Source organism: Neltuma alba, unplaced genomic scaffold (genome assembly GCF_004799145.2).
Source record: "Neltuma alba isolate B1F8T4 unplaced genomic scaffold, ASM479914v2 tig00004148_pilon, whole genome shotgun sequence".
In the NCBI taxonomy this organism is placed as follows: domain Eukaryota; kingdom Viridiplantae; phylum Streptophyta; class Magnoliopsida; order Fabales; family Fabaceae; genus Neltuma; species Neltuma alba.
The window spans coordinates 1-72,089 of record NW_021633582.1 but is presented as its reverse complement, the minus strand read 5'-3'; the positions used below and the strand labels follow the sequence as shown (position 1 = coordinate 72,089).

Here is a 72,089-nt window from a genome sequence, read left to right as displayed (position 1 = left end):
ATCAAAATTAATACAAAAAACAATGAGTTTGAATTGTATTTTCAGAATGTAAGGACCTGTAATTCACTTTATTTTAAATCGAACCCGTTCTTTAAACTACACAAATCACGACGTTCTACCACACTATCCAATATCTCATTTTGCTGCGCCCTATAATACATACCCACTCTGAAAACTATGAACTAAAACATATGAAAATACAAGAATAAGAAGAAAAAACAGCTCATGAAACCTTGATGGGTAGAAGAGACGAAGAAGCTCATGAACGTTTGGGATTGTTCTCTCCAAGTTTGAGATAACACTTAAATTGCTTTGAGAGGCCACGTGTTATTTTGTGGAAGCATTAGTTGTAGGCAATCAGTGATTATCCATTGTTCAGAACAAAGTTTGGCTTTTCTACTACGTCACTCATATGGTTCTTGTCTTCTTGATGGAGCCAAAATAAATGTCAATATCTATTTAATTATCTATATAACTTCACCACCGAGTACTTGGATCAACTGGTAAGGGGTTATTCCAATTTAACCAAAGGTCACAGGTTTGATCCTTTGGGCATGCAGTAGTCAGGACACCGGGTGAAGTAATTCATTCAAAAAAAATTATCTATATAACTTCTTAACTAATTAAACAAAATTCTCTAATTAGTAATTTTAAATGAAGATACATAATTTTAAAATTTTATAAGAATAACTAATTTTAACTAATTTTCTTAATTGTGATGACATGAAATACCCAAAGTATATTTACGGGAATCAATCCTTTGATTGTCCTTAATGAATATAAACTTTGGCAATAAAGCTTAGGGGTGAAAATTATTGTCAGAAAAAAAAAAAGCTTAGGGGTAAAAATTAAAATCCATCGGAAACAACAATAGAACTTTGACATACATAGCGATGGTTACTTTGCCTCTCCACGTTGCAAAGAGGTTGTTATGTCCACCATATGTTTGATCAAGTCATTTCTGGACATAGAAAGTTAATCGTCCCAAAAAGAGAGATGTGATGTATATATATGGTGGAAGCGTGTGGTATGAACAGTGCGTGCGCGAGCGCGCGCGCTCGTGTTATTTTTGGGCCCGTTTGGTTGGCTTGTTTTGGCTGAAAGTATGAATAAGCTCCCATTCCCTTCTGAAACATGTCCATGGGGTATTAGTAAACGCCTATGAATTGGGCAAGTCCCATGCTGCAACCATCAAAGCACGAGACACTGACATTATCAGTTTCGTTAGATATGAAACAATAAATTATTATAAGGAAATACACTCACAATAATCAACTCTGAATCAACGAAAAAGCAAATGCTTTTCACTAAACCCATGACTTTGGGAAAGACGAATCTGTTTTCATCGTGGAAGGTGTTCAGTCTGAGACATTTCATTCAAAGAGAACGGATTAGGCTTCACCAAAGATTGATCCAAAAGTGATTCTGCTGCAATATTTTCACTTTGATTTTGTCTGGCATGCATGAAGAATGCGGGTTCTCTTGGAGATGGCAATTCAATCAAAGGATTACAGAGATATGAAAGAGTTTGAGACATTGTTGGCCTGTCTTCTGGATTTTCTTGAACACACAATAACCCCATTTGCACGCATCTTATTACTTCACTTTGAGAACAAGATTCCATTAGGCATGAGCCCAATACTTGTAATGGTGTTCCCTCATTCCACTGCTTCCAAGCCTGCACTAATTTGCCAAATAATTGGATAGTCAACGACATGTCTTCTGCAATTTTTCTCATTCATATTCGTCTATTAGATAGATATGAAAATATGATCAGGTAGAGACAGGAATTAAATTGGACTTCATACTCACATGAGTCAAGAGGTGTAATCGCCCTGTCGTGTAAGCTCTCAAATTAATTAACTAAATAAACCCTATTTAGTATAGAGGTCAACCTAGGTCGTTTCTCTCTATGAGGAGCTTTGTTAAAATTTTGAAAACCTTTTTAATTAAGAAAAACGTGATGTAGAGAAGGAAGGAGTAGGAAAGAAAATTGATTAATTTGTTTAAGAAAATAAATTGACAAAAATAAAAAGAAAATAACAATAAGTAAAAGGAAGCGAAAAGAACGAAGACTTTACCAGAATGATGTACTTCTCGAGGATGTTGATGAGTGGCTATCACGGTTCAAAAGGATGAGGAGTTTGTATCAAAACAATTACTAAGTTAAAAGAAAAAGACCCTAGATAACATCTAAGTCGTGATTAATTAATTAATAATTATACCTAAAGAGCTAACATATAATCACCTTTCAATTAATCATTTAAAAACCACTTAGCTTATGAATTTAATTAAATAATTATATCTTGTTCTTTAAAAAGAGTTATATATCGAAAACCCTAAAACATGAACTACTTGTGCAAATAAAAATAAAAATCTATAAAGATGAAACACTCATAGAGTCATGAGGAAAATGAAAATATATTCATTGAAAACTTCAAAACATAATTGTTCAATTGAAACACAAATCAAATATCAGTCTACAAAAGAAATCAAAATCCTAACCTATAAAATTCATAAAAGCAATGTATTAGTGGATTGAAATATAAAAACTAACAAACTTCCTAATCAAAACAAAAACTCAAGCCACGCCATCTTGTCCTCAAGAACAAAGAAGACTAGCCACACATATGGCTAGATGACACCATAATGATAAAAAGAGAATAATAAAAAAAACAGTGAAATAATTAGACACAAGAGGAAGCCAAGTGTATGCTTGTGCTTGTGTAGTGTAGATGGCTTCATTGCTTCTCCAAGGCTCCTTTGATCTCCTTTTATAGCTCTTGAATCTGTCCTAGATAGATGAGGAAACCCTTGAGTCTTCTAGTTTTATCTTTTATCTTCTTTTATCTTGTAATCTTGATAGAACTTTAAATTTGAATTCTCTTAATTTGGTGTGATCTTCATGACAACCAAAGTTAAAGGATTTTTGAATTTAAATGATATTGGATAAAACCTCAAATCAAAGCAAAAATACCTTTCAAAAGGGAAATTATAAAAAAAATATAATAAAAGATACACTTTTAAGCAATTTATTTATATAATTTCTTTAATTCAAAATATGAGTATCTTCTGCATTTTAAACCCTCTAAACAATATAAAATCCTTTAATTACATATAAAAATATATTATAAAATAGAGATATATCAAGGTGTGATTTATAAGACTTGGCATTCCTTTTGCTGCTAATTATCTCTAAGACCATAACTCCAAAACTAAACACATCTGATTTCTTTGAAATTTGTCCATACAGTAAATATTCTGGAGACATAAAACTACTACATAAAATATTAGTGTAATATATATAATAGATATCCAAGAAACAAATATGACTACTGTGGATAAACATATATATGAAACGATAGGAAAGATCGATCCTCAAGTTATTCTTTAAGATGAAGGAATGTTCACATAAGATATAAAATGCCATCAACTTGTTTCAAATTCAATTGCCTGTAAGTTTAAGATGCAGCTCAAGAGCATGCATGCGACAAATAGTGGGTGTAAGACTTACTATGGTCTAACAATTCTATTTGTATTTTCTTGATCTTGATCTATCGCAACCATTCTTACCATACCAAAATCTGATATTTTTGGATCTATCTTAGTATCTAACAAAACATTACTAGGTTTAAGATCATGATGAATAACTTTGAGGCAAGAATGGTCATGCAGGTAAAGAAGGTCTCGAGCAATTCCACCAATAATTTTGCATTGTTTTAGCCAATTTAATTGTCTTTGGTTTTCAGAATCTGCACAAAGTTAAATCAAAATGGAGAAAATCCATGAAAACAATTAGTTTAATAATATAAAAATGGCATATGTTAAAATTTTAAATAAAAAGAAAACGAAAAAGAGGTTGAAGTAGTTGAGACTATACCAAATAAAAAGAAATCAATACTCTTATTAGGAACATATTCGTAAACAAGAATTTTCTCTTGTTCTTCCAAGCAAAACCCCAATAAAGTCACCAGATTTCTGTGTTGGAGTTTGGCTATCAGTAAAACTTCATTCTTAAATTCTAATGCTCCTTGCTTAGAATTTTTGGAGAGTCTTTTAACCGCAATTTTTTGGCCATCACGAAGAATTCCCTAAACATAAGGCCAATTATGAGAAACTAACATAAATCTTTTTGGCCGTCAATAAAGATGGAATTGTTACCTTCAAAACGAAACAACAAACTATAGAATGCAAGAGATATATAAAATTAATCTACCTTGTATACATGTCCAAATCCACCTTTACCAATTCTGTTCTGGGGAGAAAAGTTATTCGTTGCAGTTTTAATTGTGGCAAGATTAAATCGCAAGGACTTCAGCTTTGAACTTTCTTTGCCAACTACACCAATATATGAGTACTCAAAACTTTACCAGCATGCCAAAATTCGAACATAATTTTAAATTTATAGGTAAACAAGTATAGATTACAGTTTTGTGTAAGAATAGATTGCTGGCTCCTCTGTAGTTTTCTCCTTAGCAAATAGCAGCTCATCAAACAAAAAAGCGTCACTGAAATAACAATGGCAGCAACAATAACCACTGCAATAATTTGTGATCCAGCATGTCGTTTTCCTGCGTACATAACAAGAACAGATAATCATTTAGGTGTAATTAAGAGCATATAAGAAGAATGGATTGCTTACCTGAAGGTGCAAGAGGAACAAGCGGAGGGGAGGGATGAACATCTGGTAAATCTGCAGATTCCTTGCTGACATTCTAAAAGCGGTATGTATAATATCTAAGGTTACATCCTGCGAGAAAAGTCATTGCACGTGGGCTCTCCTCGCAACAACATTCCTGAAGCTTCCTCGTATCTTCATCACAATCCTCACCTGTCGTAAGGCCGTTTCAAAACACTCGCTACATTCTGCCGTCTTCAAGTCCAGCGTGCACTGTGCTAACCCCTAAAGCTTCTGCATGACCGAGACTAGAACTTCGTGGGTGGCAAATTTCTTATCCGGCAAGTTTGAATTCGCAGCCTTTGCCGTCACATTCCCTAAAAGAACCCACACTGTTTGATTGAAAATGCTCTGGTCAGAGATTTCCGTCTTGTTAAGAGCCCAGTCGCCCCCATCTTCGCCGATTAAGCCATCGAACTTGAAGGATTTGCTGGTGTAACGCAACATGCAGAGATCGTAGTAAGCTATGAACTGGGTACCGTTTGGGCATTGGCGTAATGTTTTGTTGGCTGCGACGGTGACACCGTGTTGACATGTAGACGGAGTGACGTCGCCACGGCAAAGAATTTGTCCGCTGATGGAATTTTCTGTTCCCCAGCCCACAACTCTGGTGGAGAAGCCGTTGTCATGGGCGGCTTTGGAGCTGAGATCGGAGAGGAGGGCTCTCACATTAGCTTCATACGCATCCAACGATTTGTGATCAGTATGAAAATCACATTGGGAGAACAACCATCCGAAATCTGGAACCTGTTCATCAGCCGCGGCAAAGCTAAGTAGTATTAGCATTAGAGAGACGAACACAAGTATAGGGTTTTCGATGGTACCCATATATCCTTCGCTGCCAATTCCGATGACCAACTCTGTAGTTCAAGAACTGACATGGGAATTTTAAAATTGAAACAGATAATTGAGACCAAAAAATAAAATTGAAACAGATAATAATTTCATAACCAAGTCGAGTCGGCCACTTGTGATATTTTAGCCTTACTTTAATTTGGACGTTAATCACAATAAGTAACGTATAAACAAAAAAAAAAAGAGCACCCCCTTAAAAAGCTTCAGTAGTCAATCCAGTTCGTTGGCCCCAAGGAAAAAAAAATAAATTAATAATCCCTCGAATTTCAATTATGACACACTTCTGACTATCTTCTCAAAATTACGTAATGGTTAAATCATTAAAATTATTTGCAAATAAAATAATTTTAAAATTTATCTATATTTAAAATTATAGATTTTATGCAAGGTATTCGCTTCTGCTCCATATTATAAGAAGTCCACTAGAAAGTCTTTTTGATCCATTTTATAAGACGTTTTGATAATTTTAATGAGCATAAAATACTTTTTTTCATATATACGCATATTTAATAATTAATATGGACCAAAGGTAGTAATTCGCATAACATGATTGTGTGAGAGTAGAAGTTAATATGTGACATTAGTGTGATCAATAGGGATAGGAGGAAGTATAGTTCCGCTTGGGGACGTTTCAATTGACCTCCAAAGAAATGATGATAGACGTTGTCTCTGGGCATATCTGTGACACTTGATTAGTTTATTCACTTATTCCTGCATTAACTCTTTGTTGATTTCACTAGATATTTAAATATTTAAAAAAACTAATTAATAATCCCCTTTTTTATGCAAATTAACTAACTAGCATATGAGACCATTGTGACTAATAGATAAGATAGGAAGGACGATAGTTCCACTTTGGGGACATTTCAACTGATCCCCAAGGAAATTATAGACCTTTTCTATAGTCATAATCTGTGACACTTGAATGATCCTTATTATCTTCTGATACTATCTCTAGTCCTAAATATAAGAGTTAATCATGTGTTCTAAATATAAGTCGTCAATCCACTTTGTTTCCCAAATTTATAATGTATTCTCAAAAATATTTCTATTGATTGTAAGGTATTTCCACCAAGTGTAGTTCCAATGATTAATGATTGAATAAAGATAATTTAGGAAAGTTAATATACATTTATTATAAATAACTAATTTAACTAATTTTCTTAATTTCTCCAAATTAGTTATCTGGCTCTTATATTAAAGATTTTAGTACTACATAAAATGAATAACTGAACTCTGACAACTTGATTAGTTTATTTATTTAATTATGCCTGCAATTGAACCACGACCGAGCTCATCATTATTTAATTTTCTTTGTTGATTTCCCTATACATTTAAATCTTTAATGGCCGGCGAACGTCGATCAATTCAATTACGTTTGACAAATTCAAATTATACAATCATTTACAATAACAAATTAAAAAATCGAAGGTACTGAAGCTTTTTTTTGGGGGGGTGGGGAGGATCTCTTGAAAATTGAAAACAAAATCGAATTGGCTCCGTCAATATGAAATTAAACTTGCAATTCTTTTCATGGAACTCTTTTTTTTTCCGGCGTTAAAAATTGTTGATATAATTTTTGTTTCAAACATTATTTAATTGCTGGTCAAAAAAATTTAACATATCAAATTTGATATTATTTATACATTCTTAATTATTTATTGTTCATCCTATCAAATTTTGTATAATTCATATATTTTTCTAATAAATCAACTTTTACGTAACAAAAATGGCATATCATAAAACCCATGTCTTTTTTAGTAATAACATATTTAAAAATATTTTTATTATATATCATTTAAAAAAAATTTAGTTTACCGAATGGATTGTAAAAAGATCTGTCCAAACGTTAATACGATAACTAAATTTTAGCAAATAGATGTTTGCCAAAAGAACTTTTAACAAGCAATTTTTGGTCAAACTGTAACCCAATCATATTATTAATCTTCCTTTTCTTGTCAGCATTTGTTTCCGTTTGATTGTTGTTGATAACTTTTTATTGCCGTCCCTTTCTTGCTGAGTAAGACGTTACTTCATCGATGCAATTATCTTTTCCGGCCAAAAAGCAAAAAGAATCTTGGCTTCTCAAGTAATTTTACAATGAGAAAATTATACATAAATTCCAATGTAAATTAATTCATAGGGAAATTTTCATTCAAGGACCACTGGCCAAATAATTTCCATTTGTCCCCAATCAATTTTAAGGCTAAAATGAAATTAACTTATTAGGTGAAAAGATGTTGTTGCCCCATATATATATATATATATATATAAATGAAAAAAGGGTCTGAGCTAGTCAATCACTCAAAGTGAGTTCAAAACCTAAATCGCTCACTCCGTCCTCTTCGTGTATCTCAGACTGTAGTTCTCCCACACGTTCACTATCCGGGTTTAGACTGGGATAATTTTTAAAGATACCATAACGATCGCCATTAGAAGGATATGAAGTATTGAATGAATAAACATTCTGTTGTTATCATCGTCACCGTCATGGTCGTTGCCCTCCTGATTCTCAATCTTCAATCGCTGTGGTCCTCATGTTCTATCACCGTCGCTGTCATTCACTTCTCGCTCGTTTAGCTCGCAAAGTTGATTCTGGTAGGATCTCCCTCCCACTCACTCTCCATTCTGGCTCAACTAGCATTCCCTCCATGTCTTTGCCGTAATATGGGTTCTTATGCACTTGAACCAAGTTTGCGCGATTTCTTCCCCTCTTTTTTTGAGCTATCAAGGTGATTTAGCTTGAGCATTAATTAGAAGGCTAATAGGATGCTGTGCGTATGGCTTTCAAGGGTGTGATAGATTGCAATAAGGGATAGGACTTTCTGATTAGATGCTTCAATGGCAAACATTCACTTATTGTCGAAGAAGAAAAAACAAGGACAAAATATAAGCGAACCTTATTAATGGTGGCATTTATAGTGGATTTTAGGAGATTGCTAGTTGTTTAGTATACTTGGTGTCCATAGCATAATTGTTTTGTGTTTCAGAATTTTTGCCATGGACCGACATAGGATGGTAACTTTGTGACAAACTCTTTGATTGTCTGATCTTGTAGATATATGTCCCTCTATCTCTCGCTCGGTAGCAGGGCTAAGGTACTGGCGGCACAATAACGGGTTCTGAGAAATTTCTTAAAGGACAAAATCCGAACATTAAGGCTAGTTTATCTGTTTGATCTTAACTGAATGTCAGCACATTCATTTATTAGAAAATGGAGGATAATTTGTCATAGTTGTGACTGTGCAGTGCATTATTTTTATTACTCAACTATACGACTCGAATTATATATTAATGAGCTTATGCATTATTTTTATTGCATGTTTCACATGCAACTTGGCTTATCATGGGACTTATTATTGTGATGTAGGAACATCCTGCTGCATTGATATTTGCTAGTGATTATAATCGCTACTATGCTGTCGTTTTGTGCTTTCTGTAATTTTTGGTTTTCAGGAGTATTGTTGGTGCACATCTCTAGTATTAACGATTGAAGTAAAAAAAATTAACAAGTACCCTTACTCGTATGACAAGTGAAGTTAAGAAATTTACACAAAAAGTTAATTGTATTTATAAGTTGATTGTAGCAATTTTATGTTTACTAGTGTAACAAGTGAAGTTAGGTAATTTACAACAATAATTATTGCACTTACAAGGTAATAGTAGCAAATTTATGTTTACTGGTGTAACAACTGAAGTTAGAAAATTTAATTACAACAAAAATTGGTGCATTTACAAGTTGATTATAGCAATTTCATATTTATTGTTGGAAAAACTAAAGTTATACATTATTTTGCGTTTTTAATATTCTACACGTATGAAGCTAACCACGATACTTATTGTTGTTAATTTTGCTATAGGATTAGGAACAACTCACTTCATTGAGATCGAAGCTGTTGTGGGGTTTGTTACTCACAAATATAATTCAAAGACGGATGCTGTTGCAAAACTGACTTGAACAAATAAAGCCACAGTGAAAAAGAAAGCGATGACTTATAAATTCATTTATTTCAATTGAAAATCTAGTTTAAGCTAAGTCGAACATGTAAAAATTTGTATTAAGACATTTTGGTTTGGAGTACTTTGTTATTTGTTCTGGTGAGATGAAGTAGTTTGTGTACAGAGAATTTTTGAAATCTCAATTTTATAGAATCATTAGTTGTGATTGTGGAAATTAGGAACTTGTGAAACAATTATTTAGACCCATCGGTAAACGCATGCCACCGACAATTAGATTAAGTAAATTTACAACAAAAATAAGTGACTTTCACAACTAAACTAATGCACTCACAATTAAACTAAGTACATTCACAATTGAAGTGCATAAATTTACAACAATTGTTAAGTGATTCACAACAAAGATAAGTTAGCGTACAATTAAATATAAGTATTGACAACTAAACTAATTGAACTCACAGCTGGTGATTCAAGAGAGGGATAAATTTATAACCATTGGTCATAAGTGATGGAGTTAGCATTTACAAATATAAGAAAATTTATAACCAAGATAAGAATATTCACAAAGAGGGATACAAAAATTTACAGCTAAAGTAAGACCATTTACAAGTGAAGCTACAATTGGCAACGAGTGAGGTCTTCACATATTCTCCTCTAACATGAAAGACACAAAATAATTACTTTCTACTATTGTTAGTCATACATCATCTATTGCTATACATAATTAATGTGTTAATTTCAATCAATTATCAAAAATCAAATGGAGTATAAATTTACAATTAGAATTTGCGAATTTACAATACAAATATGAATTTTCACAACACAAAATTACTATTTCCCTGGACAAGTGGAATTTGCGAATTTACAACACAAATACGGATTTTTCTGGACAACTCAATTCAATACCCCTCATTCTTTTTCAGGTCATTTTGGTCTTTTAGCTTAACAAATTAATTTCACTTTACCCTCATATGGGTGCGGTAATATTTCAGACTTTTATGGGGGCATTCAGATATTAAATCCCTACAGTGAGGGCTAAGTGAAATTTTTCCTAATTTATATACAGTCCTGTTGTGCGGATGTATTAAACTAGTGCGATCACTGGATTGATGGAACTCTAAAAAGCAAGAACAAATCTGAGGGCAGCGTACTTAATTAATGCGGCTTTCATTATATTGATTTTAAATCTAAGTCACTTATAGTATATTTAATATTTATTTTCTAATATTTCTCATTGAAAAGAGAGAAAGAATAGAGAGATGTGATAATGATTTGCAAATATAGGGGGGGGAAACTTCTAATAAACTTAAGATTGAAAAATTTCACAATATAATGCATTCATTGGTATAGGAGAATGTGTTACCAGTGACTTATGTTAAGTATCAGAGTGATATGAGGTAAATATATTGACGTGAATAAATTGAAACTCGTGTGGTATATACAGTTTTATGCTGAAAAATCTTATATGTTCTATATAGTTTCACCATATATGAGCTTGTCACTTTTGTAAGCTGCTCTAAATCCACCTTTTCGTGTTTTATTCTCAACTGAGAAATTATTCACTTCAGCTTCAACAGCAACCAAACGAAATCGCGAAGACTTCAAACTGAAATTCTGGCTTTTCGCATTGCAGATTTCTTTGAGCATGTTCTTGTAAATCTTCCTCTTTCTCCAAGAGGCATGGCAGAACACAGCAATAATGAGCATGCCTATGACTGTGGTGTATTGGTGTTAAAACCTGATCCGGACCAATCACTTCAAACCAAATCAAATCAAACCCACCACAAGAGATTAAAATAAAAACGAATATGAAGACTCAAAATGGTTTTCTGTGCGAAACGATTAAATTTCAGAGTTGGTGGCGTGATTTTAATTAGAAAGATCACTTTCCACCTTATTGATCCAGTAATGTTGAAATGAGTTAAATATCCTCACAGTGCATGCATGTAAAACATCACAAAGTATAAACCGGCAAAAAAAAAAAACAAAAACAGGTCGTGAAACCTGCTAGTGATTTAGATATCGGTTGGAACTTGGGAGAAGAGAAGAAGAAGCTGAAGAGGAGTTGGGATTACGTTTTCAAAATTTAATAGGGAAATTATATTGTGAGCTTAATTCTTTGAACAACTGGATTTGAGGGACCAGTTTTCCAGTCTGTGCTGCCCATTATTGTTCAAACAATATATGCTCTAATTAAGATGGCACTTCAATTTATTCTCAGATGGAACCTGCGTAACTAGGGCAGATATTGGATTTGACCCACAAAACATGATGTGTTTATATTAACCGAATGCTTATGACTCTCTCTTGGAATGAAAACACGCCTATCGATCTCATGACGGAGAAAAAACGTTTGAATTTTTTTTTTTTTAAACCAAAGAAAAAGTATTTGAATTGAAACATTTTTTCTAAAAAATTTCATAACCAAGTGGACCCCACCTGTGGATGTGTTTCAACCTCTTAATTGGCCCTCAAATCAAAACCTTAATAGTCAATACTCATCCCATAGGGTATGTTTGGATTAGCAGTAGCAGAAGTAACTTTTTCTCAATCTGATTTTTATAGAAATCAGATTGGGCAAAAGTTAAATAATATAGTATGATTTATGTTTGGATTAAATTTTGTAAAAATGTTAGTTTGAGAAGCTGAAACTTGTTTGAATGATTAATAGAAAAGTAAGTTTAGATGCAAAATAACTTAAAAGATATAAATTTTATTAAGTAATACATATCTAATATCTCATATATATATATATATGTATATAATGTGACTATTTTAAAAGAAGTATTGAAAATAAAATTATTAAAACTAAAAAAATTTAATTTATTGTTAGGAAGAAATTAAAAAATATTAAAATACTTAATTAAATATATTTAATGGATAAATATATGCATATAAATTACTTTGATGGTCCCAACTGAGTATTTTTCAGACTTCTCAGCTGCGCCTGTGTTCTTCTTGTGTTCCAGACTACGCAACTGAAAATAAACGCATGCAGACACCCAAAATGAATATATGATGAGTAGGTGGAAATTTTAAATTACCATTAATGCTCCAAGAGCTTTTTGGGACGCACAAGTGAAAGCAATAAAAGGAAGCTTCTTCTCGAAAGCCCATTTGCACAAATAAGTGAGATTGCAAAAATATGATTCCAAACACATCTAAAATACAAAAAGCCCCTTTTGCTAGTTGGGAAGTTAGTTTGTACCTCTGAATGTAATCCCAAACACACCCTACATTTGCTTCGTTCCACGGAACATTTGCCCAAGTCAGTGTTGAACTTGGAATCCTAGGGTTCCGTTGTGTTCATAATCATAATCGATGGAGAGAATTATTTATTGGATATTTGTGCATTGATATATTCTATATTAATTCTATTTAATTTATACAGAGATAAAGAAGGCAAAAAATTTATACATAGATAAACATATTCAAAAAAAAAAACAAACAAAGAAAGAAAGCTAGTGCAATCTTTTTGTTGGATTTAAATCATGGTATTGTTATGCATTTACATAACTCATCACTTATGATTTAAAATCTATTAGTACCATATCTTTTGTTGTAAAAAATCATTTTTTTCCTATTACCCTTTTGATGGACCTAATTGAATCTAAATTTTGGTAACAAAGCTCACGGGTACAAATTAAAATCCATTGACAATAGCAATAGAATTTTCAAATAGATAGCCGTGGTTAAAATAATGCCTCTCCAGGTTGCAAAGAGGCCGTTATATGCTCCAAATGTTCGGTCAAGTCACCACTGAACATAGAAAGCTATTCAATCCAAAAAGAGAGTTGCAAAGAGGAAGCAAGTGTTTGGTATGAACAAAATTATTATATTATGGATCGATTAAATTTTGCCATTAACTCACATTAGAGGGCCTGATTGGATGGCCTATTTTGGCTGAAAAAGTAAGAATATATAGCCTCACATTCTCTTCTGAAACATGTCACTTGTTAAGCAAGCAGCCGCGGAAGCACGAGAATCTGGTATTGGCCCTCTTAGATATGAAGCAAGAAATTATACGAATATGCACTCACAATCAACAAAAAAGCGAATGCTTTTCATCACTTGAAGATAATGACTTGAGAAAAAGACGATAACCTGTGTTCATCATCGCGGGAGGAAATCAGTCCAAGTCATTTCATTCAAAGAGAACGGATTAGGATACATAGAAGACTGATCCAAAAGTGATTCTGTTGCAATATTTTCATTTGGATTTTGTCTGCTATGCATGAAGAATGCTGGTTCTCTTGGAGATGGCAATTGAATGGAAGGATTACTGAGATATGAAACAGTTTGAGACATTGTTGGCCTGTCTTCTGGATTTTCTTGAACACACAATAACCCTATTTGCATACATTTTATTGCTTCAATTTCAGAATATGATTCCATCAGAAAAGGGTCCAATATTTGTAATGGTGATCCCTTGTTCCACTGCTTCCAGACCTTGTCAAATAATTACACAATCAAATTCACCTTAGCATCTTAATTTGCAACATATGGATATGATATGATTACAGTACAGGAGCAACAATTAGCATAGATTTAATACTTACATTTGTTAAGAGGTGTGATTCATACGATCTAGCATTCCTCTTCCCACTAAGCACTTCTAAAACTATCACTTCAAAACTAAATACATCAAACTTTTTAAAAAATTGTCCATTCATTAAAGGGTTAATGCAATGATTGGTCCCTACACTTCACATTCATTTTGGTTTTAGTCCTTGGAGTTTGAAACCCTTGATATTGGTCCTTTAAATTTGCTCTGTTAAAAATGTTAGTCCTCCTATTTTTAAAAGGACTTGAGTCTAGATTTAACACGCTTGGCTGTCATTAACACCGTTTAAATACTGATCTGGAAGCTGACTGGATGAGATGAGGTGGCTTTTAAAAAATAAAAAACATAGTACCGCCAAAAGGGAACACACCGTCCAGTGGGGAGGGAGTTATACTCCTGTCAAAAAATAATAATAATAGCAAAGTCACACCACCTGTGCGTTTCGTTTTGCATCATCTTAATTAAAAAGCTGGACACGTGAAAAGATTAAAAAGAGAACAGGGAGCGTTGAAACCATTCAAAGAAGAGGAGAAAGAGAAAAGGGTTCTTTGTTCAGTTTTCCTATTTGGGTTCTGTGTCAGTTGATTGCTCTAATTTCTTCCCCTTGTTGTTTGTTATTGTCGTTGCTTGCTTTTGTTCGTTCAGTCCATGGAATCCATAATCATCTTAGTTGGTTCGCATAAAGCTCTGTTTTTCTTCAAAATGATTTGTCTTTCAACTAACTGAAATCCTAAAAAGATACATCTTTTAACTGACAAGATCCTTCTGTCACATTCACCGAAAATTATCCCTGCACCCTCAAGCGATTAAAACGAAGCTTTGGCACATGGCTATGGTGTGAAGCTTTGATGGGATTTTGCCCTAACTCCTTTGTTCCCTACGTCGTCTTTGTATGAGTTGTGCTCTCTGTCCTGTCTTTGTGAGTTTTGACTTCTGCCCTCTTTTTCCTTTTTTTTTAAAATTATTTAAAGGTCCAGGTCACACATGACATGTGATAGTTATTTTCCACCTCATCTTGTTCAGCCGGCATCCAGATCATCATTTTAAACACTGTTAGTGACAGCTAAGCATATTTAACAGTGTTAAATCTAGATCCAAGTCCTTTTAAAAATAAGAGGACTAACATTTCAAATGGAGCAAACTTAAAGGACCAATATCAAAGGTTTCAAACTCTAGGGAGTAAAGCCAAAATAACTGTAAAATGTAGGAACCAATCATTATATTAACCCTCCATTAAATATTTAAGAGCTATATAACCACTAGAAAGTTTAAGGGAAAAAAATGTATGAAAAACATACTTGGATCAATTTGGGATCAATGAGGACAAAAAGCAAAACTCGTCATGAAATAAATAGGATATATGAAGCAATGTTCCCATAGGCGATAGGTGCAAACTCCTTTTGTTTCTTATGCAATTTATTAATTGAGATAACCAATTAAAACGAGGGTATCAATACTTACTATGTTCCAACAATTCTATTTATGTTTTTTTTCTTAATCTTCATCTATAAAAATTAAATTAGTTAATTGGGTCTTATATTAAAGTTTAAAGATAGTCTTATTCAAAACGAGCAATTAAACTCAAAGATTTGACAACTTGATTAGTTAGTTTATTTAAATATTATGCCTGCAATTGAACTACGAGCTCATAATTTTCTTTGTTAATTTCACTATATATTTAAATATTTTATGGCCGGTCAACATCGATCGATTACAAAATCAAATTAAACAAACATTTACAATAACCAAAAAAAGGTCGGAAGTACTGAAGCTTTATCCCCTCTCCCCCAAATCATCTCGAAAACTGGGGGAAAAAAAATCGAATTCACTTTGTCAATATGAAACTTGGCCGTGGGCTTCTAGAGTGTTCAATTTTTTTTTCAAATAAGTCCTGTATTGAAAACTGTGACGCAGGGGACGGTAAAGAGAAGATATAAATTAATACTCCTCTAATCCTATTTATAAGATAGAGAAAAAACGTTTTTTTCTCTTATTTATAAATCATCTCATTAAATTTTTACCCTAAATATATTATAGTGTCCTTCATTTATTATAGTATAGATAGTTATTTTTTTTGAAAGATTTATATATTAAATAGGGATAAAACTGGAAAGTTGCTATATTTTAATAAAGAGTTAATGCATTTAAGGTTTTTCTTGGTCTGTGTAAAATATATTGGAAGTGCATTATAAATAGAACCAAAAGAGTATGATAACGCATATATATAAACAAGGTTAATGTTAGAAATTATTTCAATTTTGAGACAACTTTAATGCTTTTAATTACTAGTTTTCCTCTTAATACATATGAATTAGTTTATTACCGGTTAGCAGTCGGTTTTATTAGTTTCTCTAGATTGTTTCAGCTTAGTTTATCTTTGGATTCAGTTTTTTACATTCCGAAAAGTCTATTTAACATGTCCACTCTTTGCAAATGTTGTTTGGTTATCTTTTATACACACTCAAAAGTCCATTTGAAAGAGTCCTGAAAGGAAAGCCCATTCTAAAAAACCAACAAAGAGGATCTCCTGCATTTGAAATGGGGGAGGAAGGGTATTGGAGCACTAACGAGGAGGTTAAGAAATTATTTAAGTAAAATTAATTTCATAATTTGTAGATCCTTATAGTTTAGCTTAATTTTGAATGAGGGTCTTTGTACTTTGAATTTTTGTAATAAATTCCTTATAGATTTAAGTATTGGAGACATTAGTTCCTTCTTCATTACATTTTCTTGCCTTTTTGTGCATCTTGCGGTCTCTAATCTCGCCGTCTATATTTAAATAATTTTATTTTGGAGGAGAAAAAACATAAATAAACGTAATGGTTGAAATCCTATAAACTGTAATATGGTCTTACATGTTAGGAGGCACATCTATCAATTTTCTTTTAAAAGAAAAGAATATTAAATAACTGAATTAACTTCTAGCGCAAAATTTGTGAACTTTTTTTTAAAAGAAGTGTTTTTATTTATTTATTCCTTTAATTTACTTATCGCACAAGTAATGGGTCACAATCTCATTTCTCAAGCTTACTTTCTATTTCTAGAATCTCAGGCTACTCCCCCACACCCCAAAAAGGACAAAGTTTTGGTAAATTTGAAGTAAAATAAATAGATTTAGAAGATTTATTCATTATTTTAGGAGCCAAATAAAAATTTAGAAGCTTGACTTGCTCAAGCATTGAGCCCAACCCTCTACATCATATTCCATCAAATGGTAATTCCGTACAACAATACCCGTACTGTTTGATTGAAACCGCTTTGTTCTGAGATTTCCAGGACCAAGCGACACTATCAGCGACGAAACTACAAATAGAAGGTTATACCTTTTCCCTCAAGGTTTAGTGTTAAAAAAGTTAATTGAACTTGATGTTTATCTATCAACATCATTTAAGGTGAGGTAATTTTGGAAAAAAATTATTAATGTAAGACAAGTTTAATTATTTAACTGTCATTCCTTTAAAATGTTGCTCATTAAAAAAAAGCTAGACTAGTCCAAAAAAATTGCAACTACTCCCTTTGCCCTTCTTTATAAGCAACAACTACCATTCTTCAATTATCTCTAAATATAAGCAATATTTGCAAGTTGTGTTAAGTTTTTGTAGCAAGTTTTCTATTTTACCCCTATTAAAGATTTATTTTAATAGTTAATATATTTATTTTTGGAAAAATGACACTTCAATTTAAAAATTCTCATTTGGTCACCTAAATAATGAAAATCCCCATTTGAGCACACATGACCAAATTAGAAATTAGAAATTTGTTGAAAAGACCAACTTGCCTTTTAATTTTTTTTAAAAAAAACCATCAAGCACGCTCATTGATCGGCGGTTGCCGAAGCTCCGATGCTAGCATTCAGGTGGGGTGTCAGTCACATGACCTCTGGTGGCTGACAGATGACCAGTCACTAGAGCAACTATTTTTTCAGGATTTTTTTAAATCCCGTAATGTAATTGACAAAGTTTTTTTAGTGTGATTAACAAGTCCATTATAGCATTTACTAACAACAGGTTTTTCAAAAAATTCAAAATTTACCATTTTTACAACTTATAAGTAACACGAGTAACAAGTTCTTTAATACTATTAACAAGTTCAGTAAAGTAGCTAACAATAGGTTTTTCAGGAAATTTAAACATTGGCATTTTTACCAATTCATTAATGCGGTTAACAAGTCATGTAACAATATTAATAATTCTTATAGTGCCATTAACATAATTATAAAGATTAATGTTTTTAATATTAGTTCCCTATAAAGATTGTACAACAAAAATTTTTCATTTATTAGGCAATCACTATAGTTATGAGAGTTGTTCATTACATGATTTGTTGTCAGAGTTGTTATAATATCGTTACATGCCTTATTAACCGCATTACTCAAGTTATAAATACGTTACATTTTGAATTTTCTAAAAAATTTGTTGTTAATTGTTATACTAAACTTGTTAATAGTGTTAAAGAACTTGTTACTCGTGTTACTAAAGTTATAAAAAATACTAATTTTTAAATTTTCTAAAAAAATCTACTGTTAAATTCTATAGTGAATTTGTTAATCGCATCAAAAAACTTGTTAATCGTATTATTGGACTTGAAAAAATTGTCATCAGCCGGCTACTAGAGCTCAAGCAATCAATTACCTTTCTAAACTCTAACGGCCGCAGGCGTTAGAGCTTAGATAACCAGCCGGTGAGGGTGCTTGATGTTTTTTCTTAAAAGGACAATTTGGCCTTTTCTTCAAATTTTAAAATCTCAATTTGGTCGTGTGCTCAAAATGGGATTTTCATTATTTAGGTGACCAAATGGGATTTCCAAATTTAAGTGTCATTTTCTTCTTATTTTTTTGTTTCCCAAAACATTATTTCTTAGATAATAAATGTTTTGAAGATTATATTTTAATACTACCTCCGATCCTAAATATAAAGCTAGTTGACTAATTTGAGTAGATTAAGAAAATAAGTTAAGCTAGTTATTTGTAATAAATAAGTATTGTCTTTCCTAAAATATCCTTGTCAATCAGGTATATTGCCTAGAACTACCGTTATTAGAAGAACTACCTTGAAAAAATACATAAATATAAGAGACAAAATGGATTGGGATCCTATATTTAAAATCAAAATAAAAATTAAACAATGTCTTATATTAAATACTGGAGGTAGCATAATCACTCTCCATTACATATTCTTTCTCTTAAATAATTCTCTTTATTATAATAGTTTTTTTTTATACTCCCTCATAAATTAAGGCATTTTGAAGGAAAAAAACTTCTAATTTTTATGTATTTATTGTTTTTAATTAATTTTAACTGACTTTTTTATATGATATGTGAGGTCTGGTTCAAGATTGTTTTTGAAAAGGGACGGAAGGAGTAACAATAAAAATAGGTTCATGTGATGAACTCAATTAATTTGGATTTTTTATTGATACCGAAGAAGATGAACGGTAGCTTCGTAGGATTTGCGTTTCGGTCAGCATTGGCCGACTCTTCCTGTTTCTTTCTCCCCTGTTTTCCGGGGAAAATCCCCTAATCTGCCCCTCATTCCAGTTTAATTAAATACGTCGTAGACGACAAAAAAGCAAGACGTCTTGAATAAATTAAAATTTGACCAAGGGGACATATCATATATGACGCAGAAAACGTGTGCATGGGGAGGCCGAGAATGTCTTTGGCAACATGTGGATATATATTAAGAAAAAAATTAATCTGCATAAGCTCTTATTTAAAATTTAATAATTTTTTTAACTTTATTTCTATTTAATATATATTATATCTCATATAAACAAAATCAACACAATAATAAAAAAAAAGATAAAATTGTACATCTATATGAAAATTTCTTTCAGTACTCTATAAATAAGATCAAAAAATACATTCTCTATTTATCCTATAAATAGGACTCAGTACATCACGTCTATCAAAAAGTTAGCTAAATTGGTTAAAGACAATAAATGTATAAAAATTGCAAGTTTTTTTGGCTCCAAAATACTCTTATTAATGGAAGAGAGAGTATAAGAAAGAGAATAAGAAAATTATTATAACAAAGAGAAGTATAAAAGAGAGAGAATGTGTGTTTTAGAGAGATTATCTTACAATTTAACCTTCTGAATATTATTATCTACAAAATGATGTTTTGGGAAAAAATGAATATATTAATTATTAAAAAAAGTCTTTAACAGATGTAAAATAAGAGGATTGCTACAAAAATTTAAGACAATTTGTAAATGTTACTTATATTCAGAGATAATTAGAGATGGTGATTGTTGCTTATAATAAGAGATAAAGGGAATAACTTTTTAACTTTATCATTATTTAATATATATATATATATATATATATATGTTACTTATATCCCTTAAGAACAAAATCATACGAAAAATTTTCTTTCTCTACTTATCAAAATATTTCTTCTCTTTCTACCATATAAATATAGGAGGATCAAATTATATATTTATATAAAAAGTACTAACATTTAGTATTTGATAGTATCTTGAACATGATTCTTTTTAATAGGACGTGCTACCTAGCAAAAAAAAAAACGAATAGATGGTTAAATTATTAACGTAATTTTTATGAAATTAAAACAGTTCTAGAAAGTGGTAAATAAGAATATTTACAAAAAAATAATTAGTATTTCATTTTTTATGTAAAACGACTCCCTGCAGTGCTTTTTTAAAGAAATTCAAATTTTTGAATTGAATAAGTAATAGGTATAGGTGTATATTTAAATATGCACTTATTTATTAAAGGATGGGAGAGAAATAATGAGAAAAAAGAAAAAATAAGAAAAAAAATTAAAAAAGAAGAAGTTAGAAATTACTAAATCCTAAATTAGATTTGCTAATAATACTTTCTTTGGTGTTGGCACTACTAAATTTGTAAATAAAAACAAATTTTTGTTGACATTCTTTATTTAACATTTAGTAATTTTCAGCTTCTTTTTTTTTTTTTTAAGTAAGAATGTACGAAAAAAAATATAACATGAGACAAGATGGAGCACAATTCCCCTTGTGGGGACATTTCAACTGACCCCTTATCTTCCGCAAGCAAATTGTTCAAATTTCTTCGTCCTACTTCCACAAAACATTTTTCCAAGTCAATGATGATATTTTTTTTTCGGGTCTTTCGGTCAACGTATCTAATCCAATGCTGAAATTTAGTATCCTTATGTCCACGTGATAGAAGGAATTATTTATCGTATATTTGAAGCATTAATAATTTTGAAATTAGTAGCCCTGCATTTGGCTAATCCATTATTAATTCTATTTAATTTAAACTTAGATGAATAAATAATTTTCTTAAAATTTGAAAAGCAAAATATTTTACCTTAGAAAATAATGATATTTTGCGGAATAGTATTCCATGCCCGTTAGATGTTCTACCTATAGTACTTGATATTAGATCCCTACTTAGTTGATTTTCTTCTTCTTCTTGGTTTTTTTCTTGTTGGTTATATCTTGTTAATGTAAGAGCATCAGCGGATCAATAAAAAAAAAAACCAAAAAGAGTGTGTGGTATGAACAAAATAATATCATTATATTCTCTCTGCATCTAATCGAATTTCTCTTCCATCGAATAAAATTTGGAACGAACTCACAGGGCCCGTTTGGCTGGCTGGGTTTGGCTGGAAGTAGGAATATATAGCCTCACATTCTCTTCTGAAACATGGCTTTGGGGAAATAATATAAAACGTTGCTATGACTTGGGCAAATCACTTGATGAAACCGTCCAAGCACGAGATTCTTGTGTTGGTCCTGTTAGATATGAAGCAAGAGATTATAAGAAGATCAAAACCTTTAATTTTCACTAGATCCATGACCTGAAGATAAATGGCTCGAGAAAAAGACGATAACCTTTTTTTATCGGGGGAAAAGTTCAGTCCTAGACATTTCATTCAAAGAGAACGGATTTGGATTCGCAGAAGATTGATCCAAAAGTGATTCTGTTGCAGTATTTTCACTTGGATTTTGTCTGCTACGCATGAAGAATGCTGGTTCTCTTGGAGGTGGCAATTCAATGGAAGGATTACCGAGATATGAAACAGTTTGAGACATTGTTGGCCTATCTTCTGGATTTTCTTGAACACACAATAACCCAATTTGCACACATCTTTTTACTTCAGCCTGAGAGCAAGATTCCATTAGACATGAGTCCAATACTTGTAATGGCGTTCCCTCATTCCATTGCTTCCAAGCCTGCATTTATTTGTCAAATAATTAGATAATCAACGCCATGGTCGTCTTCAATTTTAATTTTATCACTCATATTTCTGTATTAGATAGATATGAAAATATCATCAGGCAGAAACAAAAACTAAACTGGATTTAATACTCACATGAGTCAAGAGGTGTGATTCAGAAGATCTAGCATTCCTTTTGCCACTAATTATCTCTAAGATTATAACTCCAAAACTAAATATATCTGATTTCTCTGAAAATTGTCCGTACATTAAATATTCTGGAACATATAGCCATGAAGAAAAAATATTAGTATAATATAACAGATGTGTAAAAAACACATAAAAATATTGTGGATAAACATATGAAACAAGTAGTGATGAGGGTAAAGCTTACTATGTTCCAACAATTCTGTTTATATTTTCTTGATCTTGGTCTATTGTGGACCATTTTGCCATGCCAAAATCTGATATTTTTGGATTCTTCTTGCTGTCTAATAAAACATTACTTGGTTTAAGATCACGGTGAATAATTTTGAGACAAGAATGTTCATGTAAGTAAAGAAGTCCACGAGCAATTCCACCAATGATGTTGAATCGTTCCAGCCAATTTAATTGTCTTTGATTTTCAGAATCTAGACAAAATCAAGTCAAAATAGAGAAAATCAATGAAAATAAGAAGTCTAATAATATGAAAATTGCATAATGTTTAAATTCTAATAAAGAATAAAAAGAAAAAAGTCGAAAGTAAGTTCAGACTATACCAAATAAAAAGAAATCAATGCTCTTGTTAGGAACATATTCATAAACAAGAATTTTCTCTTGTTCTTCCAAACAAAATCCCAACAAGGTGACTAGATTTCTGTGTTGGAGCTTGGCTATCAGCAAAACTTCATTCTTAAATTCTAATGCTCCTTGTACAGAATTTTTCGAGAGCCTTTTCACAGCTATTTCTTGTCCGCCATGAAGAACTCCCTAAACATGAGGGCAATTAGAAGATATATAAATGTTTTCATCAAAGATGGAATCCCTTCATTCAAAAGGAAATAACACAATAAAATTAATGTACCTTGTATATGTCCAAATCCACCTTTGCCAATTCTATTGTGGGGAGAAAACTTATCAGTTGCAGCTTCAATTGTAGTCAGATTAAATCTCAGGGACTTCAACTTTGAACTTTCTTCGCCAACTAGAACAATAGCATGCCAAAATCTGAATGTTATTTTAAGTTTACAGGTAAAAATCGAAATAAAATAGCTTACAAGTATAGATTACAGTTTTTTGTAAGAATGGCTTGCTGGCTCGTCCTTAGCTTACTCCTCAGCAAATAGCAGCTCAAAAAAAGAGAGTCGCGAAAATGATAGTGGGGGCAACAATCACTATAATAATTCTGGATCCAGCAGTATGTCGTTTTCCTGAGCAAATAACAAGAATAGATAATCATTTATGTGTGATTAATTAAGAGCATAATAAAAACGGATGGCTTTCCTCATACTATTTACCTGAAGGTGCAAGAGGAACAAGCGGAGTTGACCGATGAACGTCTGGTTCATTTGAAACTTTGCTCACATTATAAAAGCGGTGCGTATCATACCTAACGTTCATACGGTGAGTAAAGCTCGTGAGCGTGGGTTCTCTGCAAGACATCCCGGACGCTCCCTTCCATCATCACGGCAAAGCTCGTCAAGCAGTTGTAAGGCCTTTTGAAAACACTTGCCACAATCTGAAACCGTTAAATCAGGCAAGCACTGTGCTAAGCCGTACAGCTTCTGGGTGGCCGTGACCGGAACTTCGTCGGTGGCAAACTTCTTATCAGGCAATTTCGCAGCATTTTCAGTCACATTGCTTAGAAGATCCCAAAGTGTTTGATTGAAATGGCTCTTGTCAGAGATTTCCGTCTTCTCACCAGACCAAGAGAGGCTACGATCATTGACTAAGTCATCGAACTTGAAGGATTCGCTGGTGTAACGAAACATGCAAAGGTCGTAGTAAATTATGAATTGAGTACAGTTAAGGCTAGAGCTTAATGTTTGATTGGCTGCGACTGAGACGCACTGTTGACATGCGGAGGGACCGACGTCCCCACGGCAAAGAACTTGTCCAGTGATAGAATTTGGGGTTCTCCAGCCCACAATCGTACTGTAATAGCCATTGTCGTCTTTGGGGGCATTGGACTTGAGATCGGAGATGAGGGCTTTCAAATTAGCTTCATACGCATCCTTAGATTTGTGATCAGGAAGAGAGTCACAGGAATATTCAAGGGGCTCCAAAGCTGTGACCTGTTCATCAGCGGCAAAGCTAAGAAGCATTGTTAGATCGGAAACATGAGAACAAGTGCAAGGCATTTGATGCTACCCATCCTTCACTACTGCCAATTGATCCGATGATCAGCTCTGTAATTTAAGTTGAGAAATGATGAGATGCAAATAATAATTCAAGTGCTATCAAATAATGATATAAATGTCACGACTCACGACTAGTCAATATTGGGGGCGTGATTGAAGGAAAAAGATGAACGGCAGATTCGCGGCATTTGCACTTTGGTCGGCATTGATTATTCCACGCCTCTTCATTTTAATTACTTCCTTTCCTTTTTTCGACGAAAAATGACCTAATCATGTTACTAATTTCTTAAATAGTATTACTTCTGGTTATAGTATAAGAGTTAGTTTGTAGTGTCTACCTTATGAATTTAAATTGTAATGTGTTCTTACATGTTAGGAGGCATATCTATCAATGTTTTTTTTTTTTTTTATAAAGAAGAATGTTAAATAAGTGAATTAGTTTTCAGTGCAAAATTTGTGAACTTTCTTTTTTTTTTCAAAAAAAAAAGAAGTGTTTAGATTTATTTATTCATTTAATTTACTTATCACACAAGTAATGGGTCTCATGGTCTCATTTCTCAAGCCCACTTTCTATTTCTAGAATCTCAGGCTACTCCCCACGCGGCCACACACCCAAAAGAAAAGGTCTTGGTAAATTTGAAGTAAAATAAATAAACTTAGAAGATTTATTCATTATTTTAGGAGCCAAATAAAAATTCGGAAAAGGTAAAAAACACTGTCCATAATAAAGGATTAATTTTGATCCTAAATATAGAAATCAATCCATTCTATCTTCTAAATTTATAATTATTTTTCTAAACTCATTATATTATACTCTATCAAATGATACGAAGTAGTTTCTTTTTTAACAAAATGGTACATAGTTTTTAATTGCGTGTGGGTTCTCCGTACAACAATACCTCCACTATTTGAATGAAAAGGCTATGATCCGAGATCTCCGGGTGGCAGGTCATCAGACCAAAAAAGTTTTTAATGCAAACTAAATTATAATTTTAAAAATAATTTTATGATATATAAAATAAATAAATTTATCTCAATTTATATAAAATTATTTTTAAAAAAGTGCTTTTGGCATCAATCAAACACCCTTCCAAGTGACACTGCCAGGGACTAAGCTACCAAGGTAAAAGGTTTTGCTTCTGCATATACAGCAACAAGCAAGGATCGTAGTAAATTACTCCTATGAGGTAACAGCTTAATGCTTTTTATTTTTATTCAAAATATACTCTTGTTTAAAAAATGGGTAAGTGAGAGAAAGAATGAATGAGAAAAAAATATGAAAGAGAATATATATATATAAGATAATGAGAGTGCGTAATCAACTAGAGATAAAAATAAAGAATATATTAAATATTCAGACATTTTTAAAATATTGCATTATTGCTTATAAAAAAGATGGACTCGTCCCAAAAAATTGTATTTGGCAACCCTCTATATATTTACTTCGTAAACCATAAAAATACTTTTAAAATTATGGTTTGGTTTCCATTCAAATATTCTTTTAGACTCATGATATAAAAAGTTGGTTAACTTTTCTTACATAAATTTTTCCTATTTTACTTTTGAAAAAAATAATAAAATTGTATTTAATGTTATATTTTTGTATCTCACATCTTTCTCATGTCTTTCTCATAATTAATGGGGGCGAATTGAAAATGAAAAAAATCACATTTATTATTGTAACAACATCTTATATTTTATATCATAATTTTTTTTCTGACCAACGTATTATATTATATTATGCACAAGAGTGAGTATTAGTAAACATGGGTTCATATGATGAGCTTAATTTGGATTTATGATTAATAGAAGAAGATGAAGGGTAGCTTCGTAGAATTTGCGTTTCGGTCAGCATTGGCTGACTCTCCGCATTTCCTTCTCTCCTTTTTTCCAAGAAAATCACTTTTTCTGCCCCTAATTCCATTTTTTTCCACGAAGGCAATTATGATCAAGACATCATGGGGATTTCTTTCTTTCCTTTTTTCCAAGAAAATCACTTTTTCTGCCCCTAATTCCATTTTTTTTCCCCACGGAGATACCTATGTTCAAGACATTATGGGCGGACAACACATCTTCCAGAAAGAATTGAAATCTTAATTTACCATGCAAGTTATGAGAGGCCGGTTCTTTCTGTTATGCTCAACCCTGTTGGTTCCTCTAATTCCAGTTTAATTAAATATGTTTTAGACGACAAAAAAGCAAGACTCTTGAATAAATAAAAATTAGAGTTAATAAAACTTTTGGTCTATTAAGTTTATCCACGTGTTTTGGTTTTGACCCCTCAAGCTTATTTTCTTCTAAAATGTTGATATCTATAATTTAATAAAAAAATTTAGATTATTTTACCTTTTGAGGGAATTAAAATAGATTATTTTAAATTTAAGAAATCAAAATTAAAATAAAAATAAATTCAAGGCACCAAAAATTATGTTAGGCTGTAAAATTTGACCGAGGGACATATCACATGTCACCCAGAAAACGTGTACAGGTGGAAGCCAGGAATATCCTTGGTACTGCGTAGAAGCACAAAAGGAGAATCGCCAGCAGACCAATAATGGAGGGAATCCGCAATTTGATTTTATTGCTTTTTCCTGCATGAATCAGCTTTCACATATATATCTCTGGTAAAAAAAAAAAAAAAAGCTTTCACATACATATCACACATTGGATGACATTAACAGCAACATGCCATTTAGAATGCATGTCATGTTTTCTTACCGACAAGAACTTACCAGTCGAAAGTGACAGTAATTTTTGGGTTATGGCAAGATAAATAATATAATTAAGTACTTTTTTTTTTAATTTTCATTACCTAGCGTTTAAATTAAAAAAATCTCAAAAAAAGAAGTTGAACATTACTAAATTGTATATAAAATTTTTTTATAAAAATATGTTGTTATTTACAAGTTTAGTATTGTCAAAACCTATTAAAGTATTGTTACTAACCCCGATTTGTAATTTAGTAATTTCAAGCTTCTTATTGAGTATACAAGTTTCATAACATTCCATCATTACCACTTCCAAAACTTGTTTCACATGTCATATTTTAATAAAAAAAATTTATTTAACTTTTGTTATGGAAAGTTGCTTTCAGCATCCATTAGTATATAAATAATAAATACTTGTACTGTATATATATGACAATGGAGTAGGTCCAAATGGAAGTGTGGATAAAAAAATCTTCAATTTTCTTTCATGATTAATGTGCTTATATCATGACCCTTGTCTACCGCAGTTTCTAGCTTATTAGTTATTATTTTTCCGGGCATGATCGTCGATTTAAAATAAATTAGTATAACTACTGATCAACTAAATCATAATCAGGTAAAAAAAAAACCTAAATCATAACAGGAATATTTCTGCCCCGGCGTTTGAATTTACTAATAATACTATTTTTGTTTTTGGCTTTTTCATATACCGTCCTTTGAAATGGTCCCAGATGAAGCCAAAATAAATGCCAAAGTCAAACTTCCGTTGCATGAAGAAGGTGCGTGATTTTATTATCTACGTCAAACGTATTAGTGAATTTTTTTCAACAGTTACCTAAATATTCTAAAACTATTCATGAGGAAGCACTCAATATCTGAAATTATTTTTTTAGCTCTAATATAGCTAGGAAGTTTTATTTCATAACATTTATATTATAAACTATCATCTACCGTTAAGTTTGATTGTTAAAGACATGGGTCAAACTATATAATTTAATAGTCAAATTTAACGACGGATAACATTCAAGGTATATTTGTTATGATCATTGATTTGGACATATGAGAGCAAAAAAAAATTTTAAGTGTTGAGTGCTTCTTCATGGATACTTCCGACATACTTAAGCACCTTAAAAACCCTGCAATAAATGACCCATGCTTTTATGTTATGAACCATTCTTATTATGCAATCAGCAAAATCATTGGACATATTTTATGTTAAGAAACATCTTCTCCTGGGACTCGGAACCTCTCCATTTCCTTACTGTCCATTTCCCCTCCACTTCCCTAATCTGGACCGTTCGTCAAATCGAGTGGGTCATGTTTTCACAACACACTTCAAACTCCCTCTCCTCTCTCCCCGTCTCTTCTATTTGAATTCAGCTTCGCCCTCTTCTGTTTCATTCGGCAACAGCCAACGGAGGTCTTATTAAATTAAAAAATTAGGATTTCATATTTGCATTAGATTTCAGCATTCGTTTTCGATTAAGCTTCGCCTCATTCAGGTCTCATTCTGCAACAGGGGCGAAGCTGAGTTGGAAAAGAAGGGGAGACCGAACCAGGGGGAGGGGGAGTTTTGAATTGTGTTTTAAAAACATGAGCGATTTCTAACTTTTCATTTAACAAGATCTTTGCTGCAAAATGAAATGGAAGGGGGAGAAGCTGAAGTAAAACAGAAGTGGCGGTGGGAGAGAGTAGAGGGATTTTGTAGTGTGCTACAAAAATATGAGCCATTGGATTTTACGAACGGTCCGGATTAGGGAAGTGGAGGGGGAATGGACAGTAAGGAAATTGAGAGGTTCCGAGTCCTCTTCTCCTTATGTATGTATATACATGGATGCACGCATGCTCGGTAACGTACACACACATATGTATAATTAACTAACCGGAAATGCTAAAAGACTATTTATAATGTAATTTGACCAATTGCCATTAATTTTCATCAGCTTTCCTTAATTTAGATTTTATACGACAATAATAACTATAATAGGTTTTATTTAAAGATTTGTTTTGGTTATTTGCATTTTGCAATTAAGAAAGCTGCTTGTTTGCCTGATAATTATCTTTTGAAAAACGAAAGTAGAACAAAGGATATTATTATTATAGTTTAGAGAGATTGGTAGGCTTGCCGTATAAGAAAAATGACCATTATTGCCCAGTAGCTCTAAGATTACTGAAAATTAAATCAATATTATCTTCAATATCCTTCCGCACATCCTTAACCAATGAGCAAGTCGATTAAGGGGTTCATATAATTCAAATTAAAGATCACCTTATCTCATTTAGTTCCTGCACTTGCATTCATATATATTACCTCCGATCCTTAATTTAAGACCTAGTTGACTAATTTAAGTAGATTAAGAAAGTTTGTTAAGTTAATTACTTGTAATAAATAGGTATTGTCTTTTCTAAAATATCCATGCTAATCATATGCATTAGTTAGAACTATCATTTCATAGAATTTTTAATATGTACAATTATTATAAGGGTTACGATAAAAAAAGAACAAATATAAGAGACAAAATAGATCAAATTGAAAGTCAAACTAACTCTTACATTAAAAATTAGAGTTAGTATATATACACACAAATTAGTGCACATTCACACAAACTCTCAACAATTTCAATCTCTGGAAAGTCAAACAACATTGATAACTCTTTATTTTTTAGATATTTAAAGAATATTTTGAGTGAGTTTTGGAGAGTTATCAATGCATTTGAAGAGATTTTTAAGATTTAATTGAAAGTTTGATTTTAGGAAGAATTAGAGAGAAGGACCAATAGGGAGTGATATTTATGAGCAAGAATCATAAAAATTAAAATTATTTAAAAGGACCAAATATTCCAATATAAATCTAAAAATATCATACTGTCCCTATCCAAACCTCATATTTCTCCTCTATACCTTTCTACATTTTATTTTTAAAACTAATAGGAATTTATTAGTTCTTACTAAATTAAACCTGATTTCTCTTAAAGTCTACAACCTTCTCAAAAATTAATTAAAAAATATACAAACATTGTTCAGTGATTTGAAAATTAAATTTTTATTTTGTTTATGAAAAATTAAATTTTTATTTTCAAAAACATTTAATTGAAAATAAAAGTTATATAATTTTAGTAAAATGTATATTATTGTATAATTTATTATATACACAGTTTTAAAAAATAAAAAACTTTGTATACTTAAATTTATTATTATATGTGATTTAAAATAACAAATTCATGTAATGATAAGAAATTTAATGAATTCAGATAATTATTATAATTTTATAAGACCCCTCCTCAAAACTATTTAACAAAAGCCACCTAATTATATGATATATTAATATGAATAAAATATAAGATATAAAAAAATAACAAATATAAAAGAAATTGTATTTCACTTAAACGAATTACAACAAGGGAATATATCCCTAAAGAATAATTTTTTTGTAAAATAAACTAATTTTAAATATGTTTAGTAATTAGTGAATTAAGATATTAAAAAAGCATCATTTTCCCATAAAAAATAAAAAAAAATATTATCATTTGTTTTATTGGAATTTATCATAGGATTTATTGAAATTTTGTTTTGACAATATTTTTTGGACTAGGATTAATTATTGTCCAATAAAAACAATCGTGGTTACATATTTTGCATAAAATTATAAAAGATTACCTGAATTCTTTAAATTTCTTAGTATTACAGGAATTTTTTATTTCTAAATCTAATATAAATTTCTTGTAAAATAAAAAATAGATTATACAAATTTTATTTAAATTTTTTAAAATTATATATATAATAATAAATTCTACAATTATCCAAATTTTAATAAAATTTTTGTAACTTTCATTTTTAATTAAAATTTGTGATGGTTTTAAAAAGAAAATTTTATTTTTATAAAGAAAATAAAGTTTAATTTTCATTTGACTGAAAAATGTTTGAATATTTTTTTACTTGCTTTTTGCGTAAATTGTAAATTTTGAAAGAAATCAAGTTTAATTTAGTAAATTTCATTAATTCGTATTAGTTTTAAAAATAAGATGTAGGAGAAAATATGAGAGATATGGATAGGGACAATATCATATTTTTTAATTTATATTTAAAATTTAATCCTTTTAAATAATTTTGATTTTTATGATCTTCTCCCATAAATATCCCTCCGCATTGGTCCTTTTCTCTAATTCTTCCTTGATTTTAAGCATGATTTCATTGTAAATAACTTAGTTTTAAATAAATAAAATAGTTATCAGTAGTTTTAAGATTCATCTTATCTTATCTCAGTTTTAATTTAATTTAATTTAATTTTTTAAGTTTTTTTTCTTTCTCTCTTTATTTATTTCATCTTCACTTCTCCTCCCCTTTCATTATTGCCAGAAACGACACCGTGGGAGAAGAAGTTTTGGAAGCTGCTGAGCAACGCACCGTTTGGAGGATTCATCATCGTCTGGGAAGCAAGAGGCGCCGAAACGGAGAAGGGGCGAACTGGTTCTGGATCTTCTTCTTTCTCTTGATTCTGAGGGGAGATGCCGACTCTTGATCGGGGCTAAGCAAGGAGGCGAGACTGGATCTTCTTCCTCTGAAGGTGGCCGACTGGTTCTGCAGGAGGAGAAGACGGTCATTACGGTCTGGAAGGCCGCCGAACTGGTTTTGGGGGAGAGGAGCGTAACTGTGGAGGATCTGGTTCTTCTTCGCTAGACAGAAGGAAGGCCGCCGAACTGGTTTTTGCGGAGGAGAGGATTCATCATTCATCGTCGTCGTAAAGCAGAGGAGCGCCGAACTGGTTGAGGGACAGAGGAGGCCGAACTGTCCTGGACGATCTTCTCCTGCTTCACTGGACTTGAGGGTAAACACCAACTGGTTCAACGGATCGGACGACACTGAATCTAAGAGAGTGATTGGGGAAGAAGAAAGCTAGGCTCATCGTTGGTGTTTCATCACTTGGAGATACTGAACCAGAGCACAACTTCCCTTTTGTCATTCCACTCTGTCAGTTCGTTATTCCTTTTCGGTTCTAATCATGATTTTGAGTATGAACCTGCTGCTGAGACTGATTATATTCATGTGTGGCTAATTTCTCTTTTCAACCTAGAGTATTATGAAATTGTCTGTGATTTAGAGATTATTCCCACTGTTTAGTTATATTTTTATTGAATTCAGTTTGCTTAATCTTGTCTTTAATCATAACTTGCTTAGTGTTGTTTGAATACCATTGAGTTGGTTCTGGGAATTTATGATTGAACTTGACAAAGAGAATCTTAAATAGACCATGAGATTAAGTATGTGGAATTAGATTTAATCTATTTTGCAGCTAGGATAGATATATACCTAGAGGCTCCACATAATCAAATTAGAGTGAAATTGGATTAATGTGCACCTTATGTAATTGTGTGAGAGATTGCATAATCAATTGAGATAGAGTTGTAAGCGGACTGACAGCCGACAAGCACTTTTAACTATTAAGACTCTAGATTAATGAATTAAGTTTAAGTATGATTGATTCTGTGGGCATAAAATCTAAGGAGCAAATAATGGATTAATAACTCTAGGTTGTTCTTTCTACATTTGCTTAAAGTAATTTGATAAAACTTTGTTTAGTTTATTTTAATTTCTTTTCACTCAATCTCATAAAATTTTGATTTACTCAACTTAAACAAAAAGAGGATTTTTATTGTTTAATCATTGTTGACTAAATTCTTTGTAGACTCGATCTTGAATTGCCATTATTTATTTTTGTGACCTGTACACTTGCGGTGCATCTTAATATTTGGTAGCATCATACATATATGTTCACACAATTTCAAAATATATATATTACCTCTTGTCCTTAATATAAGAGGTTTTTATTTGGTCATAAATGTAAGATCCCAATCAACTTTGTCTCTAATATATATCTATTTTTTTCTCAAGTAATCCCTGTAATAGTTAAATATTTTAAGGAGTTATTATTAATTTGTAATTCAAACACATATGATTGATAAGGATATTTTAAGAATGACAACATCTATTTACTATAAATAACTAACTTTACCAATTTCGTTAATCTCTCTAAACTGAGGCTTATGTTAAGGGTCGTGGGTAGTATATACGTTTAATTTGAAACTTACATGAAATAAAGACGGTTGGTTAATCGGAGGTAGCAGTCTTCTTTCCAATTACTTCTAGGATCATAACATCAAAACTATACATGTATGATTTTTCCTAAAATTTCTTGTGTTTTATGTATTCCGGACACATATAACCACTATATAAACATTATAATATAATCAAATTAGTATAATATCTCCAAACAAATATAAAAAAATTATTTTACAAAAACTAAAAAATAAATTAAACTCTTCCAATTATATAAGTAGGACGAAGCGAATATTAGCATAGCCTTGGACTCTGAAGATAATTAAGAACCAAGTGGGGGAAACATGGAATAAATGCTTACTGTGTTCCCATGTGTCCATACTTTCTTGACTTTGATCCCGTGGTAATTTTTTTCTTAAACCAAAATCTGATATTTTTGTATTGATGTGTTGTCTAATAAAATATTACTGAATTTCAAGTCACGATGAATATAACTTTAAATCGAGAATGTTCGCGCGTGTAGATATTGGAGCAGGTTTTTTTTTTTTTTTAATCTAGAATTGTTTCGGCCAATTTAATCCTCTTTCCTTTTGCGAACATATAGAAAGTCTCCATTAAGAAAAGGACGAATCTACCAAAACAAAAGGGAAAGAGATTATTTTCTTACTAAAATAATAGCTTAATCAAATTGAGCGATAATATAAAAATTACAGGCACACTAGTCACTAGTGCTATTGATCAAGGATTTCGAAGGTTAAATCCTTTTAGGGCCAAATTTAATATTTTTCAAAACAAGAAAATAAATAAAAATATGGGACCAAAGGATAGCCAAATATAACCCCATTTAAACATAGGTGATAAATACTATATATACAATGGTGAATAACGTTGGAATACCAGCACAACAAAGAAACGTATATTCATAATAATATGATACTCTCTCCGATCCTAAATATAAAACATATTTTATAATGTAATTAATATTAAATATAAGACTTATTTTATAGTATAAATTATATTATAAAATAAGTCTTATATTTAGAATCAAAGAAACATTATTTTTGGAAATTGTCTTAATTTCAAACAGCACAGCACAAAAATGCGAGCCAGCATGTGGCACCAAAGTTCGCTGATCAAAGATTTGAGTACAGGTCGTCAATCAGTCAGGAGTCATCAATCGGTTCATCATTAATATGGGATTCTAATTAAAGCTACATCAAAATAATTACATCAAGCGTTCGACCAGTTCGCAGTTCAATATAAATATGAGATTCTAATTAATACTACATTTAATCCTAAATATAAAAATTAAAAAAAATTAATTTGTTAATAAAGGATTTAAATTTATTTTGTCCTTTAAATTTATAATTTTTTAAATATCTTTATTGATTACATATAATGAGAAAATTTTCATCAAATGATAGTTATGATATATGTAATTAGAAAATATATTCCAGATTCATAAAAACAGAAAAGAAAAGAAAAGGTATTTTTGAGAAACACTTTCAGGCAAGCTGAGATAAATTTACATATTAGCAGATTAAGGAGAGATTTTGGTTCTGTTATGATAAGAAGCAAGAAATTATAAGGAGATACACTCTTAATCAACCAAAAAGCAGTGCTTTTCACTGATCCATGACTTTAGCAGAGGCGAACCTCTTTTCATCGTGCGAAGAGTTCAGTCTGAGACATTTCATTCAAAGAGAACCGATTAGGATTCACAGAAGATCGATTCAAAAGTGATTCTGTTGCAATATTTTCACTTGAATTTTGTCCGCTGTGCATGAAGAATGCTGGTTCTCTTGGAGAGGGCAATTCAACGGAAGGATTACTAAGATATGAAACAGTTTGACACATTGTTGGCCTATCTTCTGGATTTTCTTGAACACATAATAACCCAATTTGCACGCATCTTACTACTTCACTTTGAGAACAAGATTCCATTAGACATGAGTCCAATACGTGTAATGGTGTTCCCTCCTTCCATTGCTTCCAAGCCTGCATTAATGTTCGTGTATTAGATACATATGAAAAAATGATCAGGTAGAGACAAGAATTAAATTGGACTTCATACTCACATGAGTCAAGAAATGTGATTCATAAGATCTAGCATTCCTTCTGCTGCTAATTATCTCTAAGATTATAACTCCAAAACTAAATATATCTAATTTCTCTGAAAATTGTCCGTACATTAAATATTCTGGAGACATATAACCACTAAAGAAAAAAAAATTAGTTTAATATAATAGATATACAAGAAAAAATTATGAATATTATGGATAAACATATGAAACAATAGGTAAAGATCAATCCTCAAGTTATTTTTTAGGATGAATGAATGTTCTCACAGTATACACAATGACGTTTTGTTTCAAATTCAAGCACGTACAAGTTTAAAAGATGCAGGTAATGAGGGTGCAACAAACAAGAGTTGTAAGACTTACTATGTTCCAACAATTCTATTTGTATTCTCTTGATCTTGATCTATTGCAACCATTCTTGCCATACCAAAATCTGATATCTTTGGATTCATCTTGCTATCTAATAAAACATTACTTGGTTTAAGATCACGGTGAATAACTTTGAAACGAGAATGTTCATGTAGGTAAAGAAGTCCACGAGCAATTCCACCAATAATGTTGAATCGTTCCAGCCAATTTAATTGCCTTTGATTTTTAGAATCTAAATGAAGTCAAGTCAAAATGGAGAAAATTAATGAAAATAAGAAGTTTAATAATATGAAAATTGCATAACGTTTAAATTTTAAAGAAGAAAAAAATGTGAAAGTAACATTAAAATATACCAAATAAAAAGAAATCAATACTCTTATTAGGAACATATTAGTAAATAAGAATTTTCTCTTGTTTTTCCAAGCAAAACCCCAACAAGGTGACTAGATTTCTGTGTTGGAGTTTGGCTATCAGCAAAACTTCATTCTTAAATTCTAATGCTCCTTGCAGAGAATTTTTTGAGAGTCTTTTCACAGCAATTTCTTGGCCATCATGAAGAACTCCCTGAGCAGAAGGCCAATGATTAGGAGATATATAAATCACTTCAATAAAGATGGAATCCCTTTTATTACCAAAAAAAAAAAAAGATGGAATCCCTTCATCCAAAAGGACAAAACACGAGAAAATTATTGTACCTTGTATACATATCCAAATCCACCTTTGCCAATTCTATTCTGGAGAGAAAACTTATTCGTTGCAGCTTCAATTGTAGTGAGATTAAATCGCAAGGACTTCAGCTTCGAACTTTCTTCGCCAACTAGATCAATACATGAGTAGTCAAAACATCATTAAGCATGCCAAAATTAGAACATTATTTTAAATATGCAGGGAAACAAGTATAGATTACAGTTTTGTGTGAGAATAGTTTGCCGGCTCTTTCTCAGCTTTCTCCTGAGCAAATAGCAGCTCAAAAAAAAAGCGTGGCTGAAATGATAGTGGAGGCAACGATCACAACAATAATTCGTGATCCAGCATGTCGTTTTCCTGAGTACATAAGATCGTCGATAATCATTTACATGTGATTAACTCCGAGGATAACAAAAATGGATTGCTTGTTACCTGAAGTTGCAAGACGAACGGCTGCTGGTACATTTGATACGTTGCTTACATTATAAAAGCGGTGCGTATCATATCTAACGTTACATCCGGCCAGAAAAACCATTACCCGTGGGATCTCCGCACAAAATTCCACACCCTTACTTTCATCTTGAACGACGCAAAACTCCTGAAACTGTCGTAAGGCCCTTTGAAAACACTGGCCACAATCTGAAACTGTCAAATCAGGCGTGCACTGTGCTAAGCCGTACAGCTTCTGCGTGGCCGTGACTGGAACTTCGTAGGTGGCAAATTTCTTATCAGGAAAGTTTGAATTCGCAGCTTTTGCGGTCACAATCCTTAAAAGAACCCATACTGTTTGATTGAAACGGCTCTTGTCAGAGATTTCCGTCTTGTTACCAGACCAAGCGAGGCCATCATCGACTATGTCATCGAACTTGAAGGATTTGCTGTTGTAACGCAACATGCAAAGGTCGTAGTAGATTATGAATTCAGTACAGTTAAGGCTAGAGGTTAAAGTTTTTTGGGCTGCGACTGAGACACAGTGTTGACATGTGGAGGAAGTGACGTCCCCACGGCAAAGAGCTTGTCCCCTTATAGGATTTGTGGTTACCCAACCAGCAAGTGAATTGTAGAAGCCATTGTCTTGGGTGGAATTGGAGCTGAGGTCGGAGAGGAGGGCTTTCACATTAGCTTCATACGTATGGTTAGGTTTGTTATCAGTAAGAGGGTAACAGTCTGATTCAATGAACTGGAAAGCTGTAACCTGTTCGGCGCCAAAGCTAAGCATTAGCGCTGGAAACATGAAAACGAGCACAAGGCATTTGATGCTATCCATCCTCCACTGCCAACTGATCCGACGATGATCACCTCTGTAATTTAAGTTAAGAAATGAGATGCAAATAATGATTCAAATGCTATCGAACAATGATGAACTCAACTAATTTTAGGACATTTTTAAGGCTAAGAAATGTCATGACTATTCTCTATTGAAGGTATGTGATTGATAGAGAAAGATGACTGGTAGATTCGTGGAATTTGCGTTTCGATCAGCATTGATTCCAATCTTGACAAACAACCCTGTTTATATCTCCCACCTTACCTGGACCATCCTCTGCCAATTCAGTCAACTATAGGCATACAGTAAAGAACAAAAGAAATTGTTCTATTTTGAAGTCAATGGTAGAATCGTATAGTTTGGGATAGAAAACATCAATTCAAGCTGGAAGTCCAAGATTCCCACCACAAATAACACAACAAAAACAAAGCCCACCACGTGGGATGGGCTACATAAGTCTTACAACGTCATTTAATTCTATTCAAGCCAGATCTTAGAAATAATTATCAAAATAAATTAAAATGTACATTTAAGTAGAGATATATTTGCTAAAATATCACTTTTAAAGCTAAAACTCATTGAAGCAAGGATACTGAGTGCTAAATTCTAAATAACTATTCAGCGAACGTGGCTATTAATTTTCATATGAGAAAAAAGAGATTACTAATTCTATTTTAATTAGGAATCCATGGGCCCAAAGCGAGGAATACATGGGCCCAAAGCTAGGAATACATTTTAGGTTAAGCTTTTCTAGATTCGACCCATCAGCTATTTGGGCTTAGTTAGTTTTGTTCATGAACCATGTTTTGAGAACTTTTAAACGACACTGATGATAAATTGTGCATTTTCAGAGAGGGTTATTTCTTCGTTATTTTGCCAAGAACGATTATCAAACTAATTAAAGTTATCAATATTTGTGGTATTATCATAAATTATAGAGTTCTTGAAGCTTGTTTCAAGGGTTTTAATATTCCTTCAACCTGATTTTCTAGCTTGCTGGACGATGCAATATTTTTTTTTTTTAGAACTGTTTTAAATTGATGTTTAGGGAGAGTTTTATTTCCTCTAATTTCTTTATTTGTATGTAGTTTTCCATTTTCAAAAGCTTACACTAATCTCGTCTTATCATTTTGCGCTGTCTGCATAATTTGCATGCAATCTCGGATACGATTATATATTGCAAAGTAATCAAATCGATTGCATTGTGTCAAAAATAAATGAACCAATGTTAAACACATCAAATTACAATTTATGCACTACGTACAGACCCAAGAGATTTGGGTTGTGCCTCCAACATACCATCAATATAATACTACAGAGCAACCTGCTAATGTCGTTGTAACTTACTGGCATAAAAACTATTCTATATATAAGAAGTTATGGGTTTGATCCCGTTTATAACTTCAAATTGTTAGTGCTTATCCTTTCAAATAAAAATAAAAACTATAGAGCAACAAAACAATCTAGAATATGAATATTGTATAGTTACAATTTTTTTCACATATACGTAATTAATAATCATTAGCGAGGGAAAAATTTGCTGATGGACATCTCATTAATGGTTGAGGAGACAGAGTAATTGGTGGAGTGATCAGAATTGGGATCATGCATATGGTTTCTTCTTCTTCTACCTTGCATGAAAAACGCAGGTTCCAGAGGATATGGCAATTCAACTGTAATGTTGCTAAGATATGAAGCAACGTTTCCCATTGTAGGCCTATCATCTGGATTTTCTTGAACGCACAATAAACCAATCTGGATGCACCTAAACACTTCTTGTTGAGAATATGATTCTCTCACTGCTGGATCCATCAATTCCTCTATTGATTCATCCCTCCATTTTCTCCAAGCCTGCAACAATTTATATATTAATCAGTATAAATGTTAAACAATGTAGTTAATTAATCATGTTATTAGCTTAATTAATTAGCCTTCTTTTTATCTATGTACATGAAGATACAACGAAGGCAGAGAAAAAGAACACTCACATTGCTCAAGAGATCATCAATGCGACATGATTCATAAGAATATGAATTCTTTCTTCCACTAATAATCTCGAGCATCATCACTCCAAAACTAAAGACATCGGATTTTATAGAAAAATATCCGTGCATTGCATATTCTGGAGATATATAGCCACTGAAAATATATAACTTGTTAGTACTTGAAAAATTATTGATATAAAAGCATGGAAGGAGGAAAAGAGAATTTTGCACTTACTATGTTCCAACAATCCTGTTTGTGCTTCCTTCAACTTGGTCTAGTGTTATTAGTCTTGCCATACCAAAATCTGAGATTTTTGGACTCAAGTTACTATCTAACAAAACATTACTTGGTTTAAGATCACGATGTATGACCTTAAGACGAGAGTCTTCATGTAAATATAGGATTCCTCGAGCAATTCCTTTTATAATCTTAAAACGTTCAGGCCAAGTTAATTCCCTTTGCTTCAAAGGATCTGAACATAAACCAAACAGCGAAAAAAGAAATTAACTAATTGCATTCTGATATATTGAAAACTTTCATAGACTGTATGACATACCAAATAGGAAATGGTTAAGGCTTTTGTTAGGCACATATTCATAGATAAGTATCTTCTCATCATCTTCAAGGCAGAATCCCAGTAACCTTACTAAATTTCTGTGTTGAAGTTTAGCTATCAGCAAAACCTCATTTTTGAATTCTTCAACTCCCTGCGATGAAGTTCTTGACAATCGCTTCACAGCTATCTCTTGTCCATTAGGAAGAACCCCCTAAAAAACTTCAAGCCATCAGTTAAAATCAACTCATGAAATTTACAAAAGGAAAAAAAAACCATTAATTTATTGTCTTTAATTTATCGCAATTATCACCTTATAAACTTCTCCAAATCCACCTTTGCCAATCCTGCTTTTTTCAGAAAAATTGTCCGTAGCCACTTTAACTGTAGCTATGTCAATTTGCAACGAATCCATTGTGGTAATAATTTCAACCCCAACTATAAAATAACGTTAACGCGGAAACATATGTAAGAATCCAGTTGGACTATATGCAAAATCTAAAGGACGTAATTTTCTATATTAATAAAAAAGTATTATATATTGCTTACAATTTTCTGAGAGATCAGTGGCTTTTTGTGATTTCTTCTTTGAATTTGAATTTCTTCTAGGCACCATGTAGAAGCACAAAACGAGAATCGCCACTAGAACAATAATGGAGGGGACAATAATTGCAATAATTTGTGTCCGCAATTTATTGCTTTTTCCTGCACGAATCAGCTTCCACGTATATATCACACATTGGATGACATTAACAGCCACATGCCATTGAGAATGCATGTCATTTTTTCCTACCGACCAGAACTTACCAATTGAAAGTGACAGTAATTTTTGGGTAATGGCAAGATAAAAAAATATTATTAAGCATATATATTTTTTATTTTCATTATCAAACATTTAAATAAAAAAATCCCACAAAAAGAAGTTTGAAATTACTAAATTTTATATAAAATGTTTTTATAAAAATGTGTTGTTATTTGTATATTCAGTATTGTCAAAACCTATTAAAGTGTTATTGTTAACCCTCATTTGAAATTTAGTAATTTTAAACTTTTTTTCAATGGGAATTTTCCTTGAATAAATTTATATTGAGTATATAAGTTTCATAATATTCCATGGTTAACACTTCCAAAACTTGTTTCACGTGTCATATTTTAATAAAAAAAATTTATGTAAGTTTTGTGATGGAAAGTTGCTTTCAGCATCCATCGATTAGTATATAAATACAAAAAAATATTATTAAGCATATATATATTTTTTATTTTCGTTATCAAACATTTAAATAAAAAAATCCCACAAAAAGAAGTTTGAATCGATTAGTATGTAAGTTGTGTGTGTGTGTGTGTGTGTGTGTGATAATGGAGTAGGCCCAAATGGAAGTGTGGATAAAATAATCTTCAATTTTCTTTCATGATTAATGTGCTTGTATCATGTCCCCCGCCTACCGCAGTTTCTAGCTTATCAATTACTCCTCCGGTCCTTATTATAAGACCCAATTTGACTTTTTATTTGGTCCTAATTATAAGACCCAATCCATTTTGTCTATTATATTTATGCATTTTTTTCCAAGATAATCCTTCTAATAATGATAGTTTTAGCTAATATACTTAATTAGCAAGGATATTTTAGGAATAACAACACTTATTTATTATAAATAACCAACTTAACTTGCTTCCTTAATCTCCTCAAATAAGTCAATTGGGTCTTATAATTAGGACGGAGGAGTATTATTTTTCTAGGCATGATCGTTAATCTAAAATAAACGAGTACAACTATTGATCAACTAAATCATAAAAGGAATACGGATGGGATTGATATTTTATCTCTAATAGTAAGAGTAATTTTACGCAAACAGCATAATATTAATAATTATAATTATATTTTCGTCCAAAATCCAACTGAATTTATATGTATTGACACAATATTTTTTTTAATTTTTTTTATGAGCCAGACATATGCACTGAATATTGCCAAAAAAAAAAAAAGGTTTAGCCACTGACCGTTAGCCGTCGCCGCCGGCGTGAGTGTCGACGTTCCGGCATGCTGATAAAATGGATATGTTTCATAGCGAATAATGCAACTGGGGAACATTACACTTTGTCCGATGCTACCACGGCAACACGACGTCGTAATCTCCGCTATGGCATCCCTGACACACCGCTTGCAGTCGCCGGTGGCTAAGTCCGGCGTGCACTGAGCCAGGCCGTACAGCGTTGTGTTTCCAGATGCGTCACCTTGCTGAACACCGAACTTTGAATCAGATTTCCCAAGAGCCTGAGCTGCTCCATCTATCAGATCGTTCAAAATAGATCCCAAAGTATCGTAGAAACGCCGAGTTCGTAAAAGCCCAGGGTCGCCTAACGGAATCTTGACTTGATATCTTGGCCATTCTTCCATGGCAGAGAAGATAGACCTGTAAGAATATCGCAGCAAGCACTCGTTGTACCAAATAATGGCTTCTTTCGCTGAAGGACACGATGAGCTTATCCTCTGGGTGGCGAAGTTAACGCACTCGCTGCACAATGGATACGGCACATCGCCGCGGCACACGAAGAGGCCGTATACGGTGTTTGTTCCGCCGCGGCCGCCGACGGTGGTGTTGTAGAATCTGATGCCGCCGGTGGCGTTGGAGGAGAGAGAGGAGAGAAGGGCGGCGAGGTTGCTTTGGAAGGTGCCGTTCGGAGTGAAGGTGATATTGGTTGTGCAGTTGAAATCGTTGAATACAGAGGCGGCTGATTGGGTGGTGCTGAAGATGAAGATGAAGAAGAAGACGACGACGAAAGCAATCATTTTGCTGAAGAAAGAATAATTTTTAGTTAAAGCTATAGTGAGCGGTAATATAGATATAGAATTTTTAGGTGATGATTACAGTAGGGATCAATTATTTATTTATTTATTCCATGCAGTGTGAATGACTAATTAAATATTTAATTTGAGTAAATACATGAACGTTCAAATAAAAATTTTCAGGCATACTTCGTGGGGTCTGTGCATGTGAGTACAAGAATCGGGAAAATCACATAAAAGAAGTTAAAATTTGTAATATTTTAATTCAGTTATTTAATAGAATGCTACTTCGTACTTTTTTATACTTCTATCCGATATCCACTGGCACTCAGTTAAATTTAAGTAGACTCGAACAAATGTTTATATAAACAGGTCTCGAGGTAGTAACTACTATATGTATGTGTGTGCTATTATGAAATTTATCATTCACTACTTTCTGTGCAAAATTAGACCTAGCTAAAACCTTCGTGGACTCAAATTAGAATTTTAGTCAACTAACATGATATTAGTCGAATTTGTACTTATCAATAAGTAACGTTCTTTTTGTTTGTGATGTATGAATTTCCCGTATTCAATTTCAAACGAGTATGCGAGGTCTTAGATTTTAAACTGTGTTATATCGTAAAACAAAACAAAAAAACAAATGCTTAGGATGCCGTAAATAAAAGTAACCATTTTTTTCATAATAGATATAAATAAATGTCAGAAAATCAATTTTCGACCTGCAATATTTAAAAGGAAAAATTTCGTTTAAGGATCGCAGTACAGAATTAATTTCAAAAAGCTTCCAAAACGTTCTGAAACTTTACTGTAGGACGAAGGGGGCAAATTGATATTAATTCCACAAAAAAACGATACTATTGCCCCTCATTATACTTATTACAGGATAACATGTAAATGGACTAATTTCAGTTGTAAATAAAGGTATATATGCAACAAATTGTTTAGTCCTACTTGCAAATAGGTTCTTCCACACTTGTTCATTCATGGATACCTTCTTCAGATGAAGGAGGTGATATGTAAATAGACTAATTTCAGTTATAAATAAATATACATATGTTACAAATTATTTAGTTTAACTTGCAAATTGACTCTCCCACACTTGTTCACTCACGGACACTTTCTTCATGTCGTAAAAGGACTACTTTCAATTTTAAATATATGTATATATGTTACAAATTGTCTAATCTCACTTGCAAATAGGTTCTCCCACTTTTATTATAAGGGGCAATAACGTTATTATTTTGTGAAATTAATATCAATTTACTCTCTTGGTCCTGCTTCAGAAAGTTTTAGAGATTCTTTAAAATTAATTTTGTACCGCGGTCTTTAAATGAAAAATTTTCTATTTATTAAAATTTTTAATTTTCAATTTTGTTCCTTGCAAATGGAACACTTTTTTGGTTTTTGGCCTTGTTGTAAACGGAACATTGGAACCGTTTCTTTTTCAATGATGGCGCTGCATGGTCATGGATATTAGACAAAAGAGGATGTGATTGAGGTGAAAGTGGGGCCCAACTAGACGTGGAAAATTAGCACAAAGCTTTTCAAAACTGGCTATGTTCAAAACCCGACAGGCTGTGTGTGTGCATCCACGCCATGGAAGCATGCATGCATGCATATACATATATAAATATATATATATATATATATATATATCTGTGTGTGCGCCTTGGATGAATGTAGTTGATTATCTGTGTGTGACCTTATCAAATTGCAGAATGCCAGTCAGCTTCGTCAACTCTTTGCGCCGGCGGCTTCATGGCCAGTTGCATGGGAAAGCAGATCTGACATTTATAATCTTCGGAAATAAAAATTGCCAAAAAAAAATCCCAAATTCATTACTACTTCATATTTTTAATATAAAAATTGATTTAATTTTATTTTAATCATAAATATTATCTAAATTTACTTTATTTTTCATATTTATTTATTTATTTCAAAGATAGTCCTTGTGATAATGGTAGTTCTAACCAATATACTGGATTAGTAAGAATATTTTAGGAAAAATAATACCTATTTATTACAAATAACTAACTTAAAAATTTTTCTTAATTTATCCAAATTAGTCAACTAATTTTTATATTAAAGACCGGAAGTAATACTATTTACAAATCGCTCAATCTTTTAAAAATAAAAATTGTTACAAAAATCCAACAACCAAAAACTAATCACAAATTTCGAACAGTAATTTATCTCAAATTCCAACAAAACTTGTCTTGCTATTCATAGAGGAAACTCGGTTGATTTGTCTTCTTTTTTTTTCGAGTTTTTGTTGCAATAAATTTCAGTATTATTAAAAAAAAGTATAAAGTTACTTCTTTTATAACAAAGTGTATAGTAGATCTTATCTTCTTTAATTTCCAACGTATAAAAAAAATGGTAGATCTTATATTAAAAATAATAGCAATAACCCAACATCATCAATACCACAATGTGTCTAAATATATATTAGCATCTCTAGCTATTAATTCCAACTTATCTGTTAGTTACTTCAACAGTAACATCTGTTATGCTTAGATGGGATTTCAAATTTAATTTGTTCAAAAGACTTTTCATTTCATATTAAAGTTGCATTCAAGTCATTCATTTTAATTTATACATTATAATAAGCCTCTTATTTGTTTTGGAAACAAGTTGGCTTACATTTTGGTTTTTGCGAGTTTGCGTGTTTTGATTTGATAATAATTTAAGACATTCAGGGCCCCCGCAGACCTTAATAGATATAAAAAGACTACAAGGAAGGTCCCAAGAAATATCATATATTCATATTATATTCGTTCTTTGTCTCTACCATATAAAAAGAAGTTGATCTCGAATGGTCCTAAGAAGTAAGAATGATAAGATGTACAGTAATTAAACATTTGAATTATTTTTAAATAATTTTTTATAATGGCATGTCAAAAGTTTTTCTTTTTATTTATAACAAATAATTGTGTCTTTTTTATTATGTTTAGTTCATAATTCTTTCACAAATTCGTATTTCATATGTAGCTTAAATTTGTTGCTCACTACGTACAACGTTAAAGTAAATTAGTTGAACTGCATGGAAGCTAAATTCAAATAATGCTTCTCTCGTTTTTTTCCCCCCCTCCTTTAATGCTATTTTCAAAGACATCAAGTTACTAAGTAACATCTGGAAAACTAGTAACTCTTGATATTTTCTGCTTCAAAATTAGATATCTCATTGAACCACACTGTTTTCTAAACGACTGTCCGTACCATTAACAAAACATGCTAAAACTCAAGGAGGCTCTGATACAAAATAGACATGATTCATTCATTGCAATATGCTTTTTTTTAGTACTTTTTAATTTACTCTTAATCATTTTCATGAAATTAAATTTTGTAAGGTATCCTATATTAAGAATTAATAGCTTATTTCAAAGGGAAAGAGAGGATGCAAAAGCCTCTTTTTTTTTTGGGACTCAAGATGCAAAAGCCATTATTTAAGCTAAGAGTAAACGAGAAAAAATGCATCATTTGAAATAAGTGGCAAACATACTGTTTCATTAAATTTTGTAAGGTGCTCGTATCTTATATTAAGAATTCATAGGTAAGGTTTGCTAAATATGAGGAAAGGGAGTAACAGAATTTGTTTATTCATGTATTCTTACAGATACCCTTGCATTACCACATCAATATGAGAAATGAGTTAAGATACAAATTTGTTTCAGAAGTTTTTGCTTAGGAGTATTGGACACTCAAGTTTTTTTGTGTGTTAATTTGCTTCAAAAATTTAAAATCATAGCAATATTATGACCAACTATTGAAAAACTAATGTTAACTATTAAAATAATAACATTGACTATTAACATTTTTAACAGTAGAGAGTAATATTGTTACAATTTTAAACTTTTAGAACAAATTCTTACTAAAAACACTTTCAGGTACTTAGCACTCCTAAGTAAAAAATTTTGTGATAAATTTGAACCTTAACCTGATGGGAAAGTACCAAAGTTGTACACCAAAATAGCATTATTCATTGGTGACATTGTTACCTCCTCCATGTAGGAAATAATTGAGGGGTTTCTTTTGATCTTAAATATAATATGTTAATCAACTTTAGCTCTCAAATTTATAATTTTTTCCTAAACAAAAGATAATTTACATTCATTTATAAATCTGAAAAAGTTAATTTTTAAGTTGTGAAAAAGGACTTGTAAGTAATAGTAGTAATATTTAAATTATAAAATATTCTTCGAATAAAAGTAGTAATATTTTTATAACGTAAAATAATATTTATTTCATCTCAAATGTTTTGATGACAACTTGGCTAATTCATTTAATGATGCCTGCAATTGGTCAACAAGTTCATCATTTTCTTTGTTAATTAATAATTGCGCTACTCATTTAAGCATTCAATGGCTGGCGAACATCCATCAATTGAGTTAGATGTTACTAAATCAAATTAAACAAATATTCAGAATAAAAAATTGGAAAGTACTTTTCTTTATGAATAAAAAATCCAAAGTAATGAAGCTTTAAGAAAATCGCATCTTCAACATTAGGAAAAAGGTAAAAAAAAAGAAAAGTTTCAATTGACTCTGTTAATTTCAAACTTTATGGCTATGGCTTGTAAAGGTAAACACAAACATGATAAATACGTAATTCTATTCATGGAACTACTTTAGCCATGAAAATTAAAAAAGTTCAGGGTGGTCAGACCTATATTCATAAAAAATAGAAGCAGAATTCTGAACAGGACAATGAAAATGTGTGATGAACACATGTTCATTTTGACTACTCTGCTGTAACTTATTTGTTCAATTTTGATTTGATATAATTCAATTCCTATAATTTTAAGCCAATTACCACTTGATCCCTTAATTTTAATTCGATGCAACTCTTCAGTTTTGATAATTTTAGTCAAATGATTAGTTTTACCAAACTTAACAAACGCACGTATTCTTGGTCTCCTCAACTAGTCCACCACCTGAGTTGCTTCCCCTCTCCCATTGGTGAACTAAGATGATTGGGCCAAAATTGGCCCATATCAAAATGGGCTTATTTTCAAGGGGTTGAACTCATCATATTCTCAACTCTACTTTTAAGGCCATTTGTGAATCTCCCTGATCATTGATAGAAGAATAACAAAATATATACAGGTGAATTTAAATTAACTATCGTCATTTATCTCTTGCGCACTTTCCTAAACTAATCAACCTTACAACTCGTTTGGCTGAATCCTCGAGATCAGAGTCCAAGGAAAGGAATGGAATGAATAGATTTGTTGATGTGACTATGAATTTATTTAGCACGGCAAGCAAAAAAAAAATTGATTTTCCTATTTAATACTTCTTTGATCTTTAATATAAGATATAATTAACTACTTTAAACAGATTAAAGATGTTAATTAAATTAGTTAATATGCTCTATTTTTTTCTAAAATACCCTAAATATATTTCTCAGTTATTCTGTCCTTCTCCTACTTGATCATTGTTGAAAAAATATCAATACATTAATTTAGAAAAAAATTTATAAATATATAAAATAAGTCTTATATAAATGACCAATATCAACTCCTCAATTAAGTGTTACGTTAAGAACCCAAGGAGTAGTAGCCAAAAGTTTTTACATTTCCTTCTTTTTGTTATTCTTCCGGTTCTTAATATAAGACATATTTAACTAATTTGATTAGATTAAGAAAGTTAGGTAAGTTAGTTAATTATAAGAAATATGACATGTTTTTTCTAAAACATCATAATAATCTTTTTTAGCATCCTCCCTCTCTCTTTTACTTGATTATGAGAAATAAGTCTTATATTTAGAATCAAAATTAATTCAACAATTAGGTCCCATATTAAGAACCGGAGGAGTATTATATTACTCGCTGGCAAGACGCAACACAATAAAGCATATCAAAACCCCACATCTGACTCATCAACCCAAATCTTTCTACTCATATTCGGATAAGAGAATAAAGCAAACTGAAATACCATATCTAGTCCTTAAGATAAGAGTGAGATAACAAGTTTGAGGATATTAAGAAAATTCATTAAATTGGTCATTTGTCATAAACTTATGTTGATCTCTCTAAATTTTCCTCTTCCATCTTATGTACTAAATGGTTAGAATTATCCCTTGGCAGAAAATCATTACACTCATCAGAGATATTATGAAGAAAGATGGGTGACAAGATGGTTTGAGATTTTATATTTAAAACTAAATCTAATCCTTAACTAACTCTTTTATTAAAAACCAGGATTATTAATAAATTTGATACAAAGGTCAAGAACACTAATCAAGAATCAAAAGAAACATATAAGCTTGGAAGTAACAGCAGGAAAAGTCAAGAGCTAGCATTAATCAGCTGCTTAAAATTGATGAAGGAAGACAGAAGCAGAAAAAAAGACTTCTCATTCCATATATCAGTTACATGAACGTGTATGAATATAGAAATGAAGAGTATAGTTTCACCGAGGCAAGATCTCTGTGATGGATATTTCATTTGAAACCACTGTCTTGGAGCTCTGAGTTGTTTGATCGGAACTACATTCTGTTGACATAGTTGGATTTAAATGAATTAAGAATGGTGGCTCTCTTGGAGATGGCAATTCAATGGAAAGATTACTAAGATATGAAACAACTTCAGCCATTGTTGGCCTCTCATCTGGATTCTTTTGAACACATACGAGCCCAATCTGAACGCATCTCATTGCTTCTATTTGACAAGAAGATTCCATCAGACAAGGGTCCAATATTTGTAATGGTGTTCCCTCCTTCCAATGCTTCCAAACCTAAAATGATATATCAAATAATGAGATGATAAAATCCATGGTGCTCGAATTTCTTTGCATCAGATTAGATATGAAAATAAAATTAATAGAAACGATAAGTGACATAGATTAATACTTACATCAGCTAAAAGGAATGATTCATAAGATTTGGCATTCTTCTTGCTGCTAAGTAATTCTAAAATTATAACTCCAAAACTAAAAACATCAGATTTTTCTGAAAAGTGTCCATATATTAAATATTCAGGAGCCATATAGCCACTATAAAAAAAGAAGAAGAAAATATCGCTATTAGTACCATCAAAACATAAAGAGATCAATATTGTGGATCAAAAAGAAAATAAAGAAAAAAATCTTGGCTTTACACATAATTTATGCAACCTTTTTGGGGAAAGGCACACAGAGAAAATAAGAAATTTAGAACTTACTATGTTCCAACAATTCTTTTTGTACTTCCTTGGTCTTCATCTATAGCAATCATTCTGGCCATACCAAAATCTGATATTTTTGGATTCATCTTATCATCTAATAAGATATTGCAAAGTTTGAGATCCCGATGAATAACTTTAAGCCGAGAATATTCATGCATGTAACAAAGTCCTTGTGCAATGCCTCTTATGATTTTGAAACGCTCAAACCAATCGAGTACTCGTTGCTTTTCAGGATCTATATAATTAAGTCAAATAATTATAAAAATCAATATCGGTAACAAATTAACTACTGGGAGAACATAATCCATAATAATAAGCATGTGCATATGTAGAACTTTAACTAATATGTAGAAATGAGGTTAGAGGTTTTATACGTACCAAATAAAAAGAAATCAATGCTCTTGTTTGGCACATATTCATAGATAAGAATTTTCTCTTGCTCTTCCAAACAAAATCCCAATAAGGTCACTAAATTTCTATGTTGAAGTTTGGCTATCAATAATATTTCATTCTTGAATTCTAATGTTCCTTGTCCAGAACTTTTAGAAAGTCTTTTTACAGCAATTTCTCGTCCATCAGGAAGAACACCCTGACAAGCATATATAATTGAATTAGTATAAATGAAAACCAATCATCAGTTAATTTAGCATTATTATTTTTAGGATATTTTACCTTATAAACTTCTCCAAATCCACCTTTTCCTATTTTGTTCTCTTCAGAAAACTTATTTGTTGCAACTTCAATCGTTGCCAAACTAAATTGCAAGGAGTTCAGGGATGAACTTTCTTCGCCAACTGGACCAATATGAACATGAGAATACCAAAGTAAGCATGCCAGAAATAATTAAAGATTTTCTTAAGTTGAAAAGTAAATAAGTAATATAATTACAGTTTTCTCTAAGAATAGCCTGCTTTCTTTTCCTTGTAACTTTTCTCCTTAGCAGATAGCAGCCCACCAAACAAAAAATTATCATTGAAACTACGATGGGGACGATAATGATGACATCAGTTTGTGATCTGCTAGCACTTCCTCCTGACGATTACATCACAAAAGGTAAATTTATCACCTAAGGTGTAATTTAGAGCATATGATAGCTCACGGCGAAAAATAATGTAATGGAGAAAACAAATAGTATTATAAGATTTTGTACTTTTTTAATCAATTTTACCATTGTGCATGCTCTTTAAGTTACCTTTGGAAAAGGGAAACACTTAAGTAGCCTAACAAATTAAAAGAGCATATATAATTGCTCAATCTAAGGATTTTTCCACCATATCTTCTCGCATGGCGCTTATTCAATCCATTGATCCTGAAAGTTTATTATCACTTAATATTATATCAATAAATAAAGGTGTGCATTTCGCTATCCCTTCTCTTAATATTTTATTGATTTCTCTTAGTTGTTCTCTCTCCCACTATCTATCAAACACAGTAGATGAGCATACGAGCAACACGAGACGCAGCTTTCAATCCTCAACTCACCTTTCAGATTGGCAAAAAGCTATCTTTATACTCCTTCCTATCTTTTACCCTATGGGGAAAAATTATAGGGATGAAAGAATATTAGGGGGGGAAAATTTTAAAGAAAGTTTCTCTCCTGGTATTCCCTTTCCACATTCTATTTTGCTCCCACTTTTACCTCCATTTAAACAGAGAAGTAGTGTATGCAAGCTCTGGTAATTAATAAAAATTACTGCCTCTGATATTAAATATGAGATCCACCATGTAGTGCAGACGTAGTATTAGTTAGAGGAGTCGGTTGATTACCTGATTAACTAGTTAGAAAGTTTTATAGTTAGTTAGATATATTAGGTGAAAAATTTAATATTTTAAACAAAATATGTTAGATCATAAAACATGCATGAGATCTTAACAGTAAGGACAGGAAGGAGCACATCTTAGGATTTTTTTTTTTTTTTTGAAAATTCCAAATCAATTTACAGAAGATGTAGGTGAATCATCAGCAATTGCTTTGATGTCACATGAGCTTAAGAAATTAATTATGTCCCAATTAGACCCAATGAAGATAAAATTTCAATTAATTGATAATACTGAATATTGAATTGTTTTCTTAAAAAAAAGTTAGATATTTTAAAAGTCCATAAACTTTGAGATCCTTATAAAAGAATTTTCATATGACCACTTTGATCTTATCTGACCACACATATTTGATTAGCCAAACTTTTCAAAGTAATCAAACGCCATAATATAAGATTAAGTTTAGAGATACCTTGTGATGAAGTAGTATTGGTAGATGGAGCGAGAGCAGTAATGATGGGCAATGACAATTGTAATGAATCAATAACTGTAAGATCATAGAACAGAACATGATCAAATCTAATATTGCAGCTGAATTTGATCACTCTCCCACCAACCTTGTTCTCACAACATACTGATATATCCGAGATTGTCTTTAGCAAACAGGCGTCACAATCTTGCTGAGACAAATCAGGCATGCACTGAGCAAGACCGTAAACCGTTCGAAACTTATCCACTGTCGCATTTCCCACAGCCACCTTACGATGAGAATCACCAGCCGCAGCTATACTTTTCAAATTCAGCATCAGACGATCGAGCGAATCTTTGTACTTGTCTGGATCTCTATTTACCTTTTCTGGGTTGCTACTAAAAGCATAGTAAAAGTCAGGATATTGGTATATCCCAGATATTGAAGGATTTGAGTATCGAAAAATGCACAAGTCATAGTATCCAAATGCTTCCTTTTGATTTGGACACAACTTTGGGAGAAGGATTGTGGCATTGTTTATGCAACTGCGGCAAGTATCTGGCTTCACATCTCCTCTGCAGAGACCAAATGCTTTAACTGTGTCAGGATCTTGGCCATAAGAGTAAGTGTAGAAGCCATAGTCAATTTTCGTGTCGGAAGTGAAATTAGAGAGAAGGATATTGAGGTTGGTGTGGTAGGAACTTGTGTTTGTGAAGTTACCACTTTGATCGAAGCATTTGTAATATACGAAAGGCTGGGCGGTGAGAATAAGAAGATGAGAAAGGAAAGAAACAAGAGCCAAAGAAATGATAGACATGATCACGAAGGAATGACAGAGACGAGCATTTGGGCTAATTTTTTGGACGGGTGGTAACTTGTTGGTAATACCACTTATAAGCTGTTTGGGTCACAGAGAAAAAAAAGCGAGACAAAACTACTTTCAAATAACAGATTCGATTTCCTACCGCGAATCTGAATGGGCATTAACATATATCTGAAGAGCTACTTATGAAGTTTAAGCGACTGATTCTCACAGTCACATTTTACTTCTCTAAAGTAGTAGAGCATAGGGGTATTCAATTTGTTCCGTCCCGGTCATTCCGTTCTGATCCCGGTGAGTTCGGGATAGGACAGAACAAAAAAAATTTCGGGACGCGACAGTAACCGGAAAGGGACGGGACGCGGGACAGGGTCGTCCCGTCCCGTCCCGTCCCGTCCCGGGATTTTATTTCTTTTAAAAATTATTTATTAATAATTATTATTAGATTATTCAATTTACTTATTAATAATAACTTTTATTTTTATGGTGATTTGTAGCTCTTAAGTTGTAGTATTATCTCAATAAAATCTCCTTCCTCAATAAAATAATTCATAAAGTCATTATATAGTGTTTTTTTTACGGTATTTTTTTTTTACAGTATTATTTTTACACTTTTTTTATGCTATATAATTAAGCTTTCTACGTAATATTTTTAACTTTAAAAGCCCAATAAAAAATAAATATTATAACATAAAAAAATTCATATAAAAAATTATAGTATCTTTCTTTTTTTTATAAAAAGAGGGAAGCGGGACGTCTCGGTTCCGTCCCGGTCCTGACAGGACCGGGACAGGACGAGACACGGGACAAAATCCTTGTTCCGTCTCTGTTCACCGGAACGGGATCGGGACGGGCCTGTTCCGATTCCGTCCCGTCCCGTGAACACCCCTAGTAAAGCATGATGAGGCCCACCGACCACTCTTCTCAGTCTTTTCCTTGTCTCATCACAGCATTGTGAGGTTCATCTTTTTTCTAAAGAGAGAGAAATGATATGATAGCATATGCAAAAAAGAAGAAATGACAGCTATTGTCTTGTTTTGACAATGAGTGGAGGGACCGCAGTCAATTATGACCAATGGTACGTACGAATATCGCTCGATCCTTTTTACGTATATCGCTCGATCTTATCCTTTTTGAAGTTTTCCCAGAAAACAAAAAACCTGCTTTTGAAGTTTTGAATATAACTCCAGTTAAACTTATTGATTGTGGAGCTGCAGAAAGATTGAAGGCATTACGGCAGACATAGACAGCAAAAAATAATTACTGGGCGCTATCTGTTTTAAGGATATGTTTACGAACGCCCAAACAAGCTATTAGCTTCACGGGGTAACAATAATGGGTCAAAGATTCCATTAATCTTGACTTTTCCGGTCCCCGTCCAGAAATAAAAGGTTCCGCTTCAACTTTGTGTTTCTCTTACTTTCTCCTATATATAATTAACAATGGTGAAGATGCATATCTGACCTGTGCTTTTGAAGTTTGTGGCGTAAAAAGGACGGGAAAAAAATCCCATACTTTTCTAGTTTTAATTTACAAAAAGTTTCCGCGTGTTGAATTTTTAACCTGGCTTCTTTTCCTTTTCACTAGTGTGTAGGTTTTATATACCTTATAAGAGATAATTGTATCTGAGATAAGCAAAAATTCGAAGCTTAATTTGTGATATTATGGTATGAACTAGCCCCTTCTATTAGTACTATTTTTAGACTTCTTCAAAAAGGAAAATTGAGACTGTGAAAAGTCAATAGGGAAAAGAAAGGTGTAAATATAAAATCATGATTCATGCGGTTGTTGTCGATGGAACAAAGGTTAATGATGTAAGATAGAGGTGATAAAACAGGTTGGCCCGCCAGTTACGAGGCAACTCGTTGCAAGTTTGGGATACGGGCCGATCTTAAAAGGAATGCTGAGCTTATATTTTGCTAACCCGCCCTGCCAAGGAGTGGGTTGGCAGGTTAGCAGGTTGGCTCACCAACCTCCATCTTTTTTTCAAAAAAAAATTTTACATTTATGTTTAAAAAATTTTAAATTAAATTTTAAATTTTTATAGATTAAATTATTCTTATTCTTATATTTTCATATAATTATATAGTTAAATTAATCTCAAAAGTTAAAATATAAATATATAATTTATTGTTAATAATTATTTTATTAGTATAAAAATAGTAAAACAATAAAGAAAATGAGAAATAAAATTTAAAATCAAAGTCTCTAACAAAATACAAAGTTATATGTAACTTTAGTGTAAATAATAAAACTTTTTCTTATTACAATTAACATAAAAATTGTAAAAAAAAAAAATAGACTGGCGAGCTGAAAAAGACCGTATTAAAATAGTCCTATTTTTTTCAATCCCTGACCTTTTGAGGGTTTGAGCCCACCGGCTCTAATGTTAAGAGCGTGCCATGGGCAAAATGAATATGTATTCTTTCAAAAACTTTTTTTAAAAAAAAGACAGACTAGACCATCGCCGGATTCTGCTTTGAAGTTGAACTCCATTGTTGCTGTGACCTTTTCCTCACCGTCGTTCTTCTCAGTGGCGAGATCTCCCTGCAACTCATTAGACTGTTGCCATTCATGCTTTACAAAGAACTTACCAGCTCTGTGTGGAAAAGCCATGGACGCTAGTGAAGAAAGAGAGAACAAAGTGTTAAAAAAAGCTACCCTCTAAAGTCCAAACATGCGTTCTGAATGGTGATGCGTGCGAAGTGTAAATGAAAAGACCATACTAGCTATTGAGACTTGTGATGCGTGAGGAAAGGAGAGAGGCAAGTGATCACGTAAAAGAGGGAGAATAACTAAGAAAAAAATCAAAAAGCAAGAGGAGAGCATGGGTGATGGGTAGAACAAGAAAGAAAAATAAATAATGGAGAAGAAAGTTCATATACATATAAATGTTTTGTAATTTATATATTTATTTAAAGACTAAATAATATGTTTCCATAATTAAAATATAAATATTTTTATGTATTTTAATTAAATTATAATATATTAATTATTACCGATCTGACTCTAAGTTGATCCATGTCTGACCTACTAATTCTTGAACTACTGTCTCAACCGGTTTAATAACTGGTCCAGTTTTTAGTAACTTGACTATTCATGGGCTACATTTGTGCCGGCACAAAGGTTTTAGGAAAATCTACCTCATCTTTAACTGCATTGAAGCTATAAATTCGTTGACCAAGAGATGTGATCACAACCATGCATCCGTTTAGGGATATTGTAGACGAAGCGATTTTACTTATTCATAGAGTGTGACAAGTCCTAGTAAATTATAGAATACGCGAGTACGTCTTTAATTAATGTGGATCAATTAGCTAAGTACTCTCATAGAGTAGTAGAAAATTACTGTACCTTTGATCAACCACTATCTTTTAATTGAGCAGATAGAGGTACAAAAAGAATACTTGATCCCTCCTAATTGAAAAGGAGCAGTCCCTTCCCAAAAAAAAAAAGCATTCATCAATCAGGACCACTGCTAGATCAGAAATGATCCCCCACACCACATGTTTTTGTGAATGTGGCGTTAATTGTGAACAAGTACCTTTGCATCGCTTGATTTGGGCCTCGTGGTCTCTCGCCATGTATTCTCAGTACGATGTCCAACCCAACTCATAAGTCTTTTTTTTTTTTAAAAAAAACGAGTACCTTCATTTTTTTTTTTTATCAGAATGCAATTTTGTTCAAAAGATTGTTGAGTACTGAACAATTTTTATATGTGAAAATTCCACCCCAAAAGTTTAAGGAAAAATGACAAAAAAAAAAAAGACCATGGACATTGGAAAATCCCAAATTAGAAATTCTCATAAAAAAAATGCATCATTATTTGCAAGTCAAGTATTGTCAAAACTTATTAAAATGTCGTAATGAACCCTGATTCGAGATTTGGTAATTTTAAAGATCTTTATCTGTCATTTTTCCAGAGTTTAAAGTGCTACATATATATACTCCATCCAACTCAAAATATAAACATCAAATAACTAGTTTATGCAACTCAAGAAGTTAGATAAAATTTGTTAAACATAATAGACTTATTTTTCTAAAACACCCCTATTTATGGAGAGGATGAGTGAGAGATAGGGTGAGTGAAAACAGAGGTGAGAGAGAATGAGTGGAAAAAAAGTGATGAAAGAGACATATAATTAATTAGGATAAAAATAAAAAAATGCATTAAATGATCCAAAAATCTAAAATGATGGTTATCAAAAAAAAAAAAAAAACAACTCCCTTCATAGATATCATGCTTATATTTTGAAGTGGAGGGAGTATTATCTTTCGGTCCCAGCGTCTGCTAAATGCTAAACATTGGAATTGAATAGCATCTACGGTTATTTAAAAGTTATAAATTAAAAATTTCGCATGCCATGACTAGCAAATGATGAAGACCGACATTATCATAGCCTTTTCATTGCTTCTTCTTGTTCCCATCTCTTTTTCCTGTTTCTTTTTTTTAAAAAAAAAAAAAATTTAACGTACCTACTTTTCTACTTAAAAATCTCATAATTTCATGTCAATAGTATCTTTTTTTTTCTTCAAAAAGTTAAAAATAATAGAAAGAAAGTGTGAGCACAAGACAGAGTATAGCCCAATAAACCCAGCCCAAGCCCGGTGAAATATATCTTGGAGGGTCCAAAGAAAAATGAACGAGGCTTGACAAAGCCCACAGGACTGGGTTTAGCCTTCGGGCCAGCCCAACCAATACACTCAACCCAGCCTAATGACAAAAAGCTAATCTTACAATATGATGAATTAATATTTAAATTCTCATCGAGAGAAGTGTCTATATTTAGTATTCAGTAATACTTCGAATAGAATTACTTCTAATAAAAAAATATTTGTATGTAGCACAAAAAAGGTTAGTGTAATTAGCAATGATTTCATCCATTATTGTACATGAAATCGTGCATTTAAGTCCCATCCCTATTACAAACTGACAGTTGTAAGCATTTTGTTGATAAGTTACCTACAGATATCTTTATCCTATATATATATTTATATATATTATTCAATTTGGGGACATGGCCTACCCTTAATAAGTGTGGCATTCGATGCACCTACCATTAATTAAAAATACATACATAATATTTCTGATTTTTAATATAAGATCTACTTAATAAATTTAAATAGATTTAAAAAATTAGTTAAATTAATTATTTGTCAAAAATATATGTTGGTTTTTCTCAAATATCCTCTTAAATCATTTGTATTGAAACTACCTTTTGATGCAAATTCATGTGCAATCAATAGGATAATTTATAAAAAAAATGCTAAGTATAAGAGACAAAACATATGGAAATATTTTATTTAAGACAATTGGAGGTAGTATTTGTGTGTGTGTGGTGTCCTCGTTTTATTTGTGAATAATATAGGCATTTAAAGAATATTTAAAAAGTAAATGTCACAATAACTTCTTTGCAGACTCTATCCATATATCAACCGGCTCCACCTTAAGTACCGCTGCATATAAAACTACTCCTCCGATCCTTAATATAGAACCTAATTCTTGAGTTAGTTTTGGTCCTAAATATAAGACCCATTTCTCATATTTATCAATTTTCTCTAAATTACCCCTATAAATACTCCCTCAACCATAATCAAGTAGAAGAGGGAGAGGAGGTATTAAGAAAGATGATTATGGTATTTTAGGAAAAATGTGTCACTTTTCTTATAATTAACTAATTTACCTAACTTCCTTAATCTAATCAAATTAGTTAAATGGGTCTTATATTAAGGACCGGAGGAGTACTACTGTTTGCTCTTAGCAGGTTAAAGACTTTTGTATTTTGGAAATTAACAATACTACTAAAATTGATAAGGAAATTTTGAATTAATAGCTCACGACAGGTATATGACAAATAAATCATGATAAACTAAATGTAACTAGTTATAGCAATAAATAAATAATCTGCTTCAATTAACAGAGGAGTAACTTAGTGGACATAATTAAACAACAAAAAGGCATACATATGTCATCGTCGTATAAAAACACACGTGCATATTAAAAAAAGATGAACTCCATTTCATCGAGGCAAGAGCTGAGACGATTCATTTGAACCAGCTGACTTGGAAGTTGAGCTCTGAAGAGTTTGATCCAAACTCAATTCTACAACTATAGTTGGATTGGAATGCATGAAGAACGCAGGTTCTCTTGGAGATGGTAAGTCAATGGAAAGATTACTAAGATATGAAACAATTTGAGACATTGTTGGCCTTTCTTCTGGATTTTGTTGAACGCACAATAACCCAATTTGCACACATTTTATTGCTTCAATTTCAGAACATGATTCCATCAGAAAAGGGTCCAATATTTGCAATGGTGATCCCTCGTCCCACTTCTTCCAGACCTTGTCAAATAATTACACAATCAAATTGACCTTAGCATCTTAATTTGCAACATATGGATATGACAATATGATTACCATATAGGAGCAACAATTAGCATAGATTTAATACTTACATATGTCAAGAGGTGTGACTCATATGATCTAGCATTCCTTTTTCCACTAAGCACTTCTAAAACTATAACTCCAAAACTGAATATATCAGACTTTTCAGAAAATTGCCCATTCATTATATATTCAGGAGCCATGTAACCACTGCAAAGTTTGAAGCAAAAATGTATGCTAGTGTTAGTATAATATAAAAAAACATACTTAGATCAATTTGGGACAAATGAGGACATAAAGCACAACTCGTTATGGAAATAAATAGGATATGTGAAGCAATGTTCCTTGTAGCATAAATAGATAATATCTCTTTTTGTTTCTCATGCAATCCATTAATGAAGATAACCAATTGGAAAGGAGGACATCAATACTTACTATGTTCCAACAACTCTATTTGTATTTCCTTGATCTTCATCTATAGAAATCATTCTTGCCATACCAAAATCTGATATTTTTGGATTCATCTTGTTATCTAACAAAATATTGCCTGGTTTAAGGTCACGATGGATGACTTTAAGGCGAGAATGTTCATGCAGGTAAGAAAGTCCTTGTGCAATTCCTCCAATAATTTTGAATCGCTCAAACCAATTGAATAATCTTTGTCTTTTAGAATCTATAATTGAGTCAAATAATTATGAAAGTAAGTAACGAATTACTCGGGAAAAAATCCGGAAAGATATCAATAGAACTTTAACTATAATACGTGAAAATAAGGTTGGAAGTTTGTACCAAATAAGAAGAAATCAATGCTCTTGTTAGGCACGTATTCATAAATGAGAATTTTCTCTTGTTCTTCCAAGCAGAATCCCAATAATGTCACTAAATTTCTATGCTGCAGTTTGGCTATAAGCAAAATTTCATTCTTGAACTCTGATGTTCCTTGCACTGAACTTCTTGAGAGTCTCTTGACAGCAATGTCTCGTCCATCAGGAAGAGTGCCCTGAAAACAAAATTGAATTGTTATAAGGATTAAGATGCATTCAGCACCCTGAAGTATTTTATCAGATATATCCAGCGTTCTAAAATATTTTGTGATACATCTAGTACTCTAAAGTATTTGTTTAGGTGCATCTAGTACCGTGAAGTATTTTTCAGTGCATGTAGCACCTCAAAGTATTTTTTTCAGGTGTATCCAACACCTAAAAATATTTTTTGGTACATCCAGCGCCAAGGTCCAAAGAATACTTTGGAATGTTGGACGCGCCTAAAAAATATTTCGAGGAGTTGGATGCATCACAAAATACTTCGAGGTTTTAGATGCACTTAAGAAAATATTTCGGGGTACTGGATGTATCTTAGTCTTTGTTGTAATTAGGAATATGATATATAATTAATTAATTGGCCGCTAGTTTTATAATATTACCTTGTAAACTTCTCCAAATCCTCCTTTTCCTATTTTGTTCTCTTCAGAAAACTTATTTGTTGCAGCTTCAATTGTAACCAAGCTAAATTGCAAGGACCTCAGATTTGAACCTTCTTCTCCAACTAGACCACCATTATATGGGAATATCAATTTAATAAGCACGCTATGGAAAAATATGAACATTCTTAAGTTTAAAAGTGAACAAACAGTAGATTACAGCTGTCTGTAAGAATAGATTGGCTTCTCTTCCTTGTTTTTCTCCTCAGCAAATAGCAACCCACCAAACAACAAAATATCACTGCAACGATGATGGGGACAGTGATCTTGACCGCAGTTTGTGATCCAGTGCTATCACTTCCTCCTGATTCTATATATAACACCAAACAGACAGATCAGTATTTGTGTTATTATATTTATGATGACTAAAACTAACCCCTTCTCTAGCTTTTATATCTAGGACTTCAGAGAGGGTAGTACTTAAAAAAATTATAAATGAATAAGTAAAAGATAGAGAAAATTGATAGGACTAGGCAGATACCTTGGGACGGCGTCACGGCGGTGGATGGCGGAGGAGATGGCTGCTGGGCTGAAACAGCCGCGTAATCATAGAAGAGGTAGCTCTCATATCTAATATAACAGCTCGGATAGATGACCCTACCACCATTCTTTCCGTCACAGCATAGTTGGATTCGTTGGGAAACATTCTGTAAGCAGGACCTGCAATAATCCTCAGACAGGTCTGGACTGCACTGAGCAAAAGCATACACTTTCCTAGATTCGCTTGTACTGTCATTTGCTGCTGCAAACTTACGACGAGGATCCCCGATTGGTGCTTGGTTCTTTACTTTGTCCAATAGTACCTGTACGTACTGATCCGTAAGTGTCGTTGAATTTGCCCGGTTCCACAAAAAGTATGGTCCATCAGACACGTTGTATATTCCATAGATTGAACGATATGAATATCGAAACGTGCAATTGTCATAGTATAGAACTGCCTCCTTCCGATTTGGACAAAGTTGTGGGAGAAAGATTGTGGCGTTGAGGAGGCAAGAACGGCAAGAATCTGGCTTCACATCGCCTCTGCAGAATCCAAATGCGTGAACTGTGTCAGGGTTTTGGCCATAAGAGGAATTGATGAAGCCATATTCAATGTTTGTATCGTCGGAAGTGAAATTAGAAAGAATGGTATTGAGGTTGGTGTGGTAGACACTGGGGTTTGAATAGTTACCTCTTTTTGGGTAACAAATGACCCCTCGGATATCATCTGACTGGGCGGTGAGAAGGAGAAGATGAAAATGGAAAGCGATGATCAGCAGAGCCAATAAATAAAATAAAGGCATTGTGTTCAAAGGAACGATAGAAGAATCGAAGCATATTGAGCTTTATGGATGATCGATGAGCAGTCTAGTGTGATTCTGAAGTTTGAATAGTCAACTTCTTAAAGTCCCTTGATCGAGTCAGTGACCGACATAAATGCGATTATATTGATAAAAAATGGGACCTACGAAACCATTGGCCTTAGGACTGATAGGGTACCTAGAAAACCATGCCTTTGGGCTATTACATATTGTTGTGGGTTAGCAAATACAATAATTTAGTAATATGAGTAAAATAATCAGCCATGGCCTTCTAATTGAGGAGCCAGCGAACATTATTAATTAATCTCAAGGTTTGAATGGTCAAATTCTTGATCAAGTCGAGCTGTGGAAGAAACAGCAGTGACGCATTTCCTGGGAACAATTCCTTGATCGAAACACATGTGGTTGCCGACAAGCGCAATTAGACACGTATATTATCATTATTTCTGTCGTACGCGCAGTCTCCGCTTTTGACTTGTTCCTGGCATCTATCCATTGTTATCTTTTAGATGTATATTCTTGACAAAAATGACGTAAGAGAAGGAAAGTCATATGATGAACAGAACATCTTGACATATTCTTACTCGATTCCCCTTCCAGATGATCATGTCTTATGTGGGACATTTTTGGAATATGTACAGGATTCGTCTTTTCTACCCCCCTCTTTATCCCCTTCTCTCTCCGGTTATAGACATGATTCACTTAGGTAGTACTTGGTTAGAGTTAGGTAGTGTTTGGTTGGAGCTTTTTTGAGGAGGAGATGGGGGAAAGGAAGGGGAGGAGCAGCAAAAGGGTGTTTGGTTTGAAAAAAATGAAAGGAAGCGGGGGAAAATATTTTTATCTTTGTCTGCATCGGTGCATCCTTCCCTCCTCTCTCTTCCCTCAAAAGTCAGGGTTTTTTTTAAGGGGAGAGAAATTATTCTCTTGTCATGACAAAAGTGCCCACGACAATTTTCTTTATATTCCACCGTTACCCTTCAATCTTCAGAACCATTTCTTCTGTTCATTCTCTTCAGCCGCTCCTCCTAGCGTTCGGCATTCGTGCTTGGTCGAGGCTCACCATTGCTTGATGGCTTTTCCTCCTTCAGTCGGCGCCGCCGCCACCTGGTTTTGCCTCCGCCTCACCACCTGCCCTCTCGGTCGTTCCACCTGTTAGCTTCCTGCTTTCTTTCCATGAATATGAGGATCTGCAATCCTCAAGAAATTAGTGGCCACGGGAAGATGCAAGCGCATCTCGCAAGCATACCTCATCTCAGTACCTTCTTTGCGACATTATTGGTTCATTGTTAGAATATCCACAATTGCCAGTGCTCAACACACAGTCTTCCTCAAGGAGAAATTAGTGGCTTCGTGAAATTAGTGGTTTATTGTCAAGTTTTTATTTGTCTGTGTGGATGCTAATTATATAAGGATGTAAATATTTAAGATCTGGTTTTTGTCAGCATTTTGTGTTTTGAACTTGGGTAATAAAAGGTTACAAATCAGTATAAATAAATATTTGTATCCATTCTGAAAAATATCCACGATGTCCCGGATAAATGAGAAAATAGGGTGATGAAAAATGAGAAAAGAGCAACGTAGCCTCATTTTCTTCTAAAGTCTCACCCGTCAATCGAAAAGCAAATGACGTGGGAAGTCAGACGAAATTATAGTACAAACTAATGGCTGGATATATGAGAAATATTCATATTGATACTGGTTAATTTAGTTAGTTTTAAGAACAGTGTTGATGTTATTCCGTTTAGGTGTTTTCTTTTATTTGTTTCAGATTTTTGTACTGGTTTAATCTTATTTAAACGAAGTTACCTAACAAAGATGTCAATTTTTTCTCCTATATGCGTATTATATTTATATTTATTCAATTTATAATTATATTTTATTAAACATTTTGCAAAATTTGAGTCAAATAAAATAAGGACAAAATTGTTCATATAAAAATATTGTCCCTCCCCTCTCCTTTTGAATCAAATAGGATGACATTAAAATCTCTCATTTCCCTTCTTTTTCCTAAAATTCCTCCCATTCCTTTCTCTTTTCTCTTTTTTATTAAAATCCCTTCCCTTCCTTTCTATTGAACCAAACACACCCTTGACAATTTGATCATTCTAAATTAATGATTTTGCCATATTTTAAATACATTCCCACGTGCCTAGTGATGTTATTTTTCAAAGGTAAATCATAACTTCTCTCAAACCCAAGCTGCATGATCAACATCAATCAGTCAAGGGTTTCTCAGGTACTGTGACTACACGTATAGGTCTATAACAGTTACAAAAATATAAGATCTACTTAATTAATTTAAATAAATTTTAAAATTTTTTCCCTGTCTTATGTGATTGTGTGCACTTGTTAGATTGTTGCTTGGGGTTCTATGTTGGTAATTAATTACTTGTAAAAAATGTTTCATTTTTTTCCTGAAATACCTCTTAAATCACTTGTCTTGAAGCCACTTTTAATGTAAACTTATTAATACATGTAGTTAATAGAAATAGTTTAGCCACACATAAAAAAAAAAAAGATAAGTATGGGGGACAACACGAATTGATAAGGTTTTATATTTATGACCAAATTCAATTTCCAACTAGTTTTTATAGTCATGTCAATGATCCAATCTTTTTATATATAAATAAATTCAATTTTAATTTCAAATTGTCTTTAGTCATTTTTTATTTTCTCCTGCACCATATATGCAAGTCCATTTTGAATATCAGCAAACTTGGATCCTGCCATTAGTTTTTGGTAAAAGTACTGAGATTTTTTTTTTGTCAAAATGGACTATAAGATTGTATGGAAGGAATATGATCACCAAAAAATCACAATAATAAGTGAGTAATATGAATTGGTTGTTATTTTCTGCACTGAAATTTATCACTGCATGCTGTGTCACTTGTTATGTAAGTTTTTAGTGATTATGTTGTTTTTTTTCTTACGACAAGATTTTAGGCAGGGGTTCTTAGAATTCATAAAAATTTTGCCTTTTTCAAGCGAAAAATGTACCCAATACCAAGCCCGGACCCGATCAAATCACAGAGATATGGACGGAGGCTTGACAATGCCCACAGGATTGGGTTTAGCCTTCGGGCTTGCTCTCCAGACGAATAGCCTCAGCCCAGCCTGGTGTTTTCCTCCCTCACCTTCTGTTCTTTCTTTCTTTTCGATTTTCCTTTATAATAAAAACTTATTTTATATATCTATGTGCTCCGTAAATAAGAGTTAGCGTAATTAATAATGATCTGATCGATAATACACAAGGTTATGACTATCTGTTTAATCTTATATTTTGATGTCTATTATAAAACCTTTTTTCCCTGAATCTGTCCTCCTCTTTTCTTAATCAAAGTTCCCTAGCACGTTCGGATTCTTCTAAATTAAATATTAATTAATCATTTTCTTCATATTTAATGACTAAAATGGCGGCAAAGTAATACTATATATTCAAAAAAATTAAATATAGTAAATGATATAATGACTTCTTTGAAAACTCAAGCTGTGCAAGCCATATCAAGAGGGCTATAAATATCTTTGTCCATCATATGTATAGAAAAAGATGAAACAAATTTCTCTAAATGAAAGTTGATACATCTCACGACATAAATAAACACATATACACATAGAAAATATGAACTTCTTTTCATCGAGGTAAGAGCTGAGACGATTCATTTGAACCAGTAGCTGAATTGGAGGTTGAATAACTCTGAAGAGTTTGATCCAAACCCCATTCTGGAACTATAGTTGGATTGGGACGCACGAAGAACGCAGGTTCTCTTGGAGATGGTAAGTCAATGGAAAGATTAGTAAGATATGAAACAATTTGAGACATTGTTGGCCTTTCTTCTGGATTTGGTTGAACGCACAATAACCCAATTTGCACACATTTTATTGCTTCAATTTCAGAACATGATTCCATCAGAAAAGGGTCCAATATTTGCAATGGTGATCCCTCGTCCCACTTCTTCCAGACCTTGTCAAATAATTACACAATCAAATTGACCTTAGCATCTTGATTTGCAACATATGGATATGACAATATGATTACAATACATGAGCAACAATTAGCATAGATTTAATACTTACATATGTTAAGAGGTGTGATTCATACGATCTAGCATTCCTCTTTCCACTAAGCACTTCTAAAACTATAACTCTAAAACTAAATACATCAGACTTTTCAGAAAATTGTCCATTCATTCTGTATTCAGGAGCCATATAACCACTGCAAAGTTTGACAAAAAAAAAAGTATGCTAGTGTTAGTATAATGTAAAAAAACATACTTGGATCAATTTGGGACAAATGAGGACATAAAGCAAAACTCGTCATGGAGATAAATAGGATATATGAAGCAATGTTCACATAGTAAATAGACACAAGCTCCTTTTGTTTCTCATGCAATTTATTAATTGAGATAACCAATAAAAAAGAAGGGCATCAATACTTACTATGTCCCGACAATTCTATTTGTGTTTCTTTGATCTTCATCTATAGAAATCATTCTTGCCATACCAAAATCTGATATTTTTGGATTCATCTTGTTATCTAATAAAATATTGCTTGGTTTGAAGTCATGATGGATGACTTTTAGGCGAGAATGTTCATGTAAGTAAGAAAGTCCTTGTGCAATTCCTCCGATAATTTTGAATCGCTCAAACCAATTGAATAATCTTTGTTTTTCAGAATCTATAAAATTAAGTCAAATAATTATGAGAGTAATAGTACTAGGAACAAACTAGCTAGGAAAATGCATATGACAGGATATGCATAGAACTTGAACAATGAAAGGTTAGAAGTTGTACCAAATAAGAAGAAATCAATGCTTTTGTTAGGCACAAATTCATAAACAAGAATTTTCTCTTGTTCTTCCAAGCAGAATCCCAATAACGTCACCAAATTTCTATGTTGGAGTTTGGCTATAAGCAAAATTTCATTTTTGAATTCTAATGTTCCTTGCATTGATCTTCTTGAGAGTCTCTTGACAGCAATTTCTCGTCCATCAAGAAGAGTGCCCTGAAAACAAATTGAATTACTATAACTAGAAATATGATATATAATTTGTTATTGGTAATTAGTTTTGTTATATTACCTTGTAAACTTCTCCAAATCCTCCTTTCCCTATTTTGTTCTCTTCGGAAAACTTATCTGTTGCAGCTTCAACTGTAGCCAAGCTAAATTGCAAGGATCTCAGATTTGAACCTTCTTCTCCAACTGGGTCAGTATACATATGTGGATGTCACTTTAATTAATAAGCATGCTATGGTCAAATATAAAAATTATTAAGTTTAAAAGAGAACAAACAATAAGTTACAGTTTTCTGTCAGAATAGTTTGGCTTCTCTTCCTTGTTTTTCTCCTCAGCAAATAGCAACCCACCAAACAAGAAAGTATCACCGAAATGATAATTGGGACAATAATCTTGACAACAGTTTTTGATCCAGTGCTATTACTCCCTCCTGATTTTATATAGAGTACCAACCCAACGTACGGGTCACTTCGGTTATTGAGAGCACAAGATAGTTCATGGCAATGACATGGAAATTAAGGGGCAAATACAAATTTAGTATTTCAAAATTTTGTATCCAACAAATAATAAAACGATGCCACAACATGATCTAAAATGCTACTCCCTCAGTCCCTTTTTATAAGGAAGATTGGAGCTCATCACGTAAATCAAAATATTAGTTAAAATTAGTTAAAGACAATAAATATATAGAAATTAGAAGTTCTTTTTCTAAAATGCCCTTATTTATGGGGGATAGAGTATAAGAGAGAGAATAAGAAAATTATTATAATAAAAAGAATTATAGAAGAGAGAGAATGTGTGATGAAGAGATGATGGTTTGAGAAATAAGATAATAAATATACTGAGTATTAAAATAAGTAATTAATGAGGGCAAGATAGAGAATTTGCTACAAAAATTTAAGATAACTTACAAATATTGCTTATATTTAGATATAAGAGAGAGATGATAATTGTTGCTTATAAATAAGACCGGAAGAAGTAATACATTTATCATTCAAAAGCAAAAAACTTTTAATAATATTCAATTCCTTCTTCGTACTATAATCTTTAAAACAAATGATATCCATATATGCCAAGAAAGTACCTTGGGGCAGCGTTACAGCGGTGGATGGCGGAGGAGGTGGCTGTGTTGAAACAGCCGTGTAATCATAGAAGAGGTAGCTCTCATATCTAATATAGCAGCTGGGATTGAAAACCCTACCACCATTCCTTCCGTCACAGCATATTTGGATTCTACTGGAAACATTCTGTAAGCAGGACCTGCAATAATCCTCAGACAGATCTGGGCTGCACTGAGCAAAGGCATACACTTCCCCAGATTCGCTTGTACTATCATTTGCTGCTGCAAACTTACGATGAGAATCCCCAATTGGTGCTTGGTCCTCTACTTTATCCAATTGTACCTGAACATATATATCGTTAAGTGTCGTTGAACTTTGTTGACTCCACGCAAAGAATATTCTATCAGAGACGTTGTATATTCCAAATAATGAACGGTGTGAGTATCGAAACGTGCAATTGTCATAGTATCCAACTTCTTCCTTCTGATTTGGACATAGTTGTGGGAGAAGGATTGCGGCGTTGAGGAGGCAACTACGGCAAGAATCTGGCTTAACATCGCCTCTGCAGAATCCAAATGCGTGAACTACGTCTGGGTTTTGGCCATAAGACGAATTGATTGAAGCCATATTCAATGTTTGTGTCGTCGGAAGTGAAACCAGAAAGGAGGGTCTTGAGGTTGGTGTCATAGGCACTTGAATTTGTGTAGTTACCTCTTTCTGGGTAACAATCATGTGTTAGGAAGTCAGGCGGCTGGGCGGTGAGAATAAGAAGCTGAGAAAGAAATGTAAGGAAGAAAGCCAAAGAAACGATAAGGCTTGATGGCATGGAGGAATGATGGAGTTGAACCATATCTTTGGGGGCTATTGTTATGGTCTAGCAAATGAAGTTGTTGGCAATACAAGTAACTTATGAGGAGCAGCTAGCCAACACTAGTGTGAAGTTTGAATAGTCAAATTCTTGATTAAGTCAATATTTTTTATTTATATTTTTCGTTTTAGTCAATTATAGGATTAAAAAAAACGAATAATCTTGCGTTTATTGTCTTGTCTTCTTGTTTTTTTTCCCCTTTAGTTGTTTGATGTAGTTTTTTTGGTTCTGGGCGCCCAGTTCAACCCAAAGGGAAAAAGAAAAAGAAAAAGAATCTTGTCATAAAGTATATTCATCTTATATTTTGTCATCAACAAAAGTTAGGTCTCGCTGAAAAGTTACTCACAACATGACAAATAAAGATTGAAGGTAACTGTACGTAAAAAAAATCATATTTTGTTTTGTAGGAAATATACAAGGTTTAGGTGGGATGAAAATTGAAGACAAAACATACACATACAAAGAAGATGCTAAAAACATAAGAAGAAGAAGACAGAGTAAAACAGCGTGGCCCTTTGAAGCCTTGGCTTGATAGTGATAGCATTATAGGCACGAGTTGGAAACGACATTCCACCGAACCAGAAAATAGTAAAATAGCGTGGATCCCGTCATGGAAGAAAGATTTATCAACAAATCCATTAATTGAGAAGTTGGAATGGATTAAACCAAATAAAATAAAGAAAGGAGCAGTTACTGATAAGTGGAATATAATAAATATATATAGTGTTATTAATTATTAATGGATGAGACGTGGGGCAAGAGTGAGTTCTGAATGAAATACTATATTTTGTCCTTAATATAAGAATCAGTTTGATTTTTATTTTGATTTTAAATATAAGACTTCAATTCATTTTGTTTCTTATATTTACTTTTTTTAAAGATAATTCTTATAATAATGATAGTTCTAACCAACACACTTAATTAAGAAGAATTAACTTAATTATTTTTTAATCTACTCAAATTAATTAAGTAGCTCTTATATTAAGGACTGCTGGCAATATATAATTTTGGAGTTTAAGCATCGCAGAAGGTAGGACGGCTGCACTTAATTGGGCATTCAAGGACGGCAGCAAAACAGAGGAAGGGTGTGTTATGAAGATAGAGTGGATTAGAATATGTTTTCACTGAATTAATTATACTTAATTTTTAATTACTTAATCCTGCTTTGGTATGTCTACCTAATGTTTAGCCACCATTAGGTATGAATTATTTGGGTATTAGGATTTATTTTGATATAAAAGAAATCTTAACTAGACTCTAGGATTAAATAATATGGAATTAGATTTGTAGTCTAATTTACAATTAGGATAGTAATATGTTTGAGGGCCCCATATAATTGTTGAAATGTAAATTAGGAATCATGATTGCATGAGTTTTTAATCATATTGTTCCTTCTATTGTACAAGCAGTCTTCATCTTGAACAGAACGTGTTGACATATTCTTGCTCATATCTCCTCTGTTCTTTCTGTTTAATCAGTCAAGGGTTTCTAAAGTACTATCGCTTCATGTATAGGTTTATGACAGTTACCCTCATGTCCTAAATATAAGAATTGATAAAGGAATTTTCTTTTGTTCTAAATGTAATTAGTTTTTCAATTCATTTTGTCCGCCAAATTTATAATTTTTTCAAATTCTTCTCACATGTATTAAAAGGTATTCGTCAAAAAGTAGTTTCTAGTACAAATAACATAGGGATATTTTAGATACTTAACATACTTTTTTTTTATAGATAACTAACTTAATTAATTTTTTAATTTTTACATATTAGTTAATTTGTTTTTATATTTAAGAGCAGACATAGTAAGTCTGGTTTTGCCGCTCTACTTTCTTCAAGAGTCATCTATGATTTCATATGCCAAAAGTAGAAGTCTTTTGTGTTTTGAGAATTAACAGAACACATTGTGATTTAGAAGCACTGATACTCAAATTAATAGAGGAATTTGGACGAATAGCTAACGACTAATTAAACACCCTAAAAGTAAACGCTAGCTTTAGCACGTCTAATTAACTAGGAATTTGAACGAACAATTAGTGACTGATATAATAAATAAACCATGTTGAATTTAATTGCGTGCTTCACTTTGATTCTTGCATGTGATTATTAAAAAAAAAAAAAAACTATTTTGCTTAAATTGACTGAGGAATAAATGAAAGAAAATACTTCCATTTGATCCATGACTTGAATATATATAAATATAGAAAAGATTAACCTCATTTCATCGAGACAAGAGTTCACTCTCGGACATTTCATTTGAAACGGTCGTCTTGGAACTTTGATCCAAAGCAGATCCTGCTTCCGTAGCTATATTAAAATGCCCGAAGAATGATGGTTCTCTTGGAGCTGGTAATTCAATGGATACATTACAATGATATGAAACAATCTGAGCCGTTGTTGGCCTCTCTTCTGGATTTCGTTGAACACGCAATAACCCAACCTGCACACATTTGATTGGTTACTTCTGTACGTGAACAAGATTCCATTCGAAAAGGATCCACTGCGTTTAATGGCGTTCCATTATATTGAATCCCATTGCCTCCTTCTGATTTGGACATAGCTTTGGGAGAATGATTGTGGCATTGTGAAGGCAAGTGGGGCAAGAATCCAAGTGCGTTAACCATAATAGGGTTTTGGCCATAAGAAAAGAGTCAACTTTTATGTGACTGATGAGATGAGAAAGATATGAAAAAAGAGCCAAACAAGTGATAGGC

The 72,089-nt window shown here is 32.5% G+C and overlaps 5 protein-coding genes and 1 pseudogene across 5 annotated transcripts; all 6 read right to left on the bottom strand.

Moving 5' to 3' along the window:
• Positions 1–1,623: 1,623 nt before the first annotated feature.
• On the bottom strand, positions 1,624–11,197 carry LOC114743828 (cysteine-rich receptor-like protein kinase 10). Its single transcript, XM_028932040.1, has 9 exons — positions 10,975–11,197; positions 4,922–5,538; positions 4,643–4,715; positions 4,428–4,571; positions 4,217–4,338; positions 3,881–4,091; positions 3,515–3,752; positions 3,168–3,278; positions 1,624–1,678 (listed from the first exon to the last, which is right to left on the bottom strand). The coding sequence occupies exons 1-9, from the start codon at positions 11,195–11,197 to the stop codon at positions 1,624–1,626; spliced, it is 1,794 nt and encodes a 597-aa protein (XP_028787873.1).
• A 10,705-nt stretch (positions 11,198–21,902) lies between these two features.
• Positions 21,903–23,546, bottom strand: LOC114743827 (putative cysteine-rich receptor-like protein kinase 32; the record flags this gene model as incomplete). Its single annotated transcript, XM_028932039.1, has 6 exons — positions 21,903–22,238; positions 22,379–22,520; positions 22,617–22,854; positions 22,984–23,190; positions 23,289–23,408; positions 23,495–23,546. Coding segments are annotated over 6 exons (1,095 nt in total), but the record flags the coding sequence as incomplete, so codon positions are not given.
• Positions 23,547–34,988: 11,442 nt separating this feature from the next.
• On the bottom strand, positions 34,989–37,682 carry LOC114743826 (putative receptor-like protein kinase At4g00960; annotated as a pseudogene).
• Positions 37,683–39,187: 1,505 nt separating this feature from the next.
• On the bottom strand, positions 39,188–53,508 carry LOC114743819 (cysteine-rich receptor-like protein kinase 25). Its single transcript, XM_028932033.1, has 14 exons — positions 52,453–53,508; positions 51,111–51,254; positions 50,895–51,016; positions 50,601–50,811; positions 50,220–50,457; positions 49,914–50,052; positions 49,472–49,794; positions 42,268–43,061; positions 40,819–40,974; positions 40,583–40,707; positions 40,273–40,483; positions 39,951–40,188; positions 39,719–39,869; positions 39,188–39,581 (listed from the first exon to the last, which is right to left on the bottom strand). The coding sequence occupies exons 1-14, from the start codon at positions 53,264–53,266 to the stop codon at positions 39,252–39,254; spliced, it is 3,996 nt and encodes a 1,331-aa protein (XP_028787866.1). The 5' UTR covers positions 53,267–53,508; the 3' UTR covers positions 39,188–39,251.
• Positions 53,509–59,159: 5,651 nt separating this feature from the next.
• LOC114743849 (cysteine-rich receptor-like protein kinase 10) lies at positions 59,160–69,361 on the bottom strand. Its single transcript, XM_028932052.1, has 7 exons — positions 68,535–69,361; positions 61,296–61,439; positions 61,079–61,200; positions 60,445–60,655; positions 60,091–60,328; positions 59,727–59,865; positions 59,160–59,613 (listed from the first exon to the last, which is right to left on the bottom strand). Exons 1-7 carry the CDS (start codon positions 69,241–69,243, stop codon positions 59,290–59,292), a joined length of 1,887 nt encoding a protein of 628 aa, XP_028787885.1. The 5' UTR covers positions 69,244–69,361; the 3' UTR covers positions 59,160–59,289.
• LOC114743850 (cysteine-rich receptor-like protein kinase 10) lies at positions 65,914–67,724 on the bottom strand. The gene is made up of 5 exons (XM_028932053.1): positions 67,515–67,724; positions 67,228–67,438; positions 66,874–67,111; positions 66,511–66,649; positions 65,914–66,397 (listed from the first exon to the last, which is right to left on the bottom strand). Exons 1-5 carry the CDS (start codon positions 67,650–67,652, stop codon positions 66,068–66,070), a joined length of 1,056 nt encoding a protein of 351 aa, XP_028787886.1. The 5' UTR covers positions 67,653–67,724; the 3' UTR covers positions 65,914–66,067.
• Positions 69,362–72,089: the final 2,728 nt, after the last annotated feature.

Coding starts and splice junctions, on each gene's coding strand:
- LOC114743828 (XM_028932040.1), bottom strand. CDS start 11,197: ATGCTCATTATTGCTGTGTTCTGCCATGCCTCTTGGAGAAAGAGGAAG. Junction 4,572..4,642: donor TGTTCCTCTTGCACCTTCAG/GTAAGCAATCCA, acceptor TTATGTACGCAG/GAAAACGACATGCTGGATCA. Junction 4,339..4,427: donor ATCTATTCTTACACAAAACT/GTAATCTATACT, acceptor ATATTGGTGTAG/TTGGCAAAGAAAGTTCAAAG.
- LOC114743819 (XM_028932033.1), bottom strand. CDS start 53,266: ATGTCTATCATTTCTTTGGCTCTTGTTTCTTTCCTTTCTCATCTTCTT. Junction 51,017..51,110: donor GGCTATTCTTAGAGAAAACT/GTAATTATATTA, acceptor ATATTGGTCCAG/TTGGCGAAGAAAGTTCATCC. Junction 40,484..40,582: donor GATTTGGAGAAGTTTATAAG/GTGATAATTGCG, acceptor GAAGTTTTTTAG/GGGGTTCTTCCTAATGGACA.
- LOC114743850 (XM_028932053.1), bottom strand. CDS start 67,652: ATGTATACTGACCCAGTTGGAGAAGAAGGTTCAAATCTGAGATCCTTG. Junction 67,112..67,227: donor CATTGATTTCTTCTTATTTG/GTACAACTTCTA, acceptor TTAATTTTATAG/ATTCTGAAAAACAAAGATTA. Junction 66,650..66,873: donor AATAGAATTGTCGGGACATA/GTAAGTATTGAT, acceptor CAAACTTTGCAG/TGGTTATATGGCTCCTGAAT.
- LOC114743849 (XM_028932052.1), bottom strand. CDS start 69,243: ATGATTGTTACCCAGAAAGAGGTAACTACACAAATTCAAGTGCCTATG. Junction 60,656..61,078: donor GATTTGGAGAAGTTTACAAG/GTAATATTATAA, acceptor TTTTGTTTTCAG/GGCACTCTTCCTGATGGACG. Junction 60,329..60,444: donor CATTGATTTCTTCTTATTTG/GTACAAACTTCC, acceptor ACTCAATTATAG/ATTCTAAAAGACAAAGATTA.